The sequence below is a fragment of the Suncus etruscus genome, chromosome 9 (assembly GCF_024139225.1).
Source record: "Suncus etruscus isolate mSunEtr1 chromosome 9, mSunEtr1.pri.cur, whole genome shotgun sequence".
NCBI classification, from domain to species: domain Eukaryota; kingdom Metazoa; phylum Chordata; class Mammalia; order Eulipotyphla; family Soricidae; genus Suncus; species Suncus etruscus.
This window is the reverse complement of record NC_064856.1, coordinates 102,806,373-102,878,461: the sequence shown is the minus strand read 5'-3', so window position 1 is coordinate 102,878,461 and position 72,089 is coordinate 102,806,373. Positions and strand designations below refer to the sequence as shown.

Below are 72,089 nucleotides of genomic sequence, written 5' to 3'. Positions count from 1 at the left end.
TAATTTTTAAAGACTATATAATACATGGGAAAATTTTTCCTAAACTTAATGTATCTCAAATAAATTGTCAGTTCTAAAGAATAATCTTCTAGAGAACCTTCCAGTATAATAATTATTCTTATAGGATTAAGTCTATTTATGTTACTATTTATATATGTTCCTGTCAAAGCTTTCCATATTTTTTTCAACATCTAAAAACATGCTGAAATTTCTAATAACAAATAATTGAATATGAAGAAAAGCTATCAATGCAATTATCTTAATAAAAAAAAACTTTAAGGGGACCACTTTTTCATGGACTCTTTCCTATTTTTTTTGAAGCAGCATTAAGATAAGAATGAATAAGGGAATATAACATGGCAATAATTATGTGGTAATAAAACTGAAAGAAACCAAGATTAAGCTTTAAAAAAGGTAATAGTATGCCTTCAATTTCTTGATAAATAAGAGACTACCAAATTTAGGGTTTAATTAGAAAAAGACTCTGAGGTGACCAAGAAAAAAATATGGTAACTGAAAGGTGCTCTGAAATTGCATCAGCACTGGTATTTATAGTTATTCATTTATGTTTTCTGTAATGATTTTATTTCTCTAGCATCTATGAACACGTGTTTTTCCATAGTTTGTATTTTACAAACTTTACAAACTCTAGTGAGCTTCAAGTAATTTAACTTCTCATTGCTTCCTCTAAAAGTAACATTTTCTAATGTTTTTTACTTAACTGGTAATCTGTAAGCATTGCAGCTTCTCCAATCATTTGCTAAAGTAGTTATCTGTATAAAAATATGTGGTAATTGTGGTGTTAATGAGTATTCAATTAAACTGTTACTGCCTTTATTGTCAGCAATGTCTATAAAATGGTATTTTCCATTCTAGAAATCTTTAGTGAGAAAAATCTAGCAAAGGCTATTCAGTAAACTGCAGTTCTCTAGAGCCACACCCTAACTTCTTCTTTACCTACCTTTCATTTTAGTATTCTATATGAATATTTCTTATTTCTCTCCTGAAGCATGGATTCTTTATTAGATGATCAATATCATTCAAAACATCAAGTATAATTGCCCATACTTTATGTTGTTTTGAAAAAAGATTCATGCAGCAATTATTTCATTATTTCAGCAATTTAGCACAGAGATCTAAGATGTGTTATTTTTTCTTTTTTTTTGGGGGGGGGCAATATGGTGACACTCAGGTGTTACTTCTGGCTCTGTGCTCAAAAATCGCTTGGGGTACCATATGGGATGCCTAGAACTGAACCCAGGTCAGTCCTGGGTGGTCCAAATGCAAGGCTTTTAGCTGCTGTGCTATCGCTTCAGCCCCTTAAGATGTAGTTCTTGTCCAAGAGTTATTATCCCTCAGTTTCAATACAGACTTTCACAGGTCATATTGTACTATTGGTTATAATGAGTCACAGTCAACCGGGCATAAAGAGAGTACATATTTTCAAATACAGCTGAATCTTGTGCTTTACTCGGAGACAAAATAAATCATCTTTTATGAAATAAATAATTGGCATATTAAGTAGCATGCTATAATATAGATAATGGCAATAACTTTTTTAAATTTTATTTAGTTAAAATTTGATATACAAAGCTGTTGCCAGTGATTTAAAAAATAGTGAAGACTTCCAAAAATACTTACTGGATAACACACTTGTTACAGATGCCCCTCTAATAACTGTGATGTTATTTTAATATCCTTTAAATTTTTATATTAGAGCTAAAATGTTATGTAAGGTCCACTATTTTCCTGTGAAAGGTAGAATCATATTGCACACTTAGTGTAAGTAGATGTGCACCCATTTGTTCAGTTTTTGGAGTGCTACACCCTTTGATGCTCATTGACTATGGAATACATCTATTGAGCACCAGCATCTGGCAAGTGCTTCAACATTTTGGAGCTAATTTTTGGAATAGACTTGTTGTGACAAAGTTTTCATATATTTTTAAAGAACTTATATTTAAGTAAAATTAATCAAAATTGTTATATAAAGGGAAGGGGTCATGATAAGAAAAATAAGGCAAAAGAATAATGACAAGTGGTACTAAAGAGTCAAATTAGGGGTCCAAATGATAGTACAGTGGGTAGAATGTTTGCCTTCATCAAGCTGACCTGAATTCAATTTCCCACATCCCATATGATTGCTCAAGTCTGCCAGGAATAATTTCTGGAGCAATACAATAGTGGGTTGAGCAGTTGTTTTGCATGTGACCAACCTAAATTCAATCTGAACATCTGCAATAGCCAGGTCGAAAGTGATCTGTAAATGAAGAGGCAGGATTAAGCCCTGAACACCATTAAGTGTGGCAGAAAAAGGAAACAAAAAGGAGAAAGAAGGAAAAGAAAGAAAGGAGGGAAGGAAGGAAGGAAGGAAGGAAGGAAGGAAGGAAGGAAGGAAGGAAGGAAGGAAGGAAGGAAGGAAGGAAGGAAGGAAGGAAGGAAGGAAGGAAGGAAGGAAGGAAGGAAGGAAGGAAGGAAAGAAAAGAAAGAAAAGAATGAAAGAAAGGAGAAAGAAAGAAAAGAAAGAGAGAGAGAAAGAAAGAAAGAAAGAAAGAAAGAAAGAAAGAAAGAAAGAAAGAAAGAAAGAAAGAAAGAAAGAAAGAAAAGAAAAGAAGAAAAGAAAGAAAGAAAGAAAGAAAGAAAGAAAGAAAGAAAGAAAGAAAAGAAAGAAAGAGAAAGAAAAGAAAGAAAGAAAGAAAAGAAAGGAAGAAGAAAAGAAGGAGGAAAGAAAGAAAGAAAGAAAAAAGAAAGAAGAAGAAAGAAAGAAAAAGAAGAAGAAGAAAGAAAGAAGAAAGAAAGAAGAAAGAAAGAAGAAAGAAAGAAAGAAAGAAGAAAGAAAGAAAGAAAGAAAGAAAGAAAGAAAGAAAGAGACAGAGAGAAAAAGAAAGAAAGAAAGAAAGAAAGAGAGGAAGAAAGAAAGAAAGAAAAAAAGAAAGAAGAAAGAAAGAAAGAAAGAAAGAAAGAAGAAAGAAAGAGAAAGAAAGAAAGAAAGAAAGAAAGAAAGAAAGAAAGAAAGATAAAAGAAAGAAAGAAAGAAAGTGAAGAAAGAAAGAAAGAAGAAAGAAAGAATAAGAAAGAAAGAAAGAAAGAAGAAGAAAGAAAGGAAAGAAAGAAAGAAAGAAAGAGAAAGAAGAAAGAAAGGAAGAAAGAAAAGAAAGAGAAGAAAGAAAGAAAGAAGAGGAAAGAAAGAAAGAAAGAGGAAAAGAAAGAAAGAAAGAAAGGAATGAAGATAAAAAGAAAGAAAAGGAAGAAAGAAAGAAAGGAAAGAAAGAAACAGAAAGAAAGAAAGAAAGAAAGAAAGAAAGAAAGGAATGAAGATAAAAAGAAAGAAAAGGAAGAAAGAAAGAAAAAGAAGAGAAAGAAAGAAAGAAAGAAGAAGAAAGAAAGAAAGAAAGAAAGGAAGGAAGGAAGGAAGGAAGGAAGGAAGGAAGGAAGGAAGGAAGGAAGGAAGGAAGGAAGGAAGGAAGGAAGGAAGGAAGAAAAGAGGAAAGGAAGAAGAAGAGGAAGAAGAAAGGAAGGACGAAAAGGAAGAAAAAAGAGAAGGAAGGAAGGAATAAAGAAAGAAAGGTAGAAAATGAAAGGAAGGAAGAAAGTAGGAGAAAGAAACAAAAAGATGGAAGAAAAGGAGGGTTGAGGAAGGAAGGAAGAGAGGAAGATAAAATATTTTAAATTAAAATGCTTCCATGTAAGAAATTTTTCTACATATTTTTTCTTTAAAGATTTTTTATTTTATTTTAGGTACCATGTTTTACAAATGTCTCTAGTATGGTTTCGAACATAGAATATCTCAGCACCACACCCTCCTCCAGAGTGTCTACTTTTCATATCGTTTTACCAGAGTCCCTATACCCCAGGCTTAAGCCCTCCCTGTTTAAACTTCCTACTGAATACTAGTTCTCAGCCTTTGGAAATTTGTCATTCCTCCATAATGATTCTATTTTGTATGTAAGAGAAATCAATGTTTATCTAATTTATTTTTCTCAAACTGTTATACCAGAAAGCTGTTTCATTTGTCAACTTCTTTAATTCTTATAGCTTCATTCTTCTCAAAATAAAATTGCAGCTGTTAAAATAGAAATAATTCCTAGAAACATTTCAGCTCAAATTATTCCGAGTCTTTCTAATTAAGCTCACCAAAGCCTATGCTCTATTATACACCAATATTACAACAATTAAAATAAATAAAAAACAAATATAATTAAGAGATCGTAATTTTACAACATGAATGGGGGGAGTGAGTCTAAAAGAAACAGGAATAGACAGCTTTAGCAGACAAAAATTTAATGACTATCATGATTTGAGATTAAATAGCTAGACAGTTTTCCCTTCTAATGTTCTTTTGCTATTTCTCATTATGAAAATTTCTCTTGCTCTGAGTGAACAGCCTGTTTCATAGATAAATTCTCCCATGTAGGGGTGATATAATACTGTCATTAGAAAATCACTGTTAAAAAATTGGTAAAAGGTTTCTTTGTAGTGTTGGGCAAAAACTGTCTTTATAGTGTTTCTGGGTCAAGGCAAAACACACACACACATATATGTGTGTGTTATCTATATTGACAAATATATGTATGTATATGTGTATATATGTTTGCTTCATGTAGATCAAGTCACATAAATATGGGTCCAAGTCTTTTAATACCTGAACCTCTTACCAGACAAAAAGTGCTCTCATAAACACCCAACACCCTTATTTATTTGAGTTTGGCACTGTAATTCTTACATCTTTGACATATTTGTAATCTTCTTGATTACACTAATTCCAATTTTTTTATACTAATTCCAATTTTGAGTCACTTTTCTTGGGATGGGTCACACCCAGTAGCACTCAGGGGTCACTCCTGGCTTTATACTCAGAAATTGCTCCTGGCAGGCTCATGGGACCATATGGGATGCCGCGATTCTAACCACCGTCCTTCTGCATGCAAGGCAAATGCCTTACTTCCATGCTATCTCTCCGGCCCAAGTCACTTATTCTTTTAATAATATTTTTATTTAAGCACCTTTATTACAGACATAATTGAAGTTGGGTATCAATTTGGGTTCCTATTCTCTACTTCAGCTTTATTCGGCCAGGAATCAGATGATTGTGGGTTTCGAGGTTATTACAAAGAGAATACATGTGAAAATTGTATAAATGGAAAGGGGTCACATGACATAAGATTAGGGGCCAAGTGGTAGGGCAGGAGAGTCAGAGAAATAAAACAAGGTTAAAGGATGCTGTGTCTTTGCATAGAAAATATTTTTATCTGTTTTGCTTCTATGAACTTCTACTTTCTACAGCTATTCCTAGTTCAATCTCTATGCTCCCTCTAATGGTCAAATTTCTCATTTAGGTATTTGCATGACTATAAAATACATAACAATGTTAAAGTTTCAGGCATATGATTTTGCTGTATCAAACTCACACCAAAATGTCAGCATCCCTAAATCACCCTAGGTTCCTTTTTCCACCTCTCACTTGCTTTAACAAACTCAATTTTTTTATTTTTATTTTGATCATATTGGCTTACATATCGTTCACAGTAGTATTTTAGGTACATATTAACATTGATTCAGGGAAATACCTATCACCAAATTTGTCCTCCCCCATCCCCGTTCCTTTCCTACAACTCATATCCCCCACCATCACCCCCCGGGAATCTAGAGTAGGTGGTCCCCTCTTTGTCTAGCTTACTATTAGTGATCATATATCTAACAAACTCATTTCTATAGACTGACTCGGTTTCTCTAATCACTAACCAATTTCTCTTCCCTTACTGTGTTTTATTATATTCCATACATGAGAATGATTATGTGGTATTTTTCCTTTTTCCTTTTGAATCTCTTAACTCAGCCTAATACTCTCTTTTTCCTCACACATAACAGCACACTGTATGGTCTTTTCTTTTTTACTTTTTTCTTATGACTGAGTAGCATTTCATTGACTAAGGTATAAATGATCAGTAAAGATAAATTTTAAAGAAAACAGCAAACTGAAAAATCAATTAGCACACAGATACCTAAAGGTAAATAAATAGCATCAAATTATAACAGTATAAAAAGCTTCAGTTACTTAAATAGCTGCTAAGTATAAATAAATATAGGATACTCTTTAAAATTTAGTGAAATAAAAAGAGTTAAAACTGAACAAATGAAGGCCATGAAGGTTTTCACTTTCCATGCAAAATAAAATCTCATTTGGAAATAGAATGACCCAAATGGAAATATTGCATGTACTTAATTTTTATGAATGTGGATAATAAAACTTAACAAGCTGAAGCGACTTCTTTGCTACATAATCATGAGGTCCATGAGAGTCCCCAGATATATTATGTGAGTGGAGAGCAACTTTAAGAAAGGAAATCTATTGCTTTCTCTCAATCTACTTCTGCCATCAGGGAATAGTGGAAAGATCTAGGAATATGGGTTTTGCTTTGAAGGAACAGAAAGTCAATTCTAGACCTTTCTTAGTACTTTCAGGTCTGTTAATTTTTCTCTCAGAATAGAATTTTAGGAGGAGATGAGCAGTGAAGTATAAACAGGCTTTATTTAGAAATTCTGAGGAAGGGGAGGGAGAATGAGGTGGAGTAGCATGCTCAAGAGAGAGAGAGCAGGATTTCCCCAAAGCAGAAGAGAGCCCTGTACAAATCCTAACATGAAAGTGCACCTCTCAAGAGGGGAGATGCAAGTGACACATACAGCATCTACCCAGGCAACACATGCATGTACTTCCTTTGTTCTAAGTTGATTATTATAGAATTTTTTTCTCAGCCTGCCCACCTGGGGCTTTATACCTAGGTAAGTGTCCTGTTGGTAGGGTCGGGTGAGTTGTTGTCCCCCCAGCTTTGCATCTCCAGTCCTCACCCCTGCTAAGCAAAGAAATGTGATGTCAGTCTTGCATCTCCTTTCCCCACCCTCACTCAATAAAAGAATGTGCTCTGATAAAACATAGTCATGATAAGGGAAAGGCACAAGCTGTTTGTTCAGTCCTGACATTTTTACAAAAACAGGATTAACCAATGGCACCAACCCTTAGAAAAATAGGACATACCTAAAATAAAGTATACTGCTTCCCTTAAAGTATAGTAAACCCAATTGACATTGTTGTTTTATGGAATTAATCCTTTGATCAGCTTCAGCCACTTGCACTTTATATAAATCCTTGCCTCTTTCAATAAACATGGAACTGTTCTAACAGAACCTCCACAGTGTCTCTGTGCATGTTATCTCACACCGTAGCAGAGAATTTTCTCATCCTTCTAACCGACTTTAGAAGCAGCATTGCTGGAGAGGCCTTCAACCTTCTTGAGATCCTGATGACCCTTTACTGGCCAACTTAGTGTCAGGACTTTTCAGGAGTAAGCCGGCAATGAGTGGATGCTCTTGTTTGACTTTTTATCTCAGGTCTTTATTCCTGTTGAAAGTCTATTGGAAAGGGGTCCAGCCTTCTCTGGGCTATAGATGCGCTATAGATATCTGGTCAACATGTACACAAAGGGATGGTAGGTTCTGAGAGTGATGTTGTTTGCAGCTTAAGACTAGTAAAAGGGTGACCCCCTCAAGTCCCATTTCTTAGTTTTATTATATCCAGAGAACTTTATTTTTTACCTTTCAGGGTTCTTTGCTCTCTTATTACCATGTGAAATTCCTTCCCTATCTGCCCCTCTCACTCACTTATGAATTATCAAGTCTGAATAATTTTACATTATTAGCTAATACTACATTACATATATCTCAAAACTTAACATGTATAAATGTATAGTTTGTTTGAAAATGTATTAATTTATCTCTCATAAGTAAATGTGATAAGTTCCTTTTTCAGAATTAGCACAGAATTTCTGTATGACAGTTTGAAGAAACCAGAATAGCTGCAGGATAGAAACTGTCAAAATGTCAGAGAAAGAACCTAGGGACCATGAAAATTGCAAGCTTCATGGAAGCAAACATTATTCAAGAACAAAATGAATGAAATAAGGTTTTTATACTTGTGTATAATATAAATGAGTTTTGAGAAATCAACACAGATCCTATCATTATTTTGATGTCATGTATATACATTAGCCTGCAAGAATGAATTCTGGCAAGGAATTCACTATAGTTCCCAGATCAATTAAACCAATTCAATTATATTGGAAGAACTCCATTTTTTTCTAAAATTTAATTTTATTTATAGTATTGCCAGTGGAGAAAAAGGAAGCCTTAGTTTCCCCTTCCCAGCAGTTCTGTCTGTCCTCTATTGACCTAACACACAACTCATCCCCAATAGCTCAGACTTAAACATTCCTAAATGGACCCTGGAATTCTGCTACTGAACTCAGGAGCTCACTGAGGAACTAAGATAATACATAATGCTAGTCCAATAATGCTAGTCCAACTAAGATAATACATAATGCTAGTCAATGGCTAAAATTTTTAGTCAATGGCTAAAAATGACTAAATCCAAAGGACTCAAGTCAGCCAGATCACTCTGTAGGATCCTTGTGTTTTTGGTAACATTTTTATCAATTAATAAGAAAAGCAAAACGTCTTTTTAAGGTCTGCACAAAGACTCAATTTTCCCTTGACACTCCCATAAAATGAGCTATATTTTGAGTAGTCCTCCACTAAATTACTCCCCATGTGAGTAATTCCTTTTCCTTCTTCTTGACTTTCTAGTACATTTACCTGCATTCTAACTCTGAGTCTGAGCAACCTCATTACTCAATATTTTCATTCTTGAAAATAGCGAAGAACCTGGAAACCATAGAATACCAAAGAGACTCACTGTCACAATAAGAGGTATGACTCCCACCAGTGAGGGATTCCCTGAGTGGCTTAAGTGAAGTGGAAAGGAGAGATGCATCATCACCATATACCAGTTCCCTCTCTTCCTACTTTCTGTAACCCAGGGAAGTGTCTGGAAAATTCTAAGATAAGTCTGCAAAAAGTACTTGCAAGGTACAAAGCACAGGTTTCATTAGCCCCACAAGGCATCTGAATTCCACTTGTGCTACCTTCTGCCTGATTTCAGAAATGATCACTGCCACCTTAAGAATTGTGGAACCTATTAGGGTTAGGGTCTAAATTTGAAGGACAAGACCACACAATGGAGTAAAACAATCAAACTCTTATTCATCTACCAATAGTTCTGAATTGATTGGTCAGGCTCATCTCTAGAAGGAGACAAACCCATCCATGAATAATCCTGAATCAGATTATATATGGAGGAGATATAAGGAAGTTCTAGCTTTTTGATGATCTTTAAAATGACTAGCTGTTGTCTAGTATACCTTTCTACTCCTCCTTTATGTCCTTTCTCAATAGGCTACTGGTATGACCAAGTAGCTTGGGGTGGTGTTAATGGAAACAGGCTTGAGGAAATCTAACATGTGGCTTACAACATGTGGTCCTTACAAAATGGTGGTTTCCTCGTTCAGAATCTAAGAGAACCCTGACATGTGGCCTTTACAAAATGGAGTCACTCCTTGCTCAGAACCCAGGACCCCACAGAACCCAGAATGGAGAAAACTATTGCTCTGAAAGGACCAGACACAAGTCATGACAAGCTCCAGGTGGTGCGTGAGCCCTCTTTCTGTAAATGAAGCAGTAAGTTACCAGAAAATGCCATCACCCAAGCTAACTGATCGCCCAAACTAACAGCTGGACAGTTACTTCTTATCTCCTTACCCCCAGTCAACATCCTGCTTGCAACCACCATGAGGCCCTTATTTAGGTATTGCTCTTTCCTGACAGATCACCTTGCACTATATAAGGCTTCCAGGGGTCCTCAAACTTTTTAAACGGGGCCAGTTCACAGTCCTTCAGACTGTTGGAGGGCCAGATTATAGTAAAAACAAAAATTATGAACAAATTTCTATGCACACTGCATATATCTTATTTAGAAGTGAAGAAACAAAATGGGAATAAATACAATATGTGGCCCTCGGGCCATAGTTTGAGGACCATTGCCTGAGTTAGCCAATATCGGCAAAGGTCACCAAGCCCATTTGAAAATGCTCTAAAATGGGTATAAAAGTAAAAATATAAAAGAACCAGGGTCACCAACTGTGCCTGGTTGACCCCAGCATGCTGATTTGTGTCTCTTAATAAAAGCTCTCTGCTTGATTGCATCTTGAGTGTTCTAGTTCATAGGTTAGACTGTGATATCAGATCCAACAGCTGTTTGCAGAAAAAGAAAGTCAACTCTCTTACCCAGACATTTCAAATTCGTGGTCTTTCCCTCACAGATAGAAGAATAGTGCAATAATGCTAATTTTTTTAGAAAATTAAGGGAGGGAAGGAGTGAGTTAGATAAAGATACATGCTCAAGAGAGAACACTGGTTTCTTCAAATTGTAAAGAGTATAAAGTACATATCCCAGGTAACTAAGTAAAAACAATCTCAAGAAGAAATGCAGACAAGTGAGCTGCAGTTCCTTTGCCAAGTTAGCTTATATACAATTTCCCTCCAAGCTGTAGCCCCCCAACTCCCCTTAGTCTGTTTCTAGAGCAGTTGCCAAGGAGGAGAGCTAGGAAAAGTTAAATGATACTTAGATATTCTTTGTGTTACCCTGGTGCATCCTTCCTCCCAGGGGTGCAGACATCTCTTCTTTCATAAACCATCCTTGTTCCTGGGATACACATATCTGCATCTCAATAGATTTCTGAACTCCAGAAATGGGTCTTTTGTCTCAAGTATTTATGCCTTAGGAATTGTTTAGGTTTCAGACAATGTTTAACCCAATTTACATTACCTGTTCTACCCCACCTCCAAATCTTCTTGCCTGCAACATTAGTCTAAATAAATAAATAAATAAATAAATAAATTCACCTAGTAGTGAATGGGGCCAGAGCTATCAGATAGAGTGTTTGCTGCACATCTGATCAATCTGAGCTCAGTACTTTCTATCTCCTGTGGTCCCTGAGACTGCAAATTGTAATTTCTGAGCACAGAACCAGTAGGAACCCCTGGGCACAGCACAGTGTGTCCCTAAAACAAACAAAAAAATCCTAAAATGAAATTTTTAAAAGAAAATATACAATTCTTAATTAAAATTTGATAATTCAGTAGATGTATTAAAACTCAGCATGATTTAGGATAGAAGTATTGAAAGAAAAGTACATTTGAAAAAAATTAAATAGAACCGAATAGAGAAATACAAATAATGGATGTTACAATGGAACATTTGATTAGCAAGATATAACAAATATCTAACTAAAGCTCCAGATACAAATGATAGCAATAGAAAAGGACATTTTCAGAATACTGTTTATATTTAGTTGATAGAACACCAGACTTAAGATTACTATATGAGTGAATGGACATAACAAGAAGCTGTGAAATATCTTCAGAATGACCAGTTTAGTTGTTCATGTACCTGGTCAATACATTTTATATTTTTAGATCTCATTTTTGATGGTGGTGATATTTATGATAAATAAGCATTCTACTTTATTCACATAGAATATTCTGCATTCAATTTAATTATGAATAAAGCCATATGTCTAGAATGAAAATTTCTTAGTTTTGGGGGGGTTATTTCTCACTGATTCTTACATTGCAATTATAGCACATGTTTTGCCTTGATGTTTTTTATAATTAAAGCCTTAGTTACTTCAAAATTCTTCTCCAAAACAATATACTATAACCAAATCACTGATTGTTTTTTTAAAAATACTTTCTAAATTCTCAGTAAGATATTCAATGAAACGAGCATACTAACTCCAACAGGCCATATAGGGGATACGCCCAAGATAACATAGCTAGCTGATAAAATAACTTTGAAAAATAGAAGTGGACATTATTAGCAAAGCATAATATATACATATGTAGTATATGTTATACATTATAATATGCTATATATGTACATATATAATATATATTTTCAATTCTTTACCTGAATCCAATATCAAAAAGCCATGAGATAAACATGGCTTATTTCCTATGCCTAAGTGTAAAAGGATGATGACATAACAGTGTACAGTAAATGAAATTTATAACCAATTGCCATGAGCAGTAGAATTAGCCAATTTTTGACAAGTATGATTTGAAGAAAGAAATATCAAACAACTGCCTAGTCCCTTCTTGTCTTGATCTCCAAGCAATTATTCTCATAGGAAAGAAAATATCTAGCTCTATTTCTTTTTTTCTAATACAATTCTTTGTAATGTTTCTGGGTATTTATTATGGCATCCTATCTAAAGTAAAACTAATTAGACAAGAAGGTTTCCGTATCTTGTTCCCATATTGTGGGTTTTGTAATAAGCAGTTGCCATGAGCATACAGCTTTTGGGGGAAGCCTGGGACCACAATCAGCAGTGTTTAGGGCTTACTCCTAACAGCACTCAAGAATCACTCTTGGCAGGTTTTTTTTAAATTATCTTTATTTAAACACCATGATTACAAATATAATTGTACTTGTATGATTACAGTCATGTAAAGAACACCCCTCTTCACCAGTGTCAGGATTCCCACCACCAATTCCCCAGATCTACCTACTCCCCACCCCACCCACACCTGTACTTGAGACAGGCTTTCTTTTTCCCTCATTCATTCACATTGTTATGGTAGTTTTCAGTGTAGTTATTTCTCTAACTGCACTTATTCTATGTGGTGAGCTTCATGCCATTAGCTGCACCTACATGGGAGGATGAGGGAAAGTAAGGGTTGGGACTGAGGCAGTAAAATATTAGAAATGAGCTTTGTAGGGCAGTATCAAGGTCCCAGTACAAGATGGATATTATGGATATATAGAATATATGCACACAATAATATCAATATGAAAACAAAGAGAAAAAATTTCCACTGACTGTCCCAATATAAACCAGTGCTAGAACAGCCTGCCCTCCTCCCAGAGAGCATTCCCATTAGTGTAGGGAGAGATAGGGGGAAAGCCTGTTTACCCCTATAGAGTCCACCTAGACCGATGTCCAGGGAAAGACTGAAGTCCAGGGGAGAAAAACCCTATACCTGGCAAGAGCTGGTCTCTAGAATCAAAGACGAAATCAGAAGCCAGATGTCTGCCTGCCCTCCTCCCCATGCACCTCCCCCCTGGAGTACAGAGGGAGGGGGGAACCTGAGGACCACTAAGAGTCCACCTGATCCCACTTCTGGCCATCTGAGCTGGCACCCAGGGAAGGCCTGGAGTCAGGGGAAAAAAGACAAAGATGGCTGAGGGCCTGCCAAGCCTCCCAGCACTCCCCAGGCTAGGGAGAAAGGTTCTGGTATGGGGCCTCCCCAAACCCCATACCTGGCAAGAGCTGGTCTCCAGAATCAAAGAGGAAACCAGAAGCCAGATGTCTGCCCACCCTCCTCCCCATGCACCTCCCCCCTGGAGTACAGAGGGAGGGGGGAACCTGAGGACCACTAAGAGTCCACCTGAACCCACTTCTGGCCATCTGAGCTGGCACCCAGGGAAGGCCTGGAGTCAGGGGAAAAAGACAAGGATGGCTGCGGGCCTCTTGGCAGGCTTAGGGTACAATATGTGGTGCCAGGGTTACAATCTGGTTCTGCTGCATGCCAGGCAAATGCCCTGCCCACTATACTCTTGCTCCCATACACATACTTTTTAAAAATTATTTTTATGTCAAGAAGTAAAAGTGACCTAGGCTCTAATAAATAAAAAAAAATTAAGAAGTAAATAAAAAAGTAGAGCACTGAGACTTGTTCTATTGCAGTAAACTGAATTCATATTTGCTGCTAGAAGTTTGCTATTCCTGCTGCTGTCTGTCTCAGGAAAATATCATTGATGAGTGATTGTTCCTCTCCTTTAACATAATTTATTTTTTGAATTACAAGTTTGCAAGTTACTCTTAGTTCAGCCTCATGATTTGTCAAAGTAAAATAAGAGTTCCTTAATATGAGAGTTCCTTAATATAATGGTATAAATGATTATACTGTTTAGTAAGATCCTGTAGCCTAAACAAGGGACAAATTATAAAGGTGAGCTTATCCTAAGAGCAAGAATTTATATGATTTCAAATATGTGAAAATGTCTCACTGATTTTGTACTTAAATGTTAGTTATGCAAAAGATCCTGTGCCATAGCCTTTTTCTAGATATGATGAAATAACTTGAAGAATGATGAAAATATTTAGACTATGTCAATACATTTTAACTTAAAGTGGGAAGAAGGGTGCTGGAGTGGTGGTGCAAGTGATAAGGCATCTGCCTTGACCACACTAACCTAAGACGAACTGCAGTTCAATCCCCAGTATCCTATATGGTCCTTCTGGCAGGAGCAATTTCTGAGTGCATAGCCAGGAGTAACCCCTGAGCATCACCAGGTGTGGCCATAAACCAACAAATAAAAAAAAATAAATAAAAGTGGGAAGAGGGCTAGAAAACCTATAGTTCATTTAATTAGTTCTGGCAACACTAGGAACACAATTCGAAATTATATAAAATGGACTTTTTGTCCAAAATAATTGAATAAGTTTAATAGATCTGAAAAAAATGCAAACCAATTCCTTGCCATAATTCATTAGTGCAATCTAATTTATTTTACATGGCAGCACAATTATGATAGTTCTACATGGGGTCTCTTAAAACTCATTTATTTTGTACATAAATATATAGACATTATGTCATCAATTTTGTTCTTGAATTGTTTGTTTCCATGAAGTTTGTGATTTTTCAAAGTCCCTTGCTTCTCTCTCTCTGATATGTTGACAGCCTCTATCTTACAGTTATTCTGGTTTCTCCACACTGTCAAGTGAAACGTCTGTGAAAAATTCGAAAGGAATTTAACACAGTAAGTGTTGATACTAACAAATTCCCAAACAAATTATACATTTATAGATGTAAAGTTCAGAGTGATATGCAATGACACTTTTGCTCCTGGCTTGGGGGACTATATCGGACACTGGAAGATCGAACCATGGTCTGTCCTGGGTCAGCCACGTGCAAGGCAAAAAGCCCTACTGCTGTGCCATCTCTCCAGCCTCATTATTATTTATTATTTTAATAATATTTCTTTATTTTGACACCATGGTTACAAGATTGTTCATACTACCATTTTTTTAAACCACAGATAATGTTGTTCATGACGGAATTAGGTTACAATGTACAACAGCCTTCACCAGTGCGCATTTCCCACCACCAATGGCAATGACTCTTTCTAATAGTGTAAATTGTTCCAACTCAACCATCAATATTTTGAGGCAATGGACCTGGGTAAAGATTTAGGACTGACTTTCCTTTCCTACAAAGTGCAAGACTCACAGTCCTACATATCCTCAGCCACTTGTCCTGGTTAGTCACAGATGTAGGTAGAGAGAGCTGCAGATTCCCTTCCCCTGCCCACACACTTCAGGCAAGTCATCTAAGGATCCCTGCTGGCATCATGCATAAGTACAATACACAAAAGTAACTTTTTTCTTTCATAGTCTCAAATGTTCTCCCCAAAAAGGTAGATGCAATACTTCCATTCATGGACAGTGAAATCTTCATGATTTCTACTGTTTTAAGTTTTAAGAATTTTTCTTTCACTATATTTTGAACAGCATGCTATACTTTTAGGCAATTGTTTAAATATTAATTTATATATTTTAGTCAGATCATAATTTGCTTTTATTTTCTGGATTTTTAAATATTTTAAAGAACAGTCTAGATGCTGTTCCGACACAGAGAAATGAAGAGATGGTCACTCAGGCAAAAGCTCAAGTTGGTCCTTTATTCTGGCCGGCCAGGGTCCAGTGCCCATCCAGAACCGAACAGAGGCAAAGGACCACGTGGATTTCTTTTTTCATCCTTATATACCATAAGAAGGGGGGGGGAGAGCAGGGAGGGATGGCTTCCTTATAAGGTCATAACATTCACTGAGACATTTTAAGGTAATACGAGTTCCTTAAAGGGGCATGACATCCACTAAGGTAATACGAGTTCCTTATAAGGACATGACATCCACTAAGGTAATACGAGTTCCTTATAAGGGCATGAGCTTAAGGTTGGTATAAACTTCCTCGTTAGGACAAAAAGGGTTAGATACAAAAAAAAGCAGGTATAAGCATAGAAAATTACAGAATTCTGGTTACAAATCCTGACCTTCAAGGTCTATGAGCTACAGCTGTGGGGGCTGATGTAACTAGTTGTTGACTTTCCTTTTCAATCCCCACTTCTTGTAGTAAGGCTTCTAATCCTAGAAGCCATTGTGATAGGGGGCCTCCATCTCCTGATATTCCTGGTCAGAGTTGTCTGCGTGAGCTAATTCTTGGTACTGTTGGCGTAATACCATGAGCTTGACTTCCTCAACCTGAGCCCGAATGAATGTAATGAGGCGATTGATTATGCATGGCCCCATGGCTACCAGGAGTAAGAGTCCCAAAAGGGGCACCAGTAGGGATATTAGATAGGGGAGAATTCCACCCCATAAAGACCATAAGGGACCGTCTAATAGCTTCTTTTTTTTTTTTCTTTTGGCCAGCTCCTCTTGATGGTGTTTAATTCTGTCTTACACTACTCCCGATTTGTTAGTATGGTAACAACATTCTTCTTGTCAGGCCATGCAAAGCCCTCCTTTTTCAGCCAAGATTAAATCTAACCCTCACCTGTTTTTAATACCACTTCAACCAAGGAGTCGAGCTGATCCTGCAGATCACTAATAGATTTATATGCCATCTTTACATCTAAAATTAACTGTTATGAGAGCCTGTTATACCTGTCTATTGATATTTCTAGCCTTGCTCCCCCAGTGGCCAGGCCCACAACCCCCCTTATCCATAGTCTGGGTAAGAAGGTGTCATTCTTGCTAGTTGCTGTGCAGTTATGGTCATTGCTGTAGGAACACGAGGACTGTCTGCCTTATGTTCTGGTCCTATGAGCTGACTCAGCTGGTTCTTCAGGGCTTTCTTTTTATTCAGGCTGTGAATTTCACCACGAAGATAAGGAGGTTTCTGCATTCTTTTCTTCAATCTTGCAACATAAAGGGCTATTGGGGTAGAGAAAACAACAGAGCCCTTATCTTCAGTTGCCTTTCCTGCACTGTGTCAGACAGAGATGAAGAAATGTCATATCTAGCAATAATTTTCTTACTCTTAACATTACCAAGGGAAGCATAATTTTTGTTCCTTTCCTTATACTACCCATCTTTGTTAAATGTTAGGGTTGGTTTATTTTTGCTACCTGCTTCAAACTTTGGGATAGATAGGCATAATGTTATTTTTAATTGTCAACTTGGCTTATGATTTTTGTGGCATTTCTTTTCCCCATATTTCCCTGCTAGCTTTTTCTGATGACTATTTTGCTTCATATTTTTTCTAGAGATTTCATCACCCTAGAAGTCATTAAAGGGAAAGTGGTCGAAGATCAATTTTCTGTAGCTACTTCAGGCTGGCAAGGGACTGTAGTTTCAATTTCTAGATAGGGTGAAATCTCATATTTTCCTAAATGAGCAGTTAACCGGTTTACTTCTGCAGTCTTAACACCTGAAAAGGATCAGATTAATTAGGTAGGGGAATATTACTTAACCCAATCAGGCCCTGGAGCAGTAAATGGAACAACTTGAATGGCACAGCTATCCTTATTGTCTGTAATGATAGCACAAATTAAACACCAGTAATTAAAGCATCATAGTATTATTAATAAACAGCTTTGAATTACTTTAGTTAGACTAATTCTTGCATTTGCAATTTATGATTTGGTCTAGTACAACTAGCAAGAACATTTTCACATAAGTTACTTCAAAGAAGTGGGTTTTAAGTTAGGCCCACTAGAATTTTAATTAGTTACAAAAATAGTTATTCTCTTTACCTTGTACCTTGCCAGATATTTGAATAACTTTTGGCTTTTTCCTTTTGCACAATATACAGCATTGTTGGAGAAATCTCCATCTGGGGCACCCCAACTACTTACAGAGCTTTTCTGAGGATAGGTTATAGACACAGCAGGTTTATCATGTCACAGTCACTCAGGTTTGGCTGATGAGTTGGTCAGTTTAGCGTGATGATCTTGAGGATGGCTGTGGGCATCTTACCCTCTTGCAGGAACTTCCAGAGATGGCCCGTCTGTTCCACTTCTCTTCAGATTTGGAAGAGACTGACCTTGAATCCTCTTCTCTTGAGACTGAAGGTGGAGGGTGAGAGCAGGGCCCACAGGCTGTGGTCAGTTAGTGCCTCTTCAGAATCTTCTAGGAAATCTCCAATTTTCTTACTCAGGCCATTCATTTCGGTGTCTTTCTGGTTTTTACAGCCAAATGCATAAGGGTGCCTGCTTGTCACACCACCTCACCTCCAATTATTCCTCTGAAAGAGGGCTTTGGGGTCCCCTCACTAATTTTAGGATTTCCTGTCTGCATTGGGATTACTCCTCATGCAGAGAGGAAAGCCATCTGCTTGTATCTTGTGCAAAACAACATGATGCCATGACATAAAATGGTACTGAAAGGTTCTAGGAAAAAAGAAAAGGCAAATATTATTTAACCATATAGAAAATAGAAGTTTATTTAGTCTTCTGGCTTCAGTTTATAGGCAGAAGGCACCAGCATTTTACATTACACAAATTAATTCTGAATACCAGGAAGAATGCTCACTATTTCTGGCAGATTTAGATTTTTAAAGAACTTATAATCAACAATCACCCATTTTCTTTTTTTTTTTTTTTTTTTTTTTTTTTGGTTTTTGGGCCACACCCTATGACGCTCAGGGGTTACTCCTGGCTATGCGCTCAGAAGTTGCTCCTGGCTTCTTGGGGGACCATATGGGAGCCGGGGGATCGAACCGCGGTCCGTCCTAGGCTAGCGCAGGCAAGGCAGGCACCTTACCTCCAGCACCACTGCCCGGCCCCCCAATCACCCATTTTCAAAAACTTTTAAACTGAACCTTAATGATTCTTTTAAATTCTTGATTATTTTTCTTAAAAATAGATTTTATTATTACTATTATTTTTAGATGTTTATAAGATTTTTTATTACCCCATTCTTCACTTAATAGCATGAAAACACTATAACATGCTTAAAAACATTTACATTTCTTTTATGTTAACCTAAAGGCATAATAATAATAATAATCATTTACTTTGATTATACAGATTTTTCCTAGTACACATTTTTAATTTCTTCTGCACATCCTTAAACTTTTTGCAATTAGCCACTTTCCTTTCTCCATGCAAGGCAAACACCCTACCTTCATGCCATTTTTCCGGCTCCTTCTCTTCTTTTTTTTTTTTTTAACTTCTCCACTCATCCTTTGGGAGTGGTTTTGCTGCTAAAAACAGCCACGTGCACTCAACTTAGAGCCAGCCTTTCCTTAAGGATCAGCTTTTCAAATTTACAGCCTAAAACTCAGCATTAGGGCCATAGGAACAGAGCTTTAAATTGTCTGCTGCCATTTTGGAATTACTTTGCTGAATATTTTTGCACCTAGCGGGACCACATTTTATTGATTCCTTTTTCTTTAGGTATTCACAACCTAGTACCATCAAGATTTTTACATTAAAGCTACCTTAAAACCCACCATTAAGTTTGGTGAGATAAATTCCACATGGAATTGATACTGTAACAATAACATGCATTCACAAAATTAACAATATTATTTAAAAAGGCCAATCACAATAATTTGCAACATTTTCACCTAATTGTTCATTTTAAGAAACTTCTAAGTTAGAAATTTAAATGCTCAACAATTTTATTTTATTTTTTTCTTTCTTTCTGACTTTCAAACCATTAACTAAATTCTTCTTTGATATGTAAAGGACCCACTGGAATTACTTTGTATACACCCACATTTTTCAGCCAGGTGAGTCTGGGAGGATAATAGCTGTTGCCCTGGGGACTGGGTGAATTCCTTTTTTTCAGATAAACTTAAGGCTGGGGAGTTTAAAAAAAAAAGGCACTTATTTTTTCTTCAGCCAAAAAGGGGCCATGTTCATTTTCTTTTTCTGGCCTTAACACATGGCAGGAAAGCTAGGTGATTTCAAAGTCCAGAAATTCTCCAGGGAAAATTTATCCCTGATGGCCATTAAGAAATCTGGAGTTTATGACCTCCATTACCCTCTGCCATGTCCCTAGAATAACAAAGCCAGTTTAACACACAATTTTTTGGCCTACGGAGAGGTAGCGTGTTTTTTTTTTTTTTCTTCTTAGAGGTTCCCTCCATGTTTAAATCAAAGAAAACACGGAACAGAGAACCACAGACAACGTGAGCAAGTCCTTACTTCTGACCAGTGGTCCAGAGTAAGAGACAAAGGGGTGGTTTGCTGCTCATCCATAATGGGAGAAATAGAAAATCAAAGGAATAGATGAGGGAAAGATGGGAGGTGACAAAGGAAGTGAAGAAAGAAGAGTTCAAGGAAATAGAGCCAACACACACCTACACACTTACACAAAAGGATCTCCAATGAAAAGAAATAGGGTTCACCACGGCAGCCCTGGAACGTCTTCCTGCTGCAGCAAAATCGAACTTCTGGGGCGCCAAGAGTAACCCCGAAAAGATGCCAATAGTGACTCAAAAACCAAAAAAAAAAAGAAAAAGAAAAAGATATCTCCACCTGGAAATGCAATAGATTTTTGTGTTGATTTTATATTCTAAAATCATGCAATAGTAGTTGTTACCTGTAACAAATTTTGCTGGAAATCTTAGGTTTTTCCAAAAATAGTAACAGTTTTATTATTTACTCTTCTTTCATTTGGATCACTTTTATTTTCTCTTATTTCTTAATTGCTGTGGCTTAGACTTTCAAAACATGTTGAATAATAGTGTCAGGAGTATCTTGTGTCTGATATAGAAAAAGTTTTCAGCTTTTCTCCAGTAAGAAAAAATTTAAAGGTGAGTATATATTTTTTATCCTTTATGGTTTATATTATGTTGAGATATATACATCTTTTATCACATTTTCTTGAGAATTGTTATTGAATATTGATAATGAATTATCAATTTTGATGAATAATGAATTCTTTCAAAAGCTTTCTCTGTGTCTATTGTAAGATAATATTTTAAGCTTTTTTTAATGATTGAGGAACTATCATTTACTATACTGTTAATGATGGTTCCCATTTGCTTAATTCCAATGTTACTTCCATCACCCGTGGTCACTCCTCCCGTCCCCAAGATTTCCAATGCCCCCTTTTGTTAAAAAACTCTTTATCCAACTTCATTTTGTGTATTACTTCTCTTATTGTATTGCATTTTACCCTTTGTTGCTACATGACTGTGTATCTTCTAGCATCATATATGAGGGAGATCAATCTGTATCTATCCCCTTCCTTCCAACTGACTACTTCTCATGATATTCTCTAACTCAATCCATGTCAGATCAAATCGCATGATTTTGTTTTTGCAACATCATATCATTTTAATCTTATTTTGTTGTTATACATTAGTTGTCTTGCAATGTTGAAACATCCTTGCAATCTGACATAGATCCTCAACTTTAGTATGAAATATGATCTTTATATATTTATTGTTGGATTTAGTGTGTTAAAATTTCACTGAGGATTTTACTGTATTCTGAGGAATAAGCTAGAAATTTTTGCTTTCTAAAATCACTTTACTAATGTTTTAATAGTACATTTCTTTGAGATAAATTCTGAAGGAATAAATTTTTAACTACAAGAGAAAACCAAAACAATGCACCACTAGAAATGATTCTTTAATACAGAGCTTGCAGACTTTGAGCATCCATGGATGTGGCCCAATATCACTCATTCAAATAATCAAAATTAATAACAAATAACCGTAGAATAAACTTAGTATCTTCTATTAATTTCATGTGCCATTTATAGGCTCTTATCTAAAGTTTTTAAATTTATATTATATGCTTTTTTGCTTGTTTGGAGATTTTCTCACTCTTCTTTAGTTCCTGTCAGGATTAAAATGTAATATATAATTATTTTAATTGTATGTACTTAATGATGCACATTATTTTTCTTTTTATTTAAGTATAAAAAGCTTAATTTAATACAATTACAATTGAAGGAATTAAAAATCAATAAATAAAATTATTCTCTGTGGCACACAATATTTTTTCATTTATTTAAATGTATTATTAACTCTGTTCTCAAAACATAGGCTGTATCTAGATCTAATCATGGAAACAAGTGTATAGAAAAGGCATGAAGGTCATTTGCTTGATAAAAAGGACCAGTTTTGGTGGCTGCTGAACAAAATGGCTTAAGAATCAAGGACTGATTTTTTTTTCATTCTCTCTCATGAACTACTCTAGTATCTTCCAAAATGTCACTGAAAAATTTTACCCTATATTCCAGTTAATGTTAATAATACCTGTCTGAATTATATTCCTAGTGAGGTACATATCTCATCCTTTTCATCACTCTCTTAAGGGCCTCTTTGATCTCCTTGTTCCTCAGACTATAGATGAGAGGATTTAACATGGGAATAATAATAACATAGAACACTGACAATACTTTGTCTTGTTTCCTAGGGTGGTTAGAACTAGGGCGCATATACACAGCCAGAGCTGTGCCATAGAAGAGTGCTACAACTGCAAGGTGAGAAGCACAGGTATTAAAGGCCTTAAGACTGCCTTTGATGGAAGATATTTTCAAGATCGAAGCTGTAATAAAACCATAGGATAATAAAATAATGAATAAGGAACCCAACCCAACAACTAGAGCTTCCAGAAAAAGAATTATTTGAGTGATGAAGGGACTAGAGCAAGACAAGGTAATAATCTGAGGTAAATTACAGAAGAAGTGCTGAACAACATTGGATTTACAGTAGTAGAGATTAAAGCAAGGGATTGTTTGAAATAAACTGTTAAACAAACCACTCCCTAGTGCTCCAGCAGCCATCTTTTGACAGAGCCCAGGCGCCATGATGGTTGAGTACTGTAGTGGATTCCCAATAGCCACATATCTGTCATAAGCCATGGCAGCCAAGAGGCAACACTCTGTCAGAGCCATCCAGCACGCAACAAAATACTGGGTGGCACAAGCAAGGAAGGAAATTACTTTTTCGTCTTTGAAGAAGTCTGATAGCATTCTTGGGCTGATGGAAGAAGAATAGCAGATGTCGATGAATGAAAGGAAACTGAGAAAAAAGTACATGGGTGTGTGCAGGTGTGAATCCATTCTGATTAGGATAATCAGACTAAGGTTCCAGAATAAGGTCACAAGATACATTCCTAGGAAGATTGGAAAGAGAGTAAGCTGCAACTCGGTGTCATCTGTGAGTCCCAAGAGAACAAACATGACCACTGAGGTATAATTACTACCCTCTTCCATGGAAATTTTTGGTTCCATATACTGAAAAAGAGAGAAAGGAATAAAATGACTTCATTTACAAAGCAAAAAATATTCTTTATTCAATAATGTGTAAGACTTGATAAAAATGTGAATTATCATAATTCAGCTATGTTTTCTAAGAATAATTGTGGCTTAACTGAAATTTTTCTCAGCTAAACTTTTTAGTGTGTATAATTGGGCAAAGACAGCAATTAGATAGTTTCACTATATAATCTAAATTTTCTTAGTTTAAGTTCTCCCATTCCAAATTTTTACAACTATATAAAAATTAATCTCAAAAAAATTAATTCCAAATTTTTACAACTATGTAAAAATTAATCTCAAAAAAGAATAAATTCATGTCAGGAATGGTGAATTATTCTTGAATTACCACTTGTTTTTATAAAAAAATTGGATCTATATGAAAATATTGTAATGAGATTTTAGGGACTAATTACATAGTAAGAAGCAGCTTAAAATATAAGTATAACCAATGTAATTGATCTAGGTAAATAGCTGAATATTTGGTGAAACAAAATTGACAGTTATTATGCCCCCTTACTTGCAATAGAATATTTTATTTACTTAATTAATTATCTAGAAATTTTTATCTTTGTTTTAGTAGAACTTTTGAACTTTTTTTAAATCTTTATTCCTAACTCCAGAAAAAAGAAACAAAATCTTTGCGTATGATTTAAATTGAGTTTGCAAGTCAAATTGCATTTTTTCTAGATTTTCTTATTGCAGATTGAAAACACTAAATTGCTACAAAAAACAGTGACCTGAATTTATATAAGATTTGAATGTTTAAGCAACATTCATGAGAATTAGAAAATTTAGAAAGGCTACTGAAAATGTTTTCTATCATTCTTGACCTCTGTGATTTGTATTGGGAAAACAAGCAAACATACAGGACAATAAATAAGCAAAAGAATGTCTCTGAGGCAGATAATGTTCTCTTCAAAGTGCTATAAATGCTACATTCTGCAGATGACCATTAGAATAATTACTAATAAAGTATAATTTTACTAGATAAATTTAAATTGCAAATAAACGTATAAAAATTTAAATAGAATATAGCTCTCATATGTATCCTTCAAGTTGTATAGATGGAAACAAGTCAGTCTTGGAGATATCCCTGGAGGAAAAAATATGAATTAATGAAGTAAACTTTGTTTATGAGCTATATATATATATCTATGTTTCAACCATTCAGAAAATCTTTTTATTTTTCACAATTTTTCAGCCTTACTTCAAAACTGAATGAAAGAGTAAATCTCAACAGAATTATAAAGTTACACTAATTGATAGATAAGGGTCAAAATACCATTTACTTCAGGTAATGAAACTTTCTTCTTGATGCACTATATTATAAATGTATAAAATTATAAGTATATACAGAATCTTTCATCAATAGAAAATAAATCTGGTATCAATTAGATAACACATTTATGATCCCAGACTTAGCTTTGTTCAATTGCAAGATTTGTCCCACTATAAGATTCATCAGAAGAAATATTATTTCAAATATAGCAGAAGTTGCATTTTGCCGGGTGGTCACACTTGGCAGCGCTCAGGAGTTACTCCTGGCTCTATGCTTAGAAATTGCAAAACAGCATGGTATTGGAATAAAGACAGACCCTCAGATCAGTGGAATAGACTTGAGTTCTCAGAGAACGTTCCCCAGACATACAATTACCTAATTTTTGGCAAAGGAGCAAGAAATCCTAAGTGGAGTAGGGAAAATCTCTTCAACAAGTGGTGCTGGCAGAACTGGTTAGCCACTTGCAAGAAAGTGAACATAGACCCCCAGTTAACATCATGAAAGAAGGTAAAATCCAAATGGATTAAAGACCTTGATATAAGACCAGATACCATAAGGTATATAGAACAACACGTCGGTAAAACACTCCATGACATTGAGACTAAAGGCATCTTCAAGGAGAAAACTGCACTTTCCAAACAAGTGGAAGCAGAGATCAACAGATGGGAATGCAATAAGTTGCATTTTTATCATTGTAAAATAACCAGGAATCATTACAGTGATATATTTATTGTTTATTCATAGTATATGCTAATTTTCAATATACTCAAATTTAATATTTATTTCATACAGTGAGACATATTTGTTCTGCTGTCTAGTATTCTAAAAGTTGATTCATACTACTTCTGTCAGACTCAATTATTGCAACTTAGCCAAAACAAAATATTTGACTTGGTGTATTTTGGAGCCATGATAATGAAAAGATTTAAATTATGTATGCACAAAAGTACAGAAGTTTTACATATACAAAGACAGGGAAAATAGCCCAATGAAAATTTACAAAAATATTACCTAAAGAATAACAATATTTTAGGAGGGTTTTTTTTAGTGGGGGTGATGGTGTGGGACACCCTACAGGGCCAAAAAGTTTCTCCTGGCAGTGCATTCAGAGATCATTCTGACAAATTCTGGGAACAATATGGGATGTCAGGATTTAAACCCAGATTGGCTGCATGCAAGGCAAATGCCCTATCCACAGTGCTATTAGTCTAGCCCTTGATAACAAGAACTTTTAAGGTTATAAGAAAATCCAAAATAAGCCAGAGAGATATTGATACTTTGGAATTCTATGGCACTATGCAATTGAAAGTGTGACTTCTATCTCTAAAACCTATACAATTATGTAAACCATTGATATATCAATAAAAAACACATTTCCCCCAATTACGAAACATTGGGACTTAGCTTATTAGAGTATTAAGGTAGTCATTAAATCAATTACTATAAAGGCTATTAAGTTAAACCACAAAAAAGCCATAAAAATAAGAATAAAATTCACATAAAAACTGAATGACTATGCTAAAGAACTCAATGAATGAAGTGAAAATGCCAATCTAAGGCATATGCATTTAATCTCAAGGAATGTAAGTGAGTTAAGAGAACAGAACTCTAAAATAACTCAGTCAAGGCAAAGCAAGAAAAAGTGATGGAAAGGAGCAAAACAATCTACATGATTCTAGGGTATTCCAATAATGAAAAGTTGATATAATTTAGGTCTAGAAGAGAAAGAAAAAAGGAGTTAACATTCACTTTGGAAAATATCAACAAGCTCTCAAAACGTTTAAGAGACTGGGTTATCCATGTTTACAATAATTTCTTATGCTAAAAGCTTTCTCTGAGATACAGCAGAGCAAAACTGTCCAACAGAGAGTTTTCTAAGCAGCAACAGAAAAAAAAATTTTAAGTAGAAGAAAATCAATTCCCATTTAACAGCAGGTTTCTTAGCAGAAATCTTCCAGGTAAGGGGGCAGTGATATATTCAGGCTTCAGAGAGGATTGGGTGGAGGCCAGTCAATAATGAGCAAAAATCACCTACTACATAATGTTAATTTTTTATAAATACTTAAGCATAATATGCTGAAAATAGCTTTTCATGGAGAAATAAATCAGTGGCCAAAACAAACAAACAAACAAATGTGAAAGCGTGCAATTCATGCTGTTTTGTTTACTAGTTTTATAGTTTTCCTTGAAGTTGTGAAATTCTGGTGTTGATGTGACAGAAAAAGAATTCTCTTTCATGGTGGGTGGTAATTTACATTATGTAAATTTTTATGAAAAACATATGGAGAGTTTTTGGAGTACTAAAAATAAACCTAATATATTATACAGAAATTCCAATTCTAGGTTTTATCCAAATAGCACAAAAACACTAAGTAGAAAGATGTATACATGAAAATCAATGATCATTCCACCACTATGTACAAGATCTGTAAACAACTCAAGTACGCAATGACAGATGTTGTACTACTTGCTACTTTTAATAAAGAAACTGTAGAAGAATACTATTTCACCATAAGAAAATACATGATCTTGCACTTTACTCCTTGAGTGAAACAGTAAATTATGGCATAACATAAGTCAGAGGGAAAGGGCAACAACTTTATGACCTCATACACATGTGGCAAATAGAGGAAGATAACAAAGGAATAGACAAAAAAAGTATAAAAACAAAACTTTGAACCTTCAAATCAGAACTGTGTTTGCCAGATTGGGGAGGGAGAGTATCCAAAGAACTATAGTAAAGGCATATCAGTATTTTGCTGTAGAGTTTTTTCTGGTAACATATATTTTGAAGAAATGTTAAATTATAGCCCTAAAACATATAATACCAGGGAAATCAACCTTGCATCAATAAAAAATAAAATTAAAAATTTCATAATGTGATATTATACCAAATGAAAATCTCTGCATAGCAAAAGAAAGAATAAAAATTAACTTATGTAAAAAATAAATTATGTAAAATAATTACATAAAAATAAAAAGGTAAAATAGAGAATAAATAATATTTGAGAACTACAAATCATATAAGATGTCACATTATAATATATGTATAGTTTACTCATAAAATTTAAATATCCTGGGGCCGAGTGGTGGCATGGAGCAGTAAGGCTTCTGCCTTGCTCTTGCTAGCCTAGGATGAACTGTTGTTTGATCCCCTGGCTTTCTATATGGCCCCCCAAGTCAGGAGCAATTTTTGAGTGCATAGCCAGAAGTAACTCCTGAGCTTTACAGGTGTGGCCCCAAAACAAAAAAAAAAAAAACAAAAAAAATATATCCCAATTAATTTAACAGAGGATTTAAATAAACATTCTATACAGATGGAAAATAATTATTAAGAATAGTACTCTTGGGCCCGGAGAGATAGCACAGTGGCGTTTGCCTTGCAAGCAGCCGATCTAGGACCAAAGGTGGTTGGTTCGAATCCCGGTGTCCCATATGGTCCCCCGAGCCTGCCAGGAGCTATTTCTGAGGAGACAGCCAGGAGTAACCCCTGAGCAATGCCGGGTGTGGCCCAAAAACCACAAAAGAATAGTACTCTTTGGTATCTACTTTTGAAACACAAAAACAGTAATTTGGAAAATTATATACATACCTATGTTTATTGAGATTCTTAGTACTATAGTCAAGATATGGAAACAACCCAGTGCCCAACTATGGAAGTATGGATTGAGAAGTTATGGCATATATACACAATAGAATACATTGAAGCTCTATCAAAGTACAAAATCATACAATTTGCCATGGTATGGATGGAACAAGTGGTTGTTGAATGAAGTCAGTCAGCAAGAATATATAGAATGGTCTTTCATATGTAGAAATTAAATATATACAATAAGATAGCAAGAAAGGGTCAAAAGCAACATGATGGGAGAACTAATGCATATAACTGAGTTGGGTGTCTTGAAAGGGAGAGCAGTGGGAGAGGGAGTTGAGTACATGAGTGACAGATGTGGAATTATACACATGAAACCATCATTAACACTATTGTAAATCCCCAAATCAATAAAAAACTGTTTTCATAAAATGACCATCATGGACATAAACTAAATTTTAAAGTCTCTAATAATAGAGGTAGGATTCACTAAAATGACAATAATATCTCACTTCAGAATTATTAAACAGGCTATTATAATGAGGATAATAAATAGAAAATTTAGGTGAGTGTGTAAGAAAAGGTAATTCTTGTAGATGATTAGTAGAAATATGAAAGGGTTCAACCACTTGAAAAATATAAAGAGCTACTCAATATTAAAACATGTCAGCATATATATTTAAGCAATGGAAGATAGACTATTAAAACATATTTACTCCCATGATTATTGTAGAGTTATTCACAATAAGCAAGATAAAATATACATGTCCATTAATGGCTTCATAGATTTAAAAGTTGTGATAGGTGTAGAATATTATACAATCATGACACAAAAAAATCTTGATATTTGTGACAACTTGAATGGAATGTATTGTACCAAGTGAGATAAATGAAAGAAATAAAAATTATATGATGGTAAAGTGGATTCTAAAAAAATTTAGTCTTTTGAAGACAATCAATAGAATAACAGTTCTTGGAATCCAAGGTACAGAGTATATGGAATATATATATTTAAGATTATATGCTTGTACCTACAAGATAAAAATCTAGACATGTGGTTCAAATAACAACAGTCTACATTAGAATACTCTATAGTAAACTCCAAGTTTCCTAAGAGAGTAGCTAGCTATTAATTGTTCCCCCAAGAATAAGTAAACTATAATTATGTGCTGTAATATAGGTGGTAGGTATCATAGAGTAATAAGAAAAGTTTAGTGTGAAATGTATGAAACCAAAACATGCCTTTAGCTTTATAGAATATTTTCAACTATATCTCAATAACAATTTAATTTTTCAACAAGAATTATTAGGTAATATGCTTTTTGCCTTTCTCACAAACTAAAACAGACATTACTTCATGGATGGGTTTTTCTCTTACAGTTTTCACATCTGAGAATTATCCTTAGGGAGTCTATATCTTTAAGGATCTGGGGTGTTGCCTTTAATCCAATGATAAAAAGGGTCTTTTTTCTTCTACCTCTCATTGACATATCCATAAAAACTCTGGAGTTAGGACTTAGATTACAAGGGATCACTTGATCAAGTTTGAGAAAACACTGTTTCTAACCCTTTACCTATGAAGTTTCTGTTTTCTTTTTATCGTGCTTGGTGTACCTTTAGGGTCATTTACTTTACCACTATTTTAACTGTAAAAGATACACAGTTATCTAGAATTATTACTTTCTTTGAACACAGAGCTAGAAGTACTGCTTAAAAAAACTGCAAATAAAATTTGTTGAAGTTTTATTTCTCTTATCATTGGCAACTTTCTTTACAACCACAAGCTACTGGATTATTTGTACATATTTGCTTTCTAATACAATTGCATTTTCATCGAAAGGAAGGCATAGAGTCAAATAATTAACACTCATTGTACCATGTTTCCTATCTTATAGCTTTTTATAGTCTATAGGGATTATATTGTTTTTCTTATTTCTATGATTAAATAGTCTTGTATTAGAATATTCTTGGAACTCCAGTTGTTTTGTAGAGAAGACTCTAGATCATAAAATTATATTGTTCAATGTACCGATAAAACTCTCGGTACAGAATTAGCATTCAGTCTAGGTTCTCTAGTTATAGCACCATCTCAAATACATATGCTGAAAGTGCTCACAAAAATACATAAACTGTCATCTTGGCCTTATTCCTACACAACTACAGAGGGGAGATAAGAATGTAGGGAGGCAGAAGAAATAGTACAGAAGTTAAGGTGCTTGCTTTGCATGCAACTAACCTAGGTCATCCATCCTTTACACAACAGTGATCATTTATATGATGTGTAGCCTCAAATAAAACAGAAGAATGTGAAGGTTGGGAATATAGCTTAGCAGCAGAGCACTTTCCCTGGACAAGTGAATTGCTGAGTTCGATTATTGCTATTTCAAAACAAAAAGTTTTCTATTTTTGCATGTCTTGTATGTGAAAGGTCTTAAGTTATATTGTTGGCACAGCATGACTCTACACTACACTCTTTTGCATTATTTTATTCTATTCTACTTTATTCTACATTATTTTATGGCACTGGTGATCCTGAGATCAACTAGTGTGGCTTCTCTGGATTCCAGAACCACTGGGTTTGTTTGGTACCACATAGATAGATCATATAGATATTGATTGTCAGTTTTGGTTGACTGAGTGTTGTAAGGAGTAATTTGGAGTCAAGTGAACAGTGGTTGGATTTCCCCTAAAAAATTAAATGTGTTCAAAATCATGTTATACTATGTGGCATGAGAAAAACAGAAAGATATACGATTGTGGGCATAACAGGGGTGAATGTAGATAAAAGTCAGACATTTGGGAAATACTAGTCCTTTCTAAATAACTTCATTAAATATCTCTAGAACATTCAGGTCTGTTTCACGGGTTATTTTTTAAGTAGACTAAGCAATGGCAATATAATTGAAATTAATTAATACCATAATCTTTTTATATATTGCAATTTTAGAACATGAATAGAGAAATTGCAATGTTTACTATTTACCTAAAATGATTCCTGCTATATAAGAATGTTTCTATTAGGAGAAAAGAAAAAAAAATAAATGAAAAAAATTTTCAATGTACTGGTATCAACAGGGCAAAGTTTTTGTATAGAAATACCCAAGAAACAAAATTAGCATCACAAATTTTACTGCAAATAGAGCTCTATGCTAAACCCATAATGACCTTACTCTTCTTAGAAAAACTCGCAGTTATCATGATGTTTTTCTCAGTCGCACCACATTCCATGATTTCTCCTAAACCTTAATTTTAGTTAATTTCTTATTGATAATTTTAGTTTTTTTATTTTATTATTTTTATTTATGTATTTATTTTGGGGGTTGAGTGGCTCAGGAGCCACTCCTGGCTATGCATTCAGAAATCACTCCTGGCTTGGGGGACCATATGGGACGCTGGGACACAAGAGATTGAACCACAGTCTGTCCTAGGCTAGTGTGGGCAAGGCAGCTGCCTTACCACTTGCACCACCTCTCTGATCCTTCGCTATTTTTTCTTTTGGAAAAAAATGGTTTATTTTTATCAGTTCCATTGTTACATTAATCTTGGAAATATATTTTTCTTCCCAATACCTATCTTTATGCTTTATGGGTTGTTGTTGGGGAAGTAAAACAAAAAAAGAGAGAAAATAGAGAAGACCTTTTGGGCATATGCTTATTCTCATTTAAGGTATTCTATCAAGAGTTTTTCCTCATGTTCACACTGACAACAGTGAAAGATATTAACATAATTGTAGATTAAAAAACAAAATTTCAAGAGTTTAGTTTGGAACAACTTGTACACTAACACTCTCAGAAGAAATCATTATACTTCCTCTTTACTGAAGTTACTTTCTCTAGCATTTGATATCTCAAAGTTCCATTGGACCTGCTTGATTTAGGAATAATTCCATAAATGAGTGTTGTAAAATCATTAAACTCTGACTTTGTGATGGAATACATAAATAAAAACTTCTTAAAATAATTCATATCTGTTTTCTTAATTCTGTGTGTTCTCATTTTAATCATAGTAAGTGAGCCAGAGTTTTTCTAGATCTCCTCTACTTTTAAGTTAAAATATATTAGCACCAGGTTGAAGTGATATCACAGTGGTAGGGATTTTGTCTTGCATGCAACCAACCCAGGTTCGATCCCTTCTATCCCATATAATCCCCCCCAAGTATTAGGACCATCAAAATACCTATTCTTTCTTCAATAGATTCACTTTCATAATAGTCTAAATCAGCTACCATGGCATTTAGTCTTTTAAAAAAAACAATCATTAAGAGAAAAGACAGCAAACAAGTTGTACATCTTTGATATTTTTCTAAATTCTAGTTCCTGGCATTATTTAGAATAAGACCCTTAATAACTCACCCAAAGATTCTGTTAATCCTTATACTCATGAGTTCCAATTCCTTTGAGTTTATAATATAACCAGATAGGCAATAATAACCTCTATATTTTTGCTTCTGACTTTTGAGTATCCCAGTCATTCAATATTCTGAGATATTTTAAGTTAAGTATCTTAAGATACTTTAAGTTCAATTGAATATCCTTCATCAGTTATCTAACTATAATAGAGATGGTCCTTAAATGCTTTTGAGCCTGTTGTATCATAATTAATAAATAATTTAGGGGAAAAACATAACAAAGAAGGAGCAATTAAATTATGTAAGCTGTAAATTTCCTATCTCTAGGGAATAGAGGATACTTAGCTTATTATTTGCTTCAATGCTTAAGTTAGAGTATCTTGCTGAAGGTGGAAATTGTGCCCAAATTTTCTCAGAAATTCTATGAGATGCTAACTTCCTATGTTAGACTTTATCTATAAAATAGGGCACCCACTAAGATGGCCACAGCTAGGAGTATGATTTAATGTTTTGTTAAAAACAGAAGTGATAGGAGAAGAAGATTATTATTGAGATTTTGTCCTTGCTAATTTTATGTCTTATATAGTTTCTAGATCCATTTCTCAATTCCCATATATAAACATTATCTTTTTATTGTAAATTTTCTTTTCCTTCTTATAATTGATGTATTGTTGCTTTATAAAGCATATATTTGATTATACTTTATAAAATAATAAATTAAACCCAACCTGAAATAATTAGAGATGGAAAGATTCTAGGGATAATCCATTACGACAGTTAAAATTTTCTCTTGTGCATATGGACACCATTAGAGCCTAGGAATTATCCAAAATAATACAGCTCTTTAGTAAAGATATTTATGAAAATATATTATATATAGCCTAATTATGCCTGTAGTGTGCCTCATTACTGTTTGGAATAAAATGCATTAAAAACTATTTTCATTTCAATTATTCAATTATTTAAGCTATTTTACTTTTCAAAAATGTAAGTAAATGCTTAACATGCAACATAAAGAGAGAAATATAAGAATAATAAAAGAAAAGTACAAGTTGTGTAGCATCCAAATTTTTTGTTCTTTTTCTTAATGTTTTACCTCTCAGGCTCTCTATTCTCAAACATTGGCTTTTATTTACCTATATTTAATCCTGAAAATATAATATAAATAGGCATCAATATCGGTAACACTTGCTAAAACCAATCACTTTGGGTGGCAATAAATATAAGGGTAAAAGAATTCAAGGAAACCAAGTTTCCACTTTTTTTTTTCCATCTAGCTATTTTTACACATAGTAAAATGCTACAAACAAATTATTTTGAGGTACAAAACAAGTTTTATTTGGAGGTACTGTGGAAGGGGAGGGAGAGGATAAGAAGTACTCAAAAGAGAACATGGGCATCTCCACATGGAGAGAGCCCTATTACACAATTCAGCATGAAAGTAGGAAAGTTCACATCCCAAGAGAGGAGATATAAGACACATGTATTCAGGCATCATGTAACCAGTGAACACATGTGTGTCTCAAATCCTTAACCTGTATTCCTGATAGTGATAAAAAAAATATGGCCCAATAATCTTCCTTACCATGGTCAATGGATAGCCCACTTCATCATCCTCTTAAAGGCCTCTTTGATCTCTTTGTTTCTTAGACTATAGATAAGAGGATTTAACATGGGAATGAGGATAACATAGGCCACTGAAAGCACTTTGTCTTTCCTCTTGGTGTGACTAGAACTCGAATGCATGTACACAGAGAGGGCTGCACCATAGAAGAGTGTCACAACTGCTAGGTGGGAGGCACAGGTATTGAAGGCTTTGGCACTACCTTTCACTGAGGATATTTTCAAGATGGAAGCTGTGATAAAACCATAGGATAACAGAATCATGAGCAAAGACCCAAAGCCAACAAACAGAGCTACAAGAAAAATAATTATTTGGGTGACAAAAGGGTTAGAGCAAGACAAAGTAATGATCTGGGGTAAGTCACAGAAGAAATGTTGAATGACATTTGAGCCACAGAAGTCAAGTTTAAAGCAAGGCACTGTTTGGACTAAGCTACTAAAGAAACCAATCCAGAAGACTCCAGCAACCATCTTCTGACAGAGCCCAGGTTCCATGATGGTCGAGTACTGCAAAGGGTTCCCAATAGCCACATATCTGTCATAAGCCATGACAACAAGAAGGCAGCACTCAGACAAGCCCATCCAGCACCCAACAAAGTATTGAATGGCACAGCCAACAAAAGAGATAGTTTTTTTATCTTTGAAAAAATCGAAAAGCATTTTGGGGCTAATGGAAGAAGTAAGGCAAATGTCTATAAATGAAAGGCAGCTGAGAAAAAAATACATAGGTATGTGCAGATGAGAGTCTACTCTAATGAGTATGATCAAACACAGGTTCCAGAATAAGGTTATGAGATAGATCCCCAGGAAGACTGGAAAGAGGATAAGCTGCAGCTCTTTGTCATCTATGAGTCCCATGAAAACAAACATAACCACTGAACTCTGATTTCTTTCCTCTTCCACAGAGATGTTTGATTCCATCTGCTGAACAAAGAAAAAGAAAATAGATTAATTCTCCAAACACAAAATAAACAATTCTATTATTTCACTTATCCAACTAGATGTATAATCATAATAATTGAGTACTTTCAGGAATTTCATGGAATTTACCTGAGTAATTTTATTACCTGTTTTCCTGTGTTTTAGGGAACAAAAAGCTGCAACTGAGTATTTTGGGGACTTTTTGTTTTGTTTCTTTGGGCCACACCTATTAGTTCTCAGGGGGTATTCCTTGCTCTGTGTTCAGAAATCACTCCTATTAGGCTCAGGGGACCATATTGGATGCTGGGGATCAAACCCATGTTAATCCCAGGTCGGCAGCATGCAAGGCAAATGCCTTATAGCTGTGCTATAATTCTGTTCCCATTAATTGAGTACCTTTAAGATATTTTTCCTGAGTACTTCTTAACTTCATATTTTTCAAATCTAAAATATTTGTATTGTTTACCCATTTCTATAAACTGATGAAAGAATAAATTATAAAGTAGTTTAATTTCCCGATTTGGTAATCCAGAGTTATTTCACACAGGCTTGTATTTGATATGAACAAAATCCTTAGAGAAGTGCTTATTTGTTATAAACCTTAGACGTAAAATAGACCACTAGAACAAATACTTATAAATTCTTATGGAGGACAGACATTCACTTAATTTATATCAAGGAAAACGGATCATTTTTAACTGATTTTTTGCTTTCAGAAGACTGGAGATTCATAAGAATAATGCAATTGGATCATGGGAATTGTCATAAACAGATGTGATTTAACCAAGATAAAAGCTAAGAAGATGGGAGTGTGTGGTATGACAAATTTTAAAGAGTTACTATGATTTATTTCTTTCAGGTACACCTTAAATGTACTTTTGAATATGTTTATCTAAAACGATTTTTTTAATCTTCTTTGGTTAAAGATATTTTGAAAATTCTGTTGGAACCTGTATATGAACTCTATGTCTAGTAAAGAAAAGAATTTGCATTCAGTTTTACTGAATCCTCAGGATCTTCTTGAATTTACTCATGGTTCCCAAATGTTTTTAATAAGGAGGATTAGGATGTGTAAGCAATGGACATGTTAATTAGCAACCTTTGGCAAGATTTGGGGTCTTTTCTCTTTAGGGTCATTCCAAGGGACAAATACAGCATGTCGTCAGGACACAGTGATTAATTAAAATATATTTTTGCAGCTGATAATGTCTACTCCCTTCAAAAGGTGATAAATGTTACTCTCTCCAGGTGGCTATTAGAATAATCCTCAACAAAAATACAATTTTATTCCAAAATACATTTATAAAAGGGCTGGCGATATATAGTACAGCAGGTAGGTCTTATACCATAAAGACCCAGGCATCCCATATGGACAAGTGTATCCTTTGTTTGTGTTTTGGGCCACACCCTGTGACACTTAGGGTTTGCTTCTGATTATGTGATCAGAAATCACTCCTGGCTCTGAGGACCATATGGGACTCTGGGGGTCGAACCCAGCTCAGTCCTGGATCAGGCATGTGCAAGGCAAACATCCTACCCCAGTGCTATTGCTCTGGCCCCAAGTGTGTTCTTGAATGCAGAGCAACATATGTTATGACCTAAAAGCAACAACAAAAAGCTATAGAAAAAACGTAAAGGGGCCAGAGAGCTAGCACAGCAGTAGGGCATTTGCATTGCCAATGGCCAACACAGGACAGACGGTGGTTCGAACCCCGGCATCCCATATGATCACCAGTGACTGCCAGGAGAGATTTCTGAGGGTAGAGCCAGGAGTAACCCCTGAGCGCAGCTAGGTGTGACCTCAAAACAAACAAACAAACAAAAATTAAAGTAGAAAATAGCTTTTTAAGTAATTGATGTGTTATGTAAATAAGAATGTCTAAGTCTTGGTAACTTTATAACAGAAAGACATTGCCATTAATTCAATAAATTATGCTTATGAACTAAAACTGTCAACATTATTGATTAATTTTCTAGTCTCTTAGTACAAAAGTGAATTAAAGGGAAAACCCTCTAAATTATAAAATCTAGGGGGCTATTCCCCACCAAAAAAGAGTAATTTCTCTTTGATATGTTGGCTAGAATTTTTAATACATAAAGTGATTAATAGAAAAATAAAGTCAAAATATTTACAAGAATAAAATATGAAATGAGATATGTAATCAAATAGATTGTGTATTTTTACCATCTCAGACTTTGGTTGTCTTCACTATCAGATTGAGTGGAGGGAGTTTTATCTGGAAAGATAACAAAGAGTCATATTTTTATAATCACAACAATCACGCCAGCTTAAACATCACAGACATACATAATATATCATTATTTTTCATATCCATGGAGATTCAATTTCCTTTATTATCATAGTTCATTAGGTATGATGTTTCTCTGTTTTATTTATTAAATCTAGTGAGTATACAAAGAAGTAACTGTATTTTCATGTCTCTGAAATTCAGTTACAAATGTTTTTGATTGGGCTTGATCTTCAACGTAACTAAAACAATCATTAGCTCAGATTAAATTCTTTCTATATGTTTTCCAGTATACATTTATATCAGAACAATCATAAATTGGTCATTTATCTCAATAACTGAATTAAAATATCCAATATAATTAATCATAATTATCTTGACTTATCTCAAAAAATCCCATTATATTCTTTTGGGGAGGTGGCACTCAGGGGTTACATCTGGCTCTATGCTCAGAAATTACTCTTGGCAGGCTTGGGGGAACCTATGTAATGCCGGGATTCAAACCACCGTCCTTCTGCATGCACGGCAAACGTCTTACTTCCAAGCTATCTCTCCGGTCTCTGCTATTATATTCTTTTTTTTTTTTTTTTTTTTTTTTTTTTTGGTTTTTGGGCCACACCCGGTAACGCTCAGGGGTTACTCCTGGCTATGCGCTCAGAAGTCGCTCCTGGCTTGGGGGTCCATATGGGACGCCGGGGGATCGAACCGAGGTCCGTCCAAGGCTAGCGCAGGCAAGGCAGGCACCTTACCTCTTTGCGCCACCGCCCGGCCCCTATTATATTCTTTTAATAAAAATTAATTTTGTACATTTCATTCTTTTACCAAAATGTCAATACTATCCATTAATTAACCATGCCAAATTCATTATGTTATGTTATTAAATAATTTAAATAAACTGTCTGACAAATTTCATTGTAGTTTGATCTTATTGCTATTTCTTGCATAAGATATCCTGATTTTTGCTCAACATATTATTTGTGTTTTAAATTACTTTGCTAAATTAAATTTATTTTCTTTTTCAATTTAATTGTATCATTGATACAATGATAAAGATCACTGCTATTCCTCTTAATTAATTATTTTATTATTTAATCTTTATTTATGACTTTATTAAATTATTATTATAAATTATTTAATTTATATATTATGCCTTGCTTTGCACACAGGGATCACTCCTGGAAGTACTGAGGGAACTCATGGGCTGTGGGTTATTAAGCCTGAATAGGCCATATGCAAAGCAAAAACTCCATCCATTCTGTTATTACTCAGGCTCCAAATGTTATCATTAAAATGTGTATCTTTAGAAATAATTTCTAGGGGCCTTAGAGATATCATGGAGGTAAAGAATTCGCCTTGCATGCAGAAGGCCGGTGGTTCAAATCCCAGCATCCCATATGGTTCCCCAAGCCTGCCAGGAGCGATTTCTGAGCCAAGAGTCAGGAGTAACCCCTGAGCGCTGCTGGGTGTGACCCAAAAACCAAAAACAAACAAACAAAAAAAAAAGAAATAATTTATACTTCTTCTGTCAAGTATCTTGAGGGAAAGCAAAAAAAAAATGCAGAATATTACTTTAAGCAATATTTTTTATTTGCTTTGTAATACTCCAATGTCATAACGACAAGTTTTAGTTTATATGCATTGATGTTGGTGCATTGATATTGATGTAAATTACCGAGAGGGGTGAAGACAGCGTCATCACCTTGAAACTTGTTCCCTGTGTTCCCTTTAGTAACTACAAATTCCACATTGACCTATCATCAGATTCCATTGTGGAAGTTGTGCTTTTTCAACTCCCTGTGACAATACCCACAAGTTGAATTATAATTGTAAATAAATGGACCCAGAGAGATAGCACAGAAGTAAAGCAGTTGCCTTGCATGTGGCTGACTGGGATGGATCCAGTTCAATTCCTGGAATCCCATATAATCCCCCTAGCTTGCCAGGAGCAATTTCTGAGCACAGAGCCAGGGGTAATCCCTGAGCATCACTGAGTGTGGCTCAAAAACCAATCAATTAATAAATTAAATGGTAAATAAACTAATAATTATAATATAATTACAATTTTAAGTAAATATATAAATATGCAAACAAAGAAATAACGCATAATAAATAATGTATAATTATAAATATTTAATTAGAGGAGATTAGTGGGTGAGTATCCAGTTACTCCATTTGTGTTAATAGAGCTGAAGATACCAATTTATCTCTAGAAAGTCAGAGCACACGGTCAAAGGTTTATGACTTTAGGGAGAGGGCTATGGAAAATAAAATTCATATACATATAAAAGGTACATTTGGGCTCTAATTTTTGTTGCATGCTCTCAATTTTAGTCGTAAGTTAGTCCACTATGAGCACCTTCATATCAAGATCTTTAAACCAGATCTAAGAGAAAATCCAATACCCTGGTAAAGTTCAGTTTCAGCTTAAAGGATTCAGCACAGATCCTATAGAAGGCCTCTGATTTAGATCAAAATAAAGCTGTCACACATTTGGGCTCTTCAGATCAACTCCTCCAAGAGTGACTAAAATTAATTTAGCATAGTTCTCTCTCTATTCAATGAGCGAAAAGGTGAAATTCCAGGCAACTAAAAATCCTAAACATATTCCCTCTGCCTTACTTTAGTTGCTGTTCACAGGCAAAACTCCTACCATAAAATTCAAAAGTCATATTGATTTTGAAGTGAGACATCCACAGAAGAGATAATAAAAAATTCTCTAGAGCTAAACTAGATAATGATTCATTCTTTGAATCTCTCTACTTTGTCCTTCTCTGATCTTTAACAAAATTTCTTAGCTCTTCCATGAATCTTGCTAAAAGGTAATTTTTTTTTTTTTTGCTTGTTTGTTTGGCTTGGTTTGGGGGCCACACCCCAGTGGTACTCAGGTGTTACTCCTGGCTCTGAGCTCTGAAATCACTCCTGGTAGACTTGGGGGACCATATGGGATGGCAACAATCAAACCTGGAAAATACCTTACCATCTATGCTATCACTCTGACCCCAAGAATAAATTATTTTACCATCTCTGAGATCCTGCCTTTCTGCATTCTGGTTCTAGTGACTCCCAATTTATTCTGTCACTTTACAACTTGCTCCTGGGCAGCTTCAAGTATGCAATAATGAGAGGCCAGAGAGATAGGACTGTGGAAAGGGCATTTGTCCTGCATGCAACCCACCAGAGTTCAATTCCCAACATCCCATATAGTCCCATATAACCCTAAGAGTATTTCCTGAGTGCAGAGCCAAGAGTACCACTGACTATTGCCAGGTGTACCCCCTACACACAAACAAACACACAAAAAAATACCAGAGTGCTATAGTGAATGAAAATATGCTAAACTAAGTATACCGAGAGAGGAAAAAATAATACTTGTATCTGAAGGCCTGGGAAAAATGACAAATATAATTTGTTCCACCCACCACGTTCTGGAAAACAGAAGAAATTTACCAGCCTAGTGAGAGGTTAAAAACTAGAGAAAGCATACACTTATGAATTTTTCCACAAGAGGGAGCAAGGGACATGCAATAGTTATACAGCAAAGAAAGAGAAATGTCAGTTAGAACATTAACCACAATATACTCATATAAAATCAACTAATATAGTTTTAAGTGGCAACTTCTTAGATCAAATGCCAAAGTAGAAGCACAAGTCTACAAGGAATGTAAGAAAGTAAGAAACATGCCCATCATCTAAAGATAACAATGCCTTTTTAAACTTATTTTTGTATTGAGCAAGGTGCAATACAGCAAACACTGATTTCCTTTGTACATAATTCCAACAACATACACATCACCAGAGTACCGGCCTCCTCCTCCAAAGTTTCTAATGCCCCTCTCTCTTTCAAACCCTTGCTTTAACTTCGTTTTTTGAATCAGTTATCTTCTTCTATGTTCCCTCTGGCCATTTGTTGACCTGTGTATAAAAAAAGCAATACCATATGTAAAGGGAAGAGATTCCAATGTGCTGTCATGAGTGAATAGTGGAACTTTAGAGTGGCATAAAGGGATAATTATGTATTTTGAATAGTGAAAGAATGTATCCTTAAAACATATAATTATATCAACCAACATATTTACAGTAAAATACCATTTGTTTTCAAATATTAGTATACAGTCATTTCCTAACATTTACAAACAGGGATACAAAAAATATATTCTTAAAACATATACATTTATCTCAACCAATGTGGAATACCATTCACAGTAAAATACCATTTTGTTTTCAATTGCTCAATGTTAGAAGCTGGAGATGAATTATAACCAGCCATCGAAGAATTCAATTACTAGAAAAGTAATTAAGGGCCAGAACTATAGCACAGCAGGTAGGGAATTTGCCTTGCATGTAGTAGACATAGGTTCGATTCCCAGCATCCCATATGGTTCCTGGAACCTGCCAGTAGTGATTTCTGAGCTCAGAGCTAGGAGTAATCTCTGAGCACTGGAAGGTGTGGCCCAAGGGAAGAGAGAGAAAGAGAGAGAACAAAAGCAACTCAATGAATCTCAAAAAAAAAAGAGATACAATATTTACTAAAGTGACAAATTATTTGTAGATCATAAATGAATGGTGTGTTTTAGACAGAAAGCAGATGAGATGGGAAAAGTGATAGTAATGAGCCTTTCCAGAAGTGGCTTACACAGTAGTCTTGGATTAATTCAAACAACATGAAGACAGTATCTCATTAAATGCATGTTTTGAAGATGAAGGAAATGTGATACTACTCAAATTCAGAATCTGAGGCAGTGAATTCAGGTTCTCAAATGCAGGACATAAATGCAGAACCACCCAGATAAAGATGGACCTTAATGGGAATAAGGAATTGGAATATGAAAATTATCAAGAATACAAGGCTCTTCTCCTTGACACTCCTTAGCATTAGATTCTTACCCAGGAGATTGGAATTTGGGAAAAGTCTTACTGTAAAATTTTTCCTAACAGGGGCCGGTGAGATGGCGCTTGAGGTAAGGTGTCAGTCTTGCAAGCGCTAGCCAAGGAGGGACCGCGGTTCAATCCCCCAGCGTCCCATATGGTTCCCCCAAGCCAGGGGCAATTTCTGAGCGCTTAGCCAGGAGTAACCCCTGAGCATCAAACGGGTGTGGCCCGAAAAAACAAACAAAATAATATTTTTTCCTAACTGTAAAGCTACTTTATAATTCTTCACGTAGAACACTGACCCTCATACACACACACCAACCAGCAATAATTTTGTTTGGATTGGTTTTGCCTTTGGGCTACATCTGGCTTTGCTCATGATTTGATCATGGCTGTACACTGAGGGTTCACACATGGTGGTATTCAAAGGACCATATAAGGTGCCCAGGTCAGTTGTGTGGAAGGGAAGCACCCTCCCTTCCTACTGTACATTGGTCTTGCTTTGAACCAGAAATGTTTAGTATGGGCTTGGGTGGAACTCTTGTCTCTATTGAAAATGTATCTTTTATTCCTTCATTTCTTTCTCTCTCCCTTCTTAAATTTCTTTAAGTAAAACGATTTTACTTTACTAAAAAAGATTCTTGAGCTGAAGAATTGCTTAAATAAAGTGAAAATAAGCAGCATAGAGTTTCAGTGCCCTCCCCCATAATCCCCTGAGGACCAGCAAGAATGATTCCTGGTGCAGGAATAGGTGCTGAGCATGCAACTTAAGTGCATTACCTTCTAGAGAATCTCCCTGGCCCATCATTTCTAACCAAAAATTATTAGGCACACTAAAACAGAGACAGGTATGTACATCAGTGCCCTACTGAATGAGATTTGTTTTTCTATTTCATTTTCCCTTTGAGGGTATGACCTCTGGGAGTACTTGTTTTCAAAGATGTACCATTATAGCCTTGTGTTGAATTCAATTCTCTATGACTTCTTTCTGCAACATTAGGTTTCTTTACCTTCTCACTGTCTCTCAACTATCATAAAATATACATTTATCTGCATGACTATTTTCTTTGAATAGATCATGAAAATATTGCGAATAATTTCTAAAAAATTATTAGACATTTTTATCATTGGTTATTTTATCAAAAACCATTTTATCAAATTACCTGATTTACTTACACTTTGGTCTTCTAATTCGCCTACTTTTTGCCTTAAAAAAGTAAGGCATAGAACTAGATAACTAGCATTCATTTCAAGTTCTATGAATTGTTTTGTTGATAGGACTCATATTTTTCTTTTTTAATATTCAGCAACCTCTTTCTACTCCTATTCATGGTTTTCCTAGTGGAGATTCTGTGTCATTGCAGAATATAGTGCAAAGCCACACACAAACTGAAAGAGAAAAACTGATATTGAGGCCAGAGTCCTGTTACTTTAGAGCCACATCTTAAATATCTATACTAAAAGACTCACCAAGAAATATACATTGATTTCTTCATTAGCCTTATTCCTACATAATGACATAATATAATAAACAATACTTGATGTATTTACTTATGTAAACAATCCATTAAGGAATTCATAACTCAGAAGAGACAGGAATACTGGGTAACCCAGCAGAAGAGCAATTACCATGCTTCTCTGAACCTTAGGTTTGATTATTGCCACTGAAAATACACCATACTCATTTTTACATAGCTTTCATGTGAAAGAACCTGAGTTATATCTCTGACATTGCATGACCTGTACCACTTCTGACATTCTTGAACCCCAACTGGGCCTGCACTGCATCCATCATTGGATTATAACTTATAATTGTACAATAAAGTTGACTGAATATTGCAGGGCATGACACAAGTCTTCTGACCACTGCTCAAGAGTAACCTGTACCATAAAATAAATATACTTGGAAAATAATACAATAGATCATGTGTGACATGAGAAAGAGATACCTTGTGAGAAATCACCAGCTTATATAATACTTATGTATTTATATTATATATTTATATTATATGTTTATATTATATATTTATATTATATATCTTATATAATACTTATATAACCAGCTTATACAATACTTAGACATTGTGAAAGTTCTTGATTAATTTTTGCCATATTTTTTCATTAAAGATATCTAGAACAGCACAAACTATATTTACACCCATTCTTGTAAAATGAACAAGGCAACGGCAACACAATTGAGCACTCATCAATACCATCATGGACACCTTTTTATTTTTGTTTTGCTTTGGGGTCACACCATACTGTGAATCGGGGTTTACTCCTGAATATGAGTTCAGGTATTACTCCCAATAGGCTTAGAGGGACCAGATGGAATATCAGGGATTGAGCCTTGATGGTTCAATATGGCTATAGATTTGATTTATGGCACTGGTGATCCTGAGCTCAACAAGGGTGTCAAGGTAAGGACCCTAACCCCTCTATCATCTCTCCTGCCCCATGATACATATTTTTACATATGAAAAATTTCAGGAAGCAAAGAGAGTAGTTGCAATACATGTTACTTGCCTGGTAAATGAGATAAACTGTAGAAGAAAATCTTTTTAGGAGAAGTTAAAAAAAAGAAATTAAAATACTTGTACTGTATTGATGTCACTAAAGGACGGTCACCATTGTAAAGCTAGTGTCCACAGAGGCCTGATCAATAAAACTACAACCTTGGGACTGGAGACATAGCACAGCAGTAGGGTGTTTGCCTTGCATGCAACTGACCCAGGATGTATGGTGGTTCAAATCCTGGCATCCTATATGGTCTCCCATACCTGCCAGAAGCAATTTCTGAGCACGGAGCCAGGAGTAACCCCTGAGCGCCACCAAGTGTGACCCCAAAACAAAACAAAAAAAAAAACAAACTAAAACTACTACCTTAAACCTTAATTTAGACAGAAATTTGTGTTAAATTACTGAGGAAGCCATTCTTAGAACACCTTTTAGTTACTTTGTGTTTTCCTTAGCCATCTCAAATTCAACTACTAATTAATCTTACTTTTAGTTGTTTCTTATTTATTAAAAACTAATAGACTTTATTCTGTTTCACAGACAAAATTCTTGGTTTACCTTTTTCAGTTCCTTTCTCATATTATTCTCTGCTTGATATGATTTGTGTTTCTCGTTTTTACCTATCTTTAATATTGTTTGTAATCTTAAAATAAAGAAGAAATGGTAATAACAAAAAAGAACATAAAAGACTGGATCTTTTGGCTTGTGCCTTTTTTCATTAAAGTATTATATCAATGGTCTTTCCTAATGTTCACTAGTTGACACTGGAAAGTGCAATGTATTTATAAGTGATGAATCAAAAGCAAAGAGATTTTTAGGGCAAGAACAACTTAAAAAGCATTGCTCTCTGAAGATTGAATGTGATAGTTAATATTTACTGGAAGTTTCTCATTTACTGTAAAATGTAACATGCTATCAGATTTTCATTGGATGCACTCAATTCAAGAATAATTTTTTCCTTCAATCTATAAAACTGTTCAAATATCACTTTGTAATAGAGCAATCTCCTTAAAAACAGCGCATAATCCTTTTTCAGGGTCTGTGTTCTTTTAATTTTAATCACTAATTGAAACAGAGCTTTTTAAAAGAAAATGTATTGGCAGTCTAAATATTTATATCATCCTTCAATAGATTTGCTTTCATAGTCTAAATAAGCTATCATGGTAAAAAAAAAATATCTTTCAGGTAATTAAATTCATGGAAAAAGACTGAACAAGTCACATATTTTTTGACATTATTTCTGAATTCTACTCTTGAAATTCCCAGAACAAGACCTTCACTTACCCAAGGATTCCAAAAACTTTAATCTCATGAGTTCCAATACCTTTTACTTTGTGGTTTAACCAGATAGGCTGTAATGGTTGATATATTTTTTACTTCTGGCTTTTGGGTGTATCCCATTCCATCCGTACTTGGAGATGAGTGCATAGCCTTAGCAAAGTTTGAACCACCTTCACCAGTTATGCAATTACGTAAGAGGAGAGCTTTAAATGCTTTTCTTAGCTGCCCTTTGACAACTAGGAAATAATGTGGGGGCACAGATTAAGACAATAAAGAGGCAATTAAAATTGTGTAGCTATAAATCACTTTCCTCTTGGGGACAAAGAAAGCTCACATCTGCTAATTGGTCCTTGCTTAGACAACAAATCCTAATCCTGCTAAAAAAAAATATGGAGCTTTAGCCAAAGGTTCAAACTTATCTTTACAAAATGACTTTTATGGGTGGCACTGTTGAACCCCCTAGAGATGAGAGGAGATGTCTAGAAAACACGCTGTTCACTCAAAGCATGAGAGGTGTTCATAACTGGGAATATTATCAGTGTGCTATGAATAGCAAATGATAAATGACAGAAGAGAATTAGAGGGAAACAATTATCCAGACATTTTTATCTCTAATCCCAATTGTCATTGAGTGTTTTGTCTTTTGAAATTTAATGTCCTATATTGTCAGTTTCTTTTGGACCTATTCCTCAGTTCCCAATAAATAAGGATCTCCTTATGGTAGTTTTTCTTTTCTTTTCTTTTCTTTTTTAAATTGATTTTATATAGGTTTATAAAACAATATATGTTTTAGATATACTTAAAAAACTGGAATAATTTAAGCTGGAAGGTTTCTATGGAATATTTATTCTAATAACCTCAATTTCCTGGTGAGAAGCCTATATTCAGAGAGTCTATAGGGATAGCCAAATATCACACAACTCTCTGGTAAAATCGTTTAATGAAAATAAATTAGATATGTGGGCTCTTTCCTACTTACAAAGCACTTCCATTTTACATATGGCACATTCTTAACTTCATTATTGAATCTATCATTACAATAGCTCTGTGCGGCATATGTGGCATAATTGAATAGATACTGGTCTAAAAATTAGGGCAAAAGTAAGCTAATACATTATTCATAAGAGATTCTTGTCTTATAGTTCTTGACCAATTACTTCAGTTATATGGATTGAATTCTGGTTATTCCCTTTGCTGATTGGTGACTAAAATTAAAATATTCTTTAAGGTCTCAAATTTTAATTATGCATGCATCCTGTAAAGGAACATGTTTTTGAGTAGATCATTATATTGATAATCCAACTGGTATTTATTCTAATGTATTTATCAGCATATAGCATACATTATACATAATACTAGTAATGCTATTTACATTATATTTTTTCTAATATATAACACTGCATTTATGTGATTCTTTACTGAAATTTGCTACTTAAATTCTTTAAATATTTTTTCAGTGGTCCTTGTTGTATGATTTATAATTATCTTCTCCCAACTAGGTTAGCTTTTTGTTTCTGTGTTTTTTTTTATTGTGAAGAAGCCTTTTAACCTGATATAACTTCTTTTTATTTAATGTTGATTGTTTTCTCCTATCATTAAATAATGTTGAATAGTACAAGAACTTTGGTGGGTACAGGGTTGTGTGCATGTGTCTATATATAATATATATACATATATAACTGAGATATATAGTCATATGTCTTAAACTTATGTAGTTTTATAAACCAATGATGCATGAATAAAAACAATGAAAAATAAATATACATAAACTTAAAAATATCTGAAAATTAAAGAGTATTTTTACTAGCCTGATTTTTTATTATTTTTTTGTTTTGTTTTGGGGCCACACCTGGTGACTCCTAGCTATGCACTCAGAAATCATTCCTGTCTTGGGGGACCATATGGAACTCCGGTTCTTCCTGGGTTAGCACATGCAAGGCAGATGATCTACTGCTTGCCCCACTGCTCCGGCCCAGTAGTCTTATTTCCTTTTCAATGATGGTCACCTACTATGACATATGCTAGGAATACATAAAAGATTTAGATAAGGTCAAAATATCAAAGTCAACTAAATCAATTAATCTTTGTTGGAAGGTGAATGAGAATATCTAGCTCTGCTCACTGTTTATCCCTTCCTGCATAACCAGAGTGTGTGGTGCTGGGTATTAAATTAGGCTAGCTATGGGGGCCTGAGAGATAGCATGTAGGTTAGGGGTTTGCCTTGCATGCAGAAGGTCGATAGTTCCAATCCCGGCATCCAATATGGTCCCCTGAGCCTGCCAGGAGCGATTTCTGAGCATAGAGCCAGGAGTAACCCCTGAGCGCTGCCAGTTGTATCCAAAAACAGAAACAAAAAAATTAGGCTTGCTATGTGCAAAGAAAGTGCCTTACCTCCTGCACTACATCTTTGGCCCATAAACAAATCAATCTTAATTGAAGGAATGATGGATAGCGACGAAGATAAACATTTGATTTTAAAACTTAGTAACAAATAACTTTGCATTAAAACTTAAGTGACTTTTGAGATAGTTTTGAAGATATAACACCTGAAACTTAGGAAAACATAGGGAATCATGACTAAGAGAGAGGGCATATGGTAAGAACCTTTTACAAAACACCAATCAGGTTTGAGAGATTTATGTCAGGTAGTTGCTACATTGGGAAGAAAGTGGTAAACACCTGAATAATAAAAGTTCCTGCTGTAATGTGATATTTTTACCTGCCATCTTCATATGAAATAAAAATGAAATACAAATTGTATAACTATTTGCACAATCAAATATTCTAGGAGTACTAATGGAATATGTATGAAATTGAAGCCGTAACATTTCCTCTACAAAAATATTTCTTTAAATAATGCACTTAATTCTCTTGCTTGGAATCTCAGCTTCCAAGTAGCCCAATTTCTGACTATTCTACTGCTTTCTGATCAAATTCAGGACCTTGAAAAACTGGGGAGGTTCATATCTCTGGAACCCAGATCCTGCCTTGCTAGTTGTTTGCCAGCACAGTCATTAAGAAATTTTGTACAGACTCTAGGAAACTATCCTAGATCATGCTCCAGGCATACCTATGCCCAGAAAAGGGTGGTTTTTGACCTCATTCTAGCTTCAGGAAGTACTCAGACTTTTATTGTACAAAAGATTCTCTTTCTTTCAAGATTTCTGTCCCTTCTATTTTTTTTTTGTGTGGTTTTTTTGGGTCACACCCGGCAGTGCTCAGGGGTTACTCCTGGCTCCAAGCTCAGAAATTGCTCCTGGCAGGCACGGGGGACCATATGGGACGCTGGGATTCGAACCGATGACCTCTTGCATGAAAGGCAAACGCCTTACCTCCATGCTATCTCTCCAGCCCCCTGTCCCTTCTATTTTTAAGATACTAATTTATAAGGGTATTAACTAGGTAAGATAGAGAGAAGAAAAAAAAGTCATTGAAAAATATGTAGCAAATATATCTATCTTTTCCCTTTTATAGCCTTTCCCATTATTCCTCTCACTGTATCTCTGTCTCAATTTGAAATTTAAGTGTTCTCATAAAATAATTTCTACTTCAGTGATTTAATTATATAAATTACTTTGATTTCTACTAAATTATAAATACGTGTGTAAGGATTAAATGTGAAGACAGAAATCTAAGATAAATAAAGAAAAATAACAGTCTGTGTGTCATCCAAATGTATTATTTTTTCAGTTCTCTGTTTTCAAAGCATAGGGCTTTTATCTAGCTGGGTTTAATTATGGAACAGATGTCTGACACAGACATCCATGAAACAAACCTCAATGAAACATTCAGAAACATATTGCTTTGTGTGATAATGAACGTAGCAGCTGATTTCCACTTATAACTATTCTTATACTAATATTTCACTCACTTAACCTGAACCAGTCTTTTGCATTGCCTATCAGTGGTCCTCAAACTATGGCCCGCGGGCCACATATTTTTTTTTAATTTATTTAAACACGTTAATTACATACATGATTGTGTTTGGGTTTCAGTCATGTAAAGAACACCACCCATCACCAGTGCAACGTTCCCATCACCAATGTCCCAAGTCTCCCTTTGCCCCACCCGACCCCCACCTGTACTCTAGACAGGCTCTCCATTTTCCTCATACATTCTCGTTATTAGGACAGTTCAAAATGTATTTATTTCCCTAACTAAACTCATCACTCTTTGTGGTGAGCTTCCTGAGGTGAGCTGGAACTTCCAGCTCTTTTCTCTTTTGTGTCTGAAAATTATTATTACAAGGGTGTCTTTCATTTTTCTTAAAACCCATAGATGAGTGAGACCATTCTGCGTTTTTCTCTCTCTCTCTGACTTATTTCACTCAGCATAATAGATTCCGTGTACATCCATGTATAGGAAAATTTCATGACTTCATCTCTCCTGACAGCTGCATAGTATTCCATTGTGTATATGTAGCACAGTTTCTTTAGCCATTCGTCTGTTGAAGGGCATCTTGGTTGTTTCCAGAGTCTTGCTATGGTAAATAGTGCTGCAATGAATATAGGTGTAAGGAAGGGGGGTTTGTATTGTATTTTTGTGTTCCTAGGGTATATTCCTAGGAGTGGTATAGCTGGATCGTATGGGAGCTCGATTTCCAGTTTTTGGAGGAATCTCCATATCGCTTTCCATAAAGGTTGAACTAGATGGCATTCCCACCAGCAGTGGATAAGAGTTCCTTTCTCTCCACATCCCTGCCAACACTGTTTATTCTCATTCTTAGTGATGTGTGCCATTCTCTGGGGTGTGAGGTGGTATCTCATCGTTGTTTTGATTTGCATCTCCCTGATGATTAGTGATGTGGAACATTTTTCATGTGTCTTTTGGCCATGTGTATTTCTTCTTTGTCAAAGTGTCTGTTCATTTCTTCTCCCCATTTTTTGATGGGGTTAGATGTTTTTTTCTTGTAAAGTTCTGTCAGTGCCGCGGGCCACATATTGTATTTGTATCTGTTTTGTTTCTTCATTGCAAAATAAGATGTATGCAGTGTGCATAAGAATTCGCTCATAAGTTTTGTTTTTACTATAGTCAGACCCTCCAATGGTCTGAGGGACAGTGAACTGGCACCCTGTTTAAAAAGTTTGAGGACCCCTGGTAGGCCCTACTCCATCATCTCTTTATTTAATTGAATCTGTGAGATGCTGTAATAAAATATGCTGATTATTGAGTTTCAGTCATACAATTTTTCTTTTTTTTTTTTTTTTTTTTTTAATTTTTTTTTATTTAAACACCTTGATTACATACATGATTGTGTTTGGGTTTCAGTCATAAAAGGAACACCACCCATCACCAGTGCAACATTCCCATCACCCAAGTCCCAAATCACCCTCCTCCCCACCCAACCCCCGCCTGTACCCTAAACAGGCTCTACATTTCCCTCATACATTCTCAATATTAGGACAGTTCAAAATGTAGTTATTTCTCTAACTAAACTCATCACTCTTTGTGGTGAGCTTCCTGAGGTGAGCTGGAACTTCCAGCTCTTTTCTCTTTTGTGTCTGAAAATTATTATTACAAGGGTGTCTTTCATTTTTCTTAAAACCCATAGATGAGTGAGACCATTCTGCGTTTTTCTCTCTCTCTCTGACTTATTTCACTCAGCATAATAGATTCCATGTACATCCATGTATAGGAAAATTTCATGACTTCATCTCTCCTGACAGCTGCATAATATTCCATTGTGTATATGTACCACAGTTTCTTTAGCCATTCATCTGTTGAAGGGCATCTTGGTTGTTTCCAGAGTCTTGCTATGGTAAATAGAGCTGCAATGAATATAGGTGTAAGGAAGGGGTTTTTGTATTGTATTTTTGTGTTCCTAGGGTATATTCCTAGGAGTGGTATAGCTGGATCGTATGGGAGCTCGATTTCCAGTTTTTGGAGGAATCTCCATATCGCTTTCCATAAAGGTTGAACTAGACAGCATTCCCACCAGCAGTGGATAAGAGTTCCTTTCTCTCCACATCCCCGCCAACACTGTTTATTCTCATTCTTTGTGATGTGTGCCATTCTCTGGGGTGTGAGGTGGTATCTCATCGTTGTTTTGATTTGCATCTCCCTGATGATTAGTGATGTGGAACATTTTTTCATGTGTCTTTTGGCCATGCGTATTTCTTCTTTGTCAAAGTGTCTGTTCATTTCTTCTCCCCATTTTTTGATGGGGTTAGATGTTTTTTTCTTGTAAAGTTCTGTCAGTGCCTTGTATATTTTGGAGATTAGCCCCTTATCTGATGGGTATTGGGTGAATAGTTTCTCCCACTCAGTGGGTGGCTCTTGTATCCTGGGCACTATTTCCTTTGAGGTGCAGAAGCTTCTCAGCTTAATATATTCCCATCTGTTAATCTCTGCTTTCACTTGCTTGGAGAGTGCAGTTTCCTCCTTGAAGATGCCTGTAATGTCCTGTAGTGTTTTGCCTATGTGCTGTTCTATATATCTTATGGTTTTGGGGCTGATATCGAGGTCTTTAATCCATTTGGATTTTACCTTTGTACATGATGTTAGCTGGGGGTCTAAGTTTAATTTTTTGCAAGTGGCTATCCAATTGTGCCAACACCACTTGTTGAAGAGGCTTTCCCTGCTCCATTTAGGATTTCCTGCTCCTTTATCAAAAATTAGATGGTTGTATCTCTGGGGAACATTTTCTGAGTATTCAAGCCTATTCCACTGATCTGAGGACCTATCCTTATTCCAATACCATGCTGTTTTGATAACTGTTGCTTTGTAGTACAGTTTAAAGTTGGGGAAAGTAATTCCTCCCATATTCTTTTTCCCAATGATTGCTTTAGCTATTCGAGGGTGTTTATTGTTCCAAATGAATTTCAAAAGTGTCTGATCCACTTCTTTGAAGAATGTCATGGGTATCTTTAGAGGGATGGCATTAAATCTGTATAATGCCTTGGGGAGTATTGACATTTTGATGATGTTAATCCTGCCAATCCATGAGCAGGGTATGTGTTTCCATTTCCGTGTGTCCTCTCTTATTTCTTGGAGCAGAGTTTTATAGTTTTCTTTGTATAGGTCCTTCACATATTTAGTCAAGTTGATTCCAAGATATTTGAGTTTGTGTGGTACTATTGTGAATGGGGTTGTTTTCTTAATGTCCATTTCTTCTTTATTACTGTTGGTGTATAGAAAGGCCATTGATTTTTGTGTGTTAATTTTGTAGCCTGCCACCTTGCTATATGAGTCTATTGTTTCTAGAAGCTTTTTGATAGAGTCTTTAGGGTTTTCTAAGTAGAGTATCATGTCATCTGCAAACAGTGAGAGCTTGACTTCTTCCTTTCCTATCTGGATTCCCTTGATATCCTTTTCTTGCCTAATCGCTATAGCAAGTACTTCCAGTGCTATGTTGAATAGGAGTGGTGAGAGAGGACAGCCTTGTCTTGTGCCAGAATTTAGAGGGAAGGCTTTCAGTTTTTCTCCATTGAGGATAATATTTGCCACTGGCTTGTGGTAGATGGCCTTCACTATATTGAGAAAGGTTCCCTCCATTCCCATCTTGCTGAGAGTTTTGATCAAGAATGGGTGTTGGACCTTATCAAATGCTTTCTCTGCATCTATTGATATGATCATGTGGTTTTTATTTTTCTTGTTATTGATGTTGTGTATTATGTTGATAGATTTACGGATGTTAAACCAGCCTTGCATTCCTGGGATGAAACCTACTTGATCGTAGTGGATGATCTTCTTAATGAGGCATTGAATCCTATTTGCCAGGATTTTGTTGAGGATCTTTGCATCTGCATTCATCAGTGATATTGGTCTGTAATTTTCTTTTTTGGTAGCGTCTCTGTCTGGTTTAGGTATCAAGGTGATGTTGGCTTCATAAAAGCTATTTGGAAGTGTTTCTGTTTGTTCAATTTCATGAAAGAGTCTTGCCAAGATTGGCAGTAGTTCCTCTTGGAAAGTTTGATAGAATTCATTAGTGAATCCATCTGGACCTGGGCTTTTGTTTTTCGGCAGACATTTGATTACTGTTTTAATTTCATCAATGGTGATGGGGGTGTTTAGATATGCTACATCCTCTTCCTTCAACCGTGGAAGATTATAAGAGTCCAAGAATTTATCCATTTCTTCCAGGTTCTCATTTTTAGTGGCGTAGAGTTTTTCAAAGTAGTTTCTGATTACCCTTTGAATCTCTGTCATATCAGTAGTGATCTCTCCTTTTTCATTCCTGATACGAGTTATCAAGTTTCTCTCTCTCTCTTTCTTTGTTAGGTTTGCCAGTGGTCTATCAATCTTGTTTATTTTTTCAAAGAACCAACTTCTGCTTTCGTTGATCTTTCGGATTGTTTTTTGAGTTTCCACTTCGTTGATTTCTGCTCTCAGCTTTGTTATTTCCTTCTGTCTTCCTGTTCTTGGGTCCTTTTGTTGAGCATTTTCTAGTTCTATTAGCTGTGTCATTAAGCTACTCAGGTAAGCTCCTTCTTCCTTCCTGATGTGTGCTTGCAAAGCTATAAATTTTCCTCTCAGTACTGCTTTTGCTGTGTCCCATAAGTTCTGAGAGTTTGTGTCTTTATTGTCATTTGTTTCCAGGAACCTTTTTATTTCCTCCTTGATTTCATCTCGGACCCACTGGTTATTGAGCATGAGGCTGTTTAACTTCCAGGTGTTAAAGTGTTTCTTCTGAGTCCCTTTGGAGTTCACAAATAATTTCAGAGCCTTGTGGTCAGCGAAGGTAGTCTGCAAAATTTCTATCCTCTTGATCTTATGGAGGTATGTTTTATGTGCCAGCATGTAGTCTATCCTGGAGAATGTCCCATGTACATTGGAGAAGAATGTGTATCCAGGTTTCTGGGGATGGAGTGTCCTATATATATCCACTAGGCCTCTTTCTTCCATTTCTCTCCTCAGGTCTAGTATATTCTTGTTGGGTTTCAGTCTGGTTGACCAGTCCAGTGTTGACAAAGCCGTGTTAAGGTCCCCCACAATTATTGTGTTGTTGTTGATATTATTTTTCAGATTTGTCAGCAGTTGTATTAAATATTTTGCTGGCCCCTCATTCGGTGCATATATGTTTAGGAGAGTGAATTCTTCCTGCTCTACGTACCCCTTGATTAATATAAAATGTCCGTCTTTGTCCCTTACAACCTTCCTGAGTATAAAGTTTGCATTATCTGATATTAGTATGGCCACTCCAGCTTTTTTATGGGTGTTGTTTGCTTGGATAACTTTTCTCCAGCCTTTTATTTTGAGTCTATGTTTGTTCTGACTATTCAGGTGCGTTTCTTGTAGGCAGCAGAAGGTTGGATTGAGTTTTTTGATCCATTTAGCCACTCTGTGTCTCTTAACTGGTGCATTTAGTCCATTGACGTTGAGAGAAAGAATTGTCCTGGGATTTAACGCCATCTTTATTTCAAAATTTGGTGTGTCTTTTGGGTAGTCTTGTCTTAGATTAGGTCTTTCAGTTTTTCTCTTAAGACTGGTTTTGTGTCTGTGAAGTTTCTGAGCTGTTTTTTGTCTGTGAAACCATGTATTCTTCCATCAAACCGGAAAGTGAGTTTTGCTGGGTATAGTATTCTGGGTGAAGCATTCATTTCATTCAGTCTTGTCACAATATCCCACCACTGCTTTCTGGCATTGAGCGTTTCTGGTGACAGGTCTGCTGTAAATCTCAGGGAAGCTTGCTTGAACATGATTTCCCCTTTTGATCTTGCTGTTTTCAGAATTCTGTCTCTATCTGTGGGATTTGTCATTGTGACTAGGATGTGTCTTGGGGTGGTTTTTCTGGGGTCTCTTTTGGTTGGTACTCTTCGGGCATGCAGGATTTGATCACATATATTCTTTAGCTCTGGAAGTTTCTCTTTAATGATGTTCTTGACCATTGATTCTTCCTGGAAATTTTCTTCCTGGGTCTCTGGGACTCCAATGATTCTTAAGTTGTTTCTGTTGATCTTATCATAGACTTCTATTTTCGTCTGTTCCCATTCTTTGACTAATTTTTCCATTGTCTGCTCATTTGCTTTAAGTTTTTTGTCCAATCTCTCCTGCTGTATGGAATTGTTATGTATCTCATCTTCCACAGCACCAAGTCTATTCTCAGCTTCTGATACCCTGTCCCAGAGCTTATCCATTTTGTCATTCACTTCGTTTACTGAGTTTTTCAGGCCTGTTAGTTGACATGTTATTTCAGTTTGGAGTTTTGTCATTTCTGCCTTCATATTTTCTTGGTTCTTATTAGTGTTCTGTTCAACTCGATCCATGGTTTCTTGGAGTCTGTTGAGCACCTTCCATATTGCTAGTCTAAAGTCCTTATCTGAGAGGTTGATTAGTTGTTCAGTCATTATCTGGTCCTCAGAATTGTCATCTTCATTCTCTATGTCTGATGCTGGCCTGCGCTGTTTCCCCATTGTCACATTTGTATTGTGGGTTTTTCTACGTGTTGTAGTGGTATTCATTGTCTATATGATGTAGGCAGCACACTCCTCTGGCTCCTCCCTTTCTGGATGGGCTGACTTGCCTCTAAGGGAGGGGAGTCCTCCGTGGATGAAGCCTCACACTGGGTCAAATCTTAGGCCCGAGCATGTAACAGAGAAGACAGTCCAGAGAGGAATGTTTGCTTCTGTGATATAGCGCCGTTCTTAGTGTGATTTTTCCTTCTTGTTGCAATGGAGTTCTTTCCTTAGAAAGAGTGCACGGCCGCGTAGCGAAGCGGAGCGGCCGTGCTCCTCTGAGCCTCTTTTTGCCCCACTCGCAAGAGTTTCACGCAAGAGGACAGTAGACAGACATAGACAGGTCACACTCGCAGTCTTTCACAGCTGAGCCCCACTGGGCCGGTGTACTTTCGCGGATTTTCCCCGCCTGGTGTCACACACAGGGAGCCAGCTTTTGCAAAGGATAGCCGGTTTTTATGCTCTGAAGTCCCTCCCTGAAAATGGCGTCTGGGCGAGCGAGGTTTCTGGAGGCTCTTTTTGCCCCACTCGCAAGAGTTTCACGCAAGAGGACAGTAGACAGACATAGACAGGTCACACTCACAGTCTTTCACAGCTGAGCCCCACTGGGCCGGTGTACTTTCGCGGATTTTCCCCGCCTGGTGTCACACACAGGGAGCCAGCTTTTGCAAAGGATAGCCGGCTTTTATGCTCTGAAGTCCCTCCCTGAAAATGGCGTCTGGGCGAGCGAGGTTTCTGGAGGCTCTTTTTGCCCCACTCGCAAGAGTTTCACGCAAGAGGACAGTAGACAGACATAGACAGGTCACACTCACAGTCTTTCACAGCTGAGCCCCACTGGGCCGGTGTACTTTCGCGGATTTTCCCCGCCTGGTGTCACACACAGGGAGCCAGCTTTTGCAAAGGATAGCCGGTTTTTATGCTCTGAAGTCCCTCCCTGAAAATGGCGTCTGACAATTTTTCAATATTATCCCTTTAGCAGAGTTCATTTCCCTCGACCAATTTCCCTGTTTCCCTCCTGTACTCATCCCAATATACCTCTGGCCAATACTTTTCTTCTTATCTCCCTCTCTCTCATTTTTCCCCTCCTTTTGCTATTTAATAACCATATTTTGCAATACTATTACTGAAGGAAAATCATGCATATCAATTTGTCTCCTTTCAGTTGTGAATTCATACCCATAGGGATAATTTCCAACTATTATTATAATAGGGGGTCCCTTCTTTACCCCAACTGCACTCCCATCATCATTTATAGTGTCTTTAGATATTCTTATACTATTTTTAAAAATATTCACAGTTAAGTGCAATCATTCTATGTCTATCTCTCTCCCTCAGACTTACATCACTCAGCCTAATACTCTCTGTATCCATCAATGTTTAAGCAAATTTTATGACTTCAGTTTTCTTAACAACTGTGTAGTATTTTATTGTGTAGATTACCATGGTTCCACTCTTCTGTTCTTGGTCACAGGGCTATTTCAATATTTTGGCTATTGTGAATAGTGCTGCAATTGACAGAGAAGTGCAGATGCATTTTCTGCATTGTGTTTGGGCTCTAGAACATTCCAAGGACTGGTATTGCTGGATTATATGGCAGACCAATTTCTAGATTTTTGAGGAATTTTCATATTGTTTTCCCAAAAATCTGGTATAGTCAACATTCCCATTAACAGTGAATAAGAGTCCTGAGACAGATCCACAGGAATAGGATACCTTAATAAAGCAGCACAAAATATAATGTGGAGCAAGGAAAGCCTCTTCAACAAATTGTGCTGCAAAATTGGTCATCTGGGGGGTGGGGGAACTGGTTATCTATAAACAATGAATGCAGGCCTCTTTTTAACACTATACAAAAGCCATATCAACATAAAGATCAGGATATAAGACCTGAAACCATAAAGTACATAGAAGAAAACATAGGAAGAACTCTCCATAAGATTGAAGAGTTCAATAAGTCAACACTAAGATTAAAAGCATCAATAAGATGCCTTGTTGAAGCTAAGGGCAACTTCAAAGATGAAACACCACTAACCAACCAAGTAGAAACAAAAATAAACAAATGGGACTACATGAAATTAAGGAACTTCTGTGCCTCAAAGTAAATGATGACCAGGATGCAAAAATTGCCTACAAACTGGGAGAAATTACTCACCTAGTAACCATCATTAAGGGGTTAATATCTAAGATATATAAGATCTTTGGCCTATAAGGTCTTATGTATATTATACACTGATAGAGTTCATTGAAGGAAAAAAAGTATCCAACCACAACCAAAAATGGGGGAAGGAGATAAACAGAAACTTCCTCAAAGAGGAAAAACAGATGGCCAAATGGCACATAAGAAAACACTCCATGTCATTAACTGGCAGGGAGAAGCAAATCAAAACAACACTGATATATCATCTCATACCACAAAGGCTGGCACACAACCAAAAAAAAAAACAAAAACAACCAGTGCTAGCATGGATGCAGCAAGAAAATGACTCTCATTCACTGCAGGTGAGAATGTTGAATGATCCAGCCTTTTTAAAAAATAATATGAAAAGTCCTCAAAAATTTAGAAATTGAGCTGCCATATGACCTAGCAATACTGTTTCTGGAAATATATGGTAAGGGCCCCCCAAAATACAGAAAAGACATATGTACTCCTATGTCCATTGATATCCTTTGCAGCACTATTCACAATAGCCAGAATCTGGGAACAACCCTGATGAGGAAAGATTTCTTAAATGTTTTTAGGTCTTTTATATTTTAAACTTTCCTTTTTCAAAGACTGCCCCATTTTAGAATTCTAGCCTGCCAACAGAAACCCCTGCCAGAAGAGCAGGGAGCCGCAGAGACAAAGAGGCCTCAGACAGTTAGAAAACGGCCTCAGACAGTTAGCTCGAGTTAAGATAAGCAAGTTCTGCTCTCACAGCTCCCAAGGACAGCAAGTCTGGGAGATAAAGACTTGGTTGGGCATGTGGGATCAAGGCCCGTTTATACTTACTATTATGTTATAACTGCCACTTTAAGTAAGTTTTGTTTTATAGGATATATGTATATCAATAAGTTAAGTTAGCCATTAAGTATTCTTATATTATTGCTAATCATGATAAGCCTAGAGTGACTTCAGCAGTACCAACCAGAGGGGGCTCTTGCCACCAGAAAGTCCAACTCCCATGCTTCTGAGGCTGACGTATGTGCCACTCTGTGCAAAAGAATCTAACAATTAGCTACATTTGAACCTTGAGTTTTAGTGATCCCCTTTCTTCTCTGTAACTAAAAAGACCAGGTTGTTCCCATCCTGGCCCACTGTGATAAGCTGGCACCTGCAATATGTAACACTAGGGTTGATAAGTTTTAATGATCATCTCTTTGTTCATTGAATATGTTTCTTTCTTCTGGCTAAGTTATGATGTAAAAATGCACAAACTGCGCCTGTGCCTGTAAGAAATGATGAAACTGTTCCTTTAAGAAATGATCTATATAAACCTTGCTCAGACAAAGCTTGAGGTCTTTGCTTTGGGATCTGTCCCAGGCACTGACCCTGGATCCAGAATAAAATCTCACCTGTGCTCTTGCATGGCCTCTAAGTCATTCCTTGGAATGACTCAGGGTGCCCTGAGGATGGGGATTTTTCCCAGACCCTAACAACCCAACTTCCTAAGAAGATTTGAGTGGGGAAACAAAACAGCGGTACATACACAATGGAAAACACAGCTGTTAGGAAAAATGAATCCATGAAATTTGCTTTCATATGGTTGGATACATAGAGTATTATTCTGAGTGATATGAGTATGAAGAAGAGAGATAGGTGTAAAATTATTGCATTTATGAGATATAAAAATGATAGTATGATAGTAATGCTCAAAGACATTAGTGAAGACAGAACCACTGGTCCATCATGATAGAAAACTTTCTGCAAAAAGAGGGGGAGTGTAATCTGGGTAGAGCGGGGACCACTATGACAATGATAGTTGGAAATAATTATCCTGGATAAGAAATTGGTGCTCACAGGGCTGGTGAGGTGGCGCTAGAGGTAAGGTGTCTGCTTTGCAAGTGCTAGCCAAGGAAGGGCCGAGATTCGATCCCCCAGCGTCCCATATGGTCCCCCCAAGCCAGGGGCAATTTCTGAGCGCTTAGCCAGGAGTAACCCCTGAGCATCAAATGAGTGTGGTCCCCCCCCAAAAAACAAACAAAACAACAACAACAACAACAAAATAAATTGGTGCTCAAAGAAGGAAAAGGTAAATTTATTTTATTAACAACATTGCACTCCACAGTGACTAAATCAACAAAAGTAAAAGAAATAGAGGGGGAAAAAGAGAAACAAAAGATGTCTGCCGTAGTCACAGCAGAACAGGAAGAAAACTTGGGACATTGTCAGTTGGAAATGTGCACTGGTAAAGGGATGGGTTTTGGAACATTGTATGCCTGAAAAATCATGAATGACTTCACAGTGATTCAATTTAAAAAATTATTAATTAATTAAAAAAGAAAAAGGAAATGAAAGCTATAATCAGGAGATCCTGTTTGTTTATTGGGAACTGAGGAAGGGCTCCAATTAGAGATGAAATGCCTAGAGAGTTTTTTCCCTCAAATGTTCTGTCATTTATCTTCTCCTATTTATAGCACATTGAATAGAATTCCCAGTTGGGAGCAATTGTCATGCTTGTAGAAAACAGCCTGCTTTGTGGACACATTCTTTCATCTGAATGATCTGCTATAGTGTCACCAAGAAAATAAATAAATAAAAAACAACACTGTACAAAGATAAAGGCAATTTGAGCCTTTGGTTAAAGGGCTATCTTTTTGAGCAGGAAAAACTTGTCACCAAAACAAGGGACCAATTAATAGAGGTGAGCTTCTTCTGTCCCCAAGAGAAAAATGATTTGCAGCATAAATAATTTTAATTGCTCCTTCATTATTGTAATTTGTAGACATACCACTTCTTAGTTGATATAGAGAAGCTAAAGAAAAAAGCATTTAAGGACCTCTTCTTCCATAGATGCATAACTGGTGATGGAAGTTGAGTCATACTTTGCTAAGATTATATCCCCATTGCAGAGTATGCAGTGGGATGTTCTCAGAAGACAGAAGTGAGAAATACATCAGCCATTACTGACTATCTGGTTATACCATAAAGCAAAAGCAGCTGAAACTTGTGAGAGTCAAGCTTATTGAATCCTTGGGTGAGTGGGGTCCTGCTCAGAGAAGTTTCAGGAACCTAGAAGTCAGAAATAATGTAAAAAATATATATGAGTTACTCACTGTCCTGTTTCTTGAATATTAACTATATAGAAGATTTGTTTTGTTTTATTTTTGGACAACACCTGGTGACACAAAGGGGTTACACCTGCTTATGTGCTCAGAATCACTCCTAGCTTGGGGGACCACATGGGAAGCCAAGAATTGAACCGTGATCTGTCTTAGGTCAGCCATGTGCAAGGTAAAAACCCTACAACTGCGCCACTGCTCTGGCCCCTATATAGAAGTTTTTTTGTTGTTGTTGTTGTTGTTGTTTTGGCATTTATATTCTTATTTGTGGTCTTTTGTTTTACTCTGCTTTTAAATTTTTCTAGAAAAAGAAAAAAACAACCAGGGGAATTTATTTCACAAAGTATCAGTGTCAGAATGAGAAAGTGTCAGGGAAAGAGAAAGGCCCAGGGTATTGGGAAGCTAGTAAAAAGTGGATTCTGAGGGATCCACAGGGTTGTGCCAGGTCCTCAGGAGATGACCTGTCACTTTGGCATGTGTTCAGTGCTGGTCTCCTGATTTCTCAGTTACCCAAGATCAGAGAGATGGGGCCACACCTGCATGTGTGCCCCAAACCAAAGACAAGACTCAGTTTAGCTCTTGATTCAGCTATATAGAAGATTTTTATATCAGGATAACTTGTTTAGACTATGATGAAAGTAAATCTACTGAAGAATGATATAACTATGTAGACTGACAATGCATTTTTCACTCTAAAAAGCTCTGGTTCAATTAGTGATTAAATTGAGAGAACACAGATCCAGAAAAAAGGGTTTTGAGAAACTTGAAAAGGCATAGACTTGTCTGCTCTATTAGAAAGTCATAGCTGAGCAGTTTTACAGATTTATGAATGAAATTATTCATGACCTGAGTGGGCCCAATGAAATTCTGATAGCATGTCAAATATTAGAGTAAGTGAATTACTTCCAGTAAACAGCCACTATAACATTCAGTCTTCTAAGAGCAATGCTCTGCAAGTTGTTCCTGCCATACAAATCTTTTCAGATTTTATTTCATCATTTATGATTGCATTGAACTTTCCAATGTCAACTAGTGAACAGGAGGAAAGATCAGGAATGAAAGACCTTAATGAAAAAAAGCCACATGTCAAAGGATCCAGTTTTTCATGTTATCTTGTCATTTCTTCCTCATTTTAATTTTCCAAGCAATATCAAAAATATAAAAGAATAGGGAATGAAAAAGAGACCAAGCTGAGACTATTATGTGAAAATTACTGAAAAAGATGAATCTTCTCCATAACCAAAAGAAATCTACTAGTTTTTAATAAAAGGCAACTAAAATTAAGGTTAATTAATTGCTGACCTTGAGGTGGTTAAAAAAATTCACACAATAGCTGAAAGGTAATCTAAGAAAGGTATCACCAGTGATTTAACACAAATCTCTGTTCATTGTAAGGTTTAAGGTTGTGATTTTTTTGAGCAGGTATCTGTGGCCACAAAGTTTCCAGTAGTAACCAGGCTTTAGTAGCATCAATGTGCTCCAAGAATCTTAATTACTCTTTGATTCATACTAAAGGAGACTTTTTTCTACACTTTATTTCACTTATGAGGCCAGTACCAGTAACATGCATTGTAACTTCTTTGTATTTATATATGCAAAAATATGTGTTATGGGACAAGAGATATATACAGTAGGGTAGATCTTACCTTGCATAGAATTGACCAAGGTTCAATTCCCAGTACTCCATCTGGTCCCTTAATTCCAACAAGAGTGATGCCTAACCTCAGATTCAGAAGTAAACCCCTATTCACTGTCTGGTGTGACTCCCACACAAAACAAAAACATAAAGGTGACAATGATGATATTGATGAGTGCTTAATTTTATTGTTGCTTTGCTTATTTTACCAGAGTGTATATAAAAATAGTCTGCTGCTCTAGAGATCTTTAATGAGAAAATCTGGCAAAGACTAATCAAGGACACCAATAGTGTTTAAATATTAAAAATATCCAAGCTGGTGATTTCCCACAAGGTATCTTTGTCTCAAGTCACACTTCATTTGTTATATTATTTTCTGAGCATCTTTATTTTTACTGTAGTATATTTTTCTGAGCAGCTCAGAAGCATTGGATAATTTTCAGCAATACTCAGTCAACCTGACTGAACAATTCCTAGTTCTAACCCAGTTATAGGTGCTATGGTTTCATGGGGGTTCACCATTGTCAGAGGTGGTACAGGGTCATGATAGATAACTAAGGCCAGAAATATAACTGAAGTCCTTCCACATGCAGACATGTAAAAATGAGTATGATTTATTTTTAGTGGCAGTAAGCAAATCTAGGATCTCACAAAAGCATGTTATGTGCCCTTCTGCTGGGCTACATTCCTAAATTCTTAGTACAGCCTGTATTTCTGTCTCCTTTGAGTCGAGTAACTTAATTGATGATTTACAGTAAAACAAAGCATCCAGTATTGTTGTTTATGCCCTGTAGTCATTATGTAGGAATAAGATCAATGGAGAAATTCATGTATTTGTTTGGTGAGTCATTCAGCATAGATATTTAAGATATGGCTCAAAAACCTTAAAACCAGTTTTTCCATTTCAGTGTGTATGTGACTTTGAGCTATGACCCACAGTTTGTGCTCAGAAAAATGGGAATAAGAGTATACTCAGGCTGTTAAATATTAAAAATAAATAAAACATTATGATCCTTTTCAACAAAATATTCCACAAGACCTGGAATGAATGTTAATTATCTCATAGTATGCCTTGCTTTTAGGGCAAAATGCAAAAAAAATTAGAAAGCTAAAGTGTGGTAAATTGAGTATAATAGTTTAACGTAGAAAAAATTAAGGTGAGAGAGTATGAAATAAGGAAAAGAAAGAATCATTTTCAAGAAAAAAGTCTTCCCCAGAAAGAAAAAGCCAAGGCATTTCAGATCCAGTAGCTAGAGCAATAGTATAGTCGGAAGAGCACCTGCCTTGCACAAGACTGGCCTGGATTTCATCACTGGCACTTGAGTAGTGCCTCGAGTGATTGCTGAGTGCAGAGACATGAGTAATAAACAAAGCCAGATGTGGTCCAAAGACAAAACGAATCCAAACCAAAATATTTCAGGCTGGAATATGGATGTAGATCAACTTCAAATTAGAGAATGTGTTCTACATTTGTACATTTGTACAACGTCATTTTATCATAAGGTTTTTCCCAAATCCTGTGTAAGAATTTAATGCTGAGAAATTGCCAAGAAGAGCCTTGAATTTTTTTTCCGGCTTTTGGTTCACACCCTGAAGAGCTTAGGGGTTACTCCTGACTCTGTGTTCAAAAATCTCTCCTGTCAGGCTCAGGGGACCATATGAGATGCCAGGAATTGAACCCTGTTCTGTCCCTGGTTGGCCAGTGCAAGGCATATGCCCTACAGCTGTGCTATCACTCCAGTCCCTTAATAATTTTCATATTCCGGTTCTCTTGAAGTCTCTTATTTTCTGGACAGTGCCTCAGGTTCTGCATAGGAGTGGTGTCTCCTGTCCTTCAGCAAAGAACTTACCACTTGCCTTTCAAAGTGATCTGGTCTTAATGACTTTGAGACTACTTCAGGTCTAGGGTGTAGGCCAATCCTGGAAAATTTGATTAGCACCAACTCTCTCCATACTATCACCTTTCTACCTAGAACACACCATTCATTTATAGTCTAAAATTAATCTGTATCTCTGATAACTCATTTCATTCTTATTTTTCTAAATTTCATTGAATTGCTTTTTGGTAAATTTAATTCTTCAATGGCTGGTTTGAAGTTGATGTCAGCCAAGTTCTAATATTTAGACATAGAAAAAAAAGTGGTATTTTATAGAAGTACTCTTGGTTTACATGACTGTCTATGTTTTAAAGATGCATTTTTGGCCTCTAAAATACACAATATCACATCATTCCACACCAAAGTTCCCAGATTCCTCCACCAAAGTCTATCAGAAACTCTTCCCCTTTCAACTGTTATTGCTATTTTTCACAGCATGGCAGCAACAAAGAGACAAAGACAACAAAGGAAAGAACTTATCCACAAAACTGAGTTGGGGTAGAGATTTGAATGAGAGGCAAGCTTTGGGATCTTTGGGAGAGGGATGTTGATTCACTGAAGATGGACATATTGTTGAAATTATGTCCAGAGAAAATCATTGTTAATAGTATTATAAATCAGGGGGCCGGAGCAGTGATGCAAGCGGTAAGGCATCTGCCTTGCCTGTGCTAGCCTAGGACAGACCACGGTTCTATCCCCAGGTGTCCCATATGGTCCCCCAAGCCAGGAGCAATTTCTGAGCACATAGGTAGGAGTAACCCTTGAGCATGACCAGGTGTGGCCCAAAAACAAAAAAAAATTATAAATCAATACAAAAATAAGCATAAAAATATCTTCACATGATGATATTTTTTAATGTATTCCCTGGTTTTGGTAGATTTATTCTCTGAAATTTAACTTAAGAGGTAATTCCTTAGAAACTGTGTTATTTGACTTTTGATGGGTGTATTGTCATTGTTGGTGTTCTATATATGGCATTTTCCCTGCTTTTGTATGTGTACAACTACTACATGACAATTATCTGTTAAAAAATATCTGTTAAAAATCCTTCTACTCAGTCTTATAGTGGACATGACCAAAGTTTCAGATTGTAAATATAGTTCCTTTGTTTTTTATTTTTGTTGATATTTTTACTTATTTATTCTTCTTATTATTATTTCTTTATTATTATTACTACTGTTGACATATTTGTAGTTCTTAGGCATAATTTATTGACTTCATAACAATGTATTTCTGTCAGGAATTGCTAAGACTTCTACATCCTTTTTTTAGGGGAGGGTCACACCGGGCAGCGGTCAGGGGTTACTCCTGGCTCTATGCTCAGAAATTGTTCCTGGCAGGCTCAGGGGACCATATGGGATGTAGGGATTAGAACCACCATCCATTTGCATGCAAGCCAAACGCCCTACTTCCATGTTATCTCTCTGGCCCAAGATTTCTATATTCTTATTTAGATAACGTCTAGGCTACTTAAGAGCTATTTTCTCCCTTAAACATTTTTTTATGAATTTTTGTTTTGGTTTAGGGCAAAACCTCGTGATGCTCAGGACTTACTCCTGGCTTTGCACTTAGCAATTACTCCTGATGGTGCTCAAGGACCACAAAGGATGCTGGGGATCAAATCCAGGTCTGTTTCATGCAACCTGGCTTGCTTTTGGGGCCTACTGCCCCCTTTATAACTTTATTTTTAGTTTTATTTTATGAATGAAATTGTGTTTGTATTGAGAGTCATTTTAGTGACCATCTGGAGAGAGTAACAACTATTACATTTTGATGAGAACGTACACTGCTGCAAAAAATATTCTTTCAGCTATTTACTGCATCTGAATATGTGCTACTACTTGTGTTCTTTGGACTGGCTCTGAAGAGAAAAGAATTTCCAAAATCTTGCCTACATTTCCTAATTTTTATGCCCATTGCTTGAGCATCCCAAATCTTTTGTTTGTTTTTAAATTTTTGTTTGTTTTGGGGTCACACCCGGCAGTACTCAGGGGTTATTCCTGGCTCCATGCTCTGAAATTGCTCCTGGCAAGCTCGAGGGGACCAGATGGGATGCCGGGATTCAAACCACCTTCCTTCTGCATGCAAGGCAAACGCTTTACCTCCATGCTATCTTGCTGGCCCCCAAGCATCATAAATCTTAAATGAGTTCAGTTCATTATTCTTTAAGGGAACTTTGTGTACCTTATGTTCATTTGAGAACCATGAATAGATAGATTCAAGATTATTCTAAAAATTCAGTAAAACCACATGTAAATTCTTCTCTTTACTAAAGAAGGGTCTATATATAGGTGTGAGGAAGGGATTTTTGTATTGTATTCTTGTGTTCCTAGTATATATCCCTAAGAGTGGAATACCTGGGTCGAATGGGAGCTCAATTTCCAATTTTTGGAGGAATCAGCTTTCCATAGAATACAAAAATCCCTTCCTCACACCTATATTTATTGCAGCACTATTCACAATAGCCAAGCTCTGGAAACAACCAAGATGCCCTTCAACAGACGAATGTCTAGAGAAACTGTGGTACATATACACAATGGAATATTATGCAGCCGTCAGGAGAGATGAAGTCATGAAATTTTCCTATACAAAGATGTACATGGAATCTATCATGCTGAGTGAAATAAGTCAGAGGGAGAGAGATGCAGAATAGTCTCACTCATTTATGGGTTTTAAGAAAAATAAAAGTCATTTTTGCAATAATCCTCAGAGACAATGAGAAGAGGGCTGAAAATTCCAGCTCACTTCTTGAAGCTGACCACAAAGAGTGGTGAGTGCAGTTATAGAAATAACTACACTGAGAACTACCATAACCATGTGAATGAATGAGGGGACTGGAAAGCCTGTCTAGAGTACAGGTGGAGGTGGGGTGGGATGGAGGAAGATTTGGGACATTGGTGGTGGGAATGTTGCACTGGTGAAGGGGAGTGTTCTTTACATGACTAAAACCTAATCACAACCATATTTGTAATCAAGATGTTTAAATAAAGATATTAATAAAAAAAGTCAAAAAAAAAAAAGAAAAGGCAGTGGAAACTAAGGCTAACAAAATACTGCATATACAAATGTGTAAGTAGATGTTTAGATATGTTTGTGTATTATAATAAAGAAAAATAGGGTATTTAAAAATGTACATATACTGGGCGAATTTCACATTTCTTTTTTTTTTTTTTTTTTTTTTTTTTTTTTTTTAATTTTTTTTTTATTTAAACACCTTGATTACATACATGATTGTGTTTGGGTTTCAGTCATAAAAGGAACACCACCCATCACCAGTGCAACATTCCCATCACCCAAGTCCCAAATCACCCTCCTCCCCACCCAACCCCCGCCTGTACCCTAAACAGGCTCTACATTTCCCTCATACATTCTCAATATTAGGACAGTTCAAAATGTAGTTATTTCTCTAACTAAACTCATCACTCTTTGTGGTGAGCTTCCTGAGGTGAGCTGGAACTTCCAGCTCTTTTCTCTTTTGTGTCTGAAAATTATTATTACAAGGGTGTCTTTCATTTTTCTTAAAACCCATAGATGAGTGAGACCATTCTGCGTTTTTCTCTCTCTCTCTGACTTATTTCACTCAGCATAATAGATTCCATGTACATCCATGTATAGGAAAATTTCATGACTTCATCTCTCCTGACAGCTGCATAATATTCCATTGTGTATATGTACCACAGTTTCTTTAGCCATTCATCTGTTGAAGGGCATCTTGGTTGTTTCCAGAGTCTTGCTATGGTAAATAGAGCTGCAATGAATATAGGTGTAAGGAAGGGGTTTTTGTATTGTATTTTTGTGTTCCTAGGGTATATTCCTAGGAGTGGTATAGCTGGATCGTATGGGAGCTCGATTTCCAGTTTTTGGAGGAATCTCCATATCGCTTTCCATAAAGGTTGAACTAGACAGCATTCCCACCAGCAGTGGATAAGAGTTCCTTTCTCTCCACATCCCCGCCAACACTGTTTATTCTCATTCTTTGTGATGTGTGCCATTCTCTGGGGTGTGAGGTGGTATCTCATCGTTGTTTTGATTTGCATCTCCCTGATGATTAGTGATGTGGAACATTTTTTCATGTGTCTTTTGGCCATGCGTATTTCTTCTTTGTCAAAGTGTCTGTTCATTTCTTCTCCCCATTTTTTGATGGGGTTAGATGTTTTTTTCTTGTAAAGTTCTGTCAGTGCCTTGTATATTTTGGAGATTAGCCCCTTATCTGATGGGTATTGGGTGAATAGTTTCTCCCACTCAGTGGGTGGCTCTTGTATCCTGGGCACTATTTCCTACGTTTTACTGGGGCTAAGGAGATAGCATGCATAGTGGTTAAACCCCTAGCAACACCCGAGCCTTGGAACATGAGTGGGTTGACCTGATGGTTTGTGGTGCTTCAGGGTATAAGTTTCCCCACTTGCTCAGGCCCCTGCATTGAACATTCAGAGTGGCTGAGGATGACCAGGTATAGGCTTGGGTCACCTGAGTACCACTTAGAATTTTCAACCCTCCAAATGGTCTCACTGATTGGGCATTTACTGAGTCAAATGATAACAAAAAAAAAGAAGGGTCGATATAGAGATTTTTATCAGAGATTTCAAGCTATCATTAACTAAATAAGATCTTAAAAATCATTGTGTTATGGGCTGGTATGATAGCACAGCACATAGGCCATTTGCCTTGCATGTGGCCAACCTGAGTTCAATACCTGATATCCCATCCGGTACCCTGAGCCTGCCAGGAGGGATTGTTTTTTAATACAAAGCCAAGAGTAACCCCTGAACACACTAAGTACAGCTGGGTATGGCCCCAAACCAAAAACATTGTGTTAGATAAACATATTCTCTAAGTAAACTATACTATACCTGCAAAAAATATATCATAGAAGCTCTTTAAACTTTGTCATACCAAATATTCAGGAGTTTTTATAACTTAATGGATCTTGGCCAAATCACATTAATTTCCAAGCTACTTTTTTTGATGTATGACTATTTTCATAATACAATTACATTGTTCTTATATATTTCCAATCTTTCTGAAAGCAAAATGTCAGTTGAAAATTATCTATTTTCCATGATATAGATTAAGAAAATGTCTTCCTTAATGAAATTATATGAGTATACTGTTCCAATCTCCTATTTTTTTTGTAAAGCCCATTATAAATAGGCACTTCTTCATAAATTTAACTAATGTCAAATGCAAGACTGTGTGGAGTCCCCTAGGATTACCAAATAGAGAATTTAAACACTTTTCTAATTTACTATTTATCAGTTCTTATATATTTGTGAACTATACAAACATTTAAGAATGGAACAATATGGACCTCGGTTCAATCCCCGGCGTCCCATATGGTCCCCCAAGCCAGGAGCGATTTCTGAGTGCATAGTCATGAGTAACCCCTGAGTGATACTGGGTGTGGTCGAAAAACCAAACTCCCCCCAAAATGGAATAGTATGAAATTAAAAAAATAATAGGGAATAATATTTTATATTTTCAATTGCTACCTTTATCCCCTAGAGACAGAGAAAACCTGTAAAAAGAAATGTTAAATTTTGTGACTGTACATGAAAGGCAGAGAAAGCTGAATTATTGTCATCTAAGATTATATATCTGCTTGGTAAATAAAAAGGAATAAAATATTTATTTTGGTTTTTAAGAATTAATTTATGTTCTTTTTCTTTTGTTCAGAAGGTGGAACCAAACATCTCTATGGAAGAAGAAAGAAATCAGAGCTCAGTGGTTATGTTTGTTTTAGTGGGGCTCACAGATGACAAAGAGCTGCGGCTTATCCTCTTTCCAGTCTTCCTGGGGATCTATCTCGTAACCTTATTTTGGAACCTGTGTCTGATCCTACTCATCAGGATGGACTCTCACCTGCACATACCTATGTATTTTTTTCTGAGTTGTCTATCATGTATAGACATTTGCTTTACTTCTTCCACCAGCCCCAAAATGCTTTCTGATTTTTTCAAAGATAAAAAAACTATCTCTTTTGTTGGCTGTGCCACTCAGTATTTTGTTGGATGCTGGATGTGTTTGTCTGAGTGTTGCCTCTTAGCTGTCATGGCCTATGACAGATATGTAGCCATTGGGAACCCTTTGCAGTACTCAACCATCATGGAACCTGGGCTCTGTCAGAAGATGATTGCTGGAGTCTTCTGGATTGGTTTTCTTGGTAGCTTAGTTCAAACAGTTCCTTGCTTTAAACTAGACTATTGTGGACCAAATGTCATTCAACATTTCTTCTGTGACTTACCCCAGATCATTACTTTGTCATGTTCCAGCCCTTTTGTCACCCAAATAATTGTTTTTCTTGTAGCTTTCTTTGTTGGCTTTGGGTCTTTGCTAATGATTCTGTTATCCTATGGTTTTATCACAGCTTCCATCTTGAAAATATCCTCAGTGAAAGGTAGTGCCAAAGCCTTCAATACCTGTGCCTCCCACCTAGCAGTTGTGATCCTCTTCTATGGTGCAACCCTTTCTGTGTACCTGCATTCTAGTTCTAGTCACACCAAGAGGAAAGACAAAGTGCTGTCAGTGGCCTATGTTATCCTCATTCCCATGTTAAACCCTCTTATCTATAGTCTAAGAAACAAAGAGATCAAAGAGGCCTTTAAGAGGATGATGAAGTGGGCTATCCATTCACCACAGTAAGGAAAATTATTTGGGGCAGGAATATCTTTTACCACTAATGGGAGTACAGGTTAAGAATTTTTTAGTGGCATTTTACTATGTATAAAATATCTAGATAGAGACAAGTGAAAACTTGGTTTCCTGTATTTCTATTATCCTTATATTTATTGCCACCCAAAATTATCTGTTTCAGGCAGTGTTACCAATATTAATGCCTGTGTAAAATATATCCAAGACACAGGTAGGTGTAACCCAATGTTTTAAAAATAGTGAACCTTATAAGCAATATATTTAGAAGTAAATATATTTATAATATATAAAAATATATCTAACGAAAAGTTTACAAGCTACACAGCCTATACTATCCTTCATTATTTTTATATTTTTCTTTATATTACACTGTTAATCATTTACTTATATATTTTAGAAAAATAAAATAAATTA

The 72,089-nt window shown here is 36.0% G+C and overlaps 3 protein-coding genes across 3 annotated transcripts; 1 reads left to right on the top strand and 2 right to left on the bottom strand.

Moving 5' to 3' along the window:
• Nucleotides 1-22,192: 22,192 nt before the first annotated feature.
• On the bottom strand, nt 22,193-23,137 carry LOC126018729 (olfactory receptor 5A1-like). Its single transcript, XM_049780824.1, has one exon. The coding sequence runs from the start codon at nt 23,135-23,137 to the stop codon at nt 22,193-22,195; it is 945 nt and encodes a 314-aa protein (XP_049636781.1).
• An 8,916-nt stretch (nt 23,138-32,053) lies between these two features.
• Nucleotides 32,054-34,945, bottom strand: LOC126017735 (olfactory receptor 5A1-like). The gene is made up of 2 exons (XM_049779787.1): nt 34,008-34,945; nt 32,054-32,078 (listed from the first exon to the last, which is right to left on the bottom strand). The coding sequence occupies exons 1-2, from the start codon at nt 34,943-34,945 to the stop codon at nt 32,054-32,056; spliced, it is 963 nt and encodes a 320-aa protein (XP_049635744.1).
• A 9,481-nt stretch (nt 34,946-44,426) lies between these two features.
• LOC126018728 (olfactory receptor 5A1-like) lies at nt 44,427-71,666 on the top strand. The gene is made up of 2 exons (XM_049780823.1): nt 44,427-44,483; nt 70,701-71,666. The coding sequence occupies exons 1-2, from the start codon at nt 44,427-44,429 to the stop codon at nt 71,664-71,666; spliced, it is 1,023 nt and encodes a 340-aa protein (XP_049636780.1).
• The last annotated feature ends 423 nt before the right edge of the window (nt 71,667-72,089 follow it).

Excerpts from the sequence above, each read along its gene's own strand:
- LOC126018729 (XM_049780824.1), bottom strand. The coding sequence starts at position 23,137 with ATGGAAGAGGGTAGTAATTATACCTCAGTGGTCATGTTTGTTCTCTTG.
- LOC126017735 (XM_049779787.1), bottom strand. The coding sequence starts at position 34,945 with ATGGAATCAAACATCTCTGTGGAAGAGGAAAGAAATCAGAGTTCAGTG. Across the intron at positions 32,079-34,007 it reads GCCTTTAAGAGGATGATGAA|AAAAACTCTGGCTCACTTAC; the intron begins GTGGGCTATCCA and ends GAGGAGATCTAG.
- LOC126018728 (XM_049780823.1), top strand. The coding sequence starts at position 44,427 with ATGGCTATAGATTTGATTTATGGCACTGGTGATCCTGAGCTCAACAAG. Across the intron at positions 44,484-70,700 it reads AGCTCAACAAGGGTGTCAAG|AAGGTGGAACCAAACATCTC; the intron begins GTAAGGACCCTA and ends TCTTTTGTTCAG.